Source organism: Melozone crissalis, unplaced genomic scaffold (assembly GCF_028551555.1).
Source record: "Melozone crissalis strain CALT ecotype California unplaced genomic scaffold, PUWL_Pcris_2 ptg000033l_1, whole genome shotgun sequence".
Lineage (NCBI taxonomy): Eukaryota > Metazoa > Chordata > Aves > Passeriformes > Passerellidae > Melozone > Melozone crissalis.
This window is the reverse complement of record NW_026535811.1, coordinates 8,820,058-8,892,146: the sequence shown is the minus strand read 5'-3', so window position 1 is coordinate 8,892,146 and position 72,089 is coordinate 8,820,058. Positions and strand designations below refer to the sequence as shown.

General features: G+C 43.7%; 2 protein-coding genes across 3 annotated transcripts; one reads left to right on the top strand and one right to left on the bottom strand.

Moving 5' to 3' along the window:
- The first annotated feature begins 34,355 nt into the window (after positions 1-34,355).
- Positions 34,356-44,522, top strand: LOC128940503 (probable G-protein coupled receptor 19). Of its 2 annotated transcripts, none has more exons than XM_054281963.1 (2): positions 34,356-34,603; positions 43,090-44,522. In XM_054281963.1, the coding sequence occupies exon 2, from the start codon at positions 43,125-43,127 to the stop codon at positions 44,352-44,354; it is 1,230 nt and encodes a 409-aa protein (XP_054137938.1). In that variant the 5' UTR covers positions 34,356-34,603; positions 43,090-43,124; the 3' UTR covers positions 44,355-44,522. The 2 variants fall into 2 exon arrangements, with proteins under 2 accessions (XP_054137938.1, XP_054137940.1); XM_054281965.1 differs by lacking the exon at positions 34,356-34,603 and adding an exon at positions 42,179-42,233.
- A 7,185-nt stretch (positions 44,523-51,707) lies between these two features.
- On the bottom strand, positions 51,708-62,816 carry CREBL2 (cAMP responsive element binding protein like 2). Its single transcript, XM_054281917.1, has 4 exons — positions 62,654-62,816; positions 55,780-55,977; positions 54,249-54,396; positions 51,708-53,524 (listed from the first exon to the last, which is right to left on the bottom strand). Coding segments are annotated over exons 1-4 (363 nt in total). The 5' UTR covers positions 62,669-62,816; the 3' UTR covers positions 51,708-53,522.
- Between the last annotated feature and the right edge of the window lie 9,273 nt (positions 62,817-72,089).

Here is a 72,089-nt window from a genome sequence, read left to right as displayed (position 1 = left end):
AAACCTGCAAAATTTCTCTGTCTTGCCATGTCCGCACTTCACATGCAAAACCTCATCCCTTCTGTCCTCCTGGCAGTCTCTGGGAAATAGGAAATCCACCTACTGGTTGTTTGCATGGGATTTGCCATTGTAGGAAAGCCAGTGTTTTTGTTGACTGTGACCACTTCTCAGGCAAGAATTGCTCAAAAGAAAAGGGAATGAAAATACCAGGCAAGAATCAGGAGACTGCCCAGATCATCTTCAACTTCCATCTTCACTGACACAGCAAAATAAATTGTGGTAAAAGCAGTCAGAACAGAGATACCACCTCAGCTGTAAATTAAACCTGTCTTCTGTACTTTACTGGTGGCCATCAGACTTTGTTGTCATGGAAATCTCTTTTTTTCAGGCCCTTTCCCTTGTTTAAGGTGATAATCATGGTTGTTTTCTCCAGGTATGACTTCTGTGCTGTCTGTCTTTTGCTGCTCTGCCTTACAGGACATTTTTTACTTCCTTTTTGGCTTTTTTTGCTTGCCTGTAGGTTTGGCTGTTGGCATCTTTTCCCAAGTCCAGCAAGGAGCGCAGTTCAGCCATCTAAAGCAGAAACCAGAGAGAGCAGCCAGGTCTCCTGCTAACTTCAGCTTGGATTTCCTACTCAGTGAAGGCATCCAGGAATTTTAAGGGCAAATCCATCTTAAATTTGGCTGGGTGGCAGAAGGGGCTAAGTTTTCAAATGCCTCTGACCAGGGTGTGCTGCCAGGAGTGGGTTTCAGCACTGGGAAAAAAGGTTTAGTTCCCAGTATTCTGCATGCTGAGCTCTTCTGGGCCCTTGTTTGCTCTTCTCAGTGGGGTTTGAGCTTCTCTGAAAAATCTCATCCCATGTATTAGATTTTCCTTGTCCATAGGAAAGGACAAGGAAAGGAAACCAAGTTTTGGTTTATCCAAAGGGAAGTTTTCAAGACAGAGATCAAGGATTTTCATTTGGGAATTTCACGTAAGGCAGCAGCTTGAATTTTTCTAGAATACAATTGAAGCTAAAGTTTCAGGAAACACATTATGAACAGTGATGCAGATCTCAGACTAATTTGCTACTTGAGATTATGAAACTTAATTGCTAGCAAGAGGTTGGGGAAGCGGTTGGAGATTAATGAAGAGTGGAACATTGCACACTGGAGAGCAGAACAATGGTATTTAATGAGTGCTCCTTTCTTCTCCAAAGCACTTTACAGCCATTAACTAATTAACAGTATAATTTGCAGGTAGGAGTACAAAAGTGTAATTCAGAGCACAATGTGGTGATGGTTTCAGGGGAACTGCTGTTCAATTGTAAATCTCTCTCACTAGGTGTGTGGGAGTAAATTATGCAGATATTTCCAGGGGATATTTTTCTTCCGCTCCCATTTTCCCCAGGCAAGAAACATTTCATCAGGGGACGTAGAAACCAAAACACCACGCTGCAGTTTAACACTTTCTCACATGTGTTTTCATAAGAGAAAGCACTTTAGCAACCAGTCCTCTTGTCCCCAAGGACTGTAGGTGTGCAAGATGGGCCAGGAAAATCATTTGCAGCTTTCTCTTTTGGTGGTGCCTGGAGATGAGGCCTCTTAATCCTTCTCTCACTGCACAGATCCTCCTCACTGCCAGCTCAACATCAGATGTGTCCCTCTGGTGTCACCCTGTCCCTCTGGGCACGACTGAAGTAATTCAGGTGAAACTGAGGCAGGGAAAGCCACACCTTCATACAGGGTCTGACCCCTTCCTCCATCCCTTTGCTCACCTCCTGCCATCCCATAAGGGAAGGTTGCTTTGGGACTGGGATCTGAGGCTGGGTTTGATCCTCTTTATCTGTGCCCTGGTCAACCAGAACACTGTAATGCATTGCACTGAGATCCAACAACGTGCTTTTAATTTAGGCCACCAAAGGCAGCAATAAATAAATATCGATATGTTAGAATCCAGCCATGGGGTTTTGTGGACCTTGGAGCCTCCAGAATGGAAGAATGAGAGTTTTTACAGCTGCTTTTGACTCCTCATCATGCAGAGAGACAACCAGCACAAAAGTAGGATTTTCCTTCTACTTCCCAACCCTTTTATATAGATATATTCCATCTCCATTTGCTCCTTTTTGATGTGGACACAGAATGGCTCTGCTCTGTTTTCTGGGAGAGTCTCAAATTCAAAAAGCAGGTCCAATGCAGATATTTTTCCTTTTTTCCTTCTTTTTTTTCCCCTGCCACTGGCAAGGTGGGTGCTCCATGCCAGCTCTTCTCTTCCAAGGTTTGTGGCTTGCCTCTGGCTGTTACATTTAGACCTTGGCTCTCCTGGGAGACATCCATAAATCCTTGCCTCCTCTGCTAAGAGTCAGAGAGAAAATTGGTAAAAACCCTGTGTTTTCATTAGGCTATCCTACTTGTGAAGCAGAGAATCCATGCAAGATGCTGGGGAGAAAGGAAAGCAGCTATTTGGGCAGGTTTATTTGAACAACAGAAAACTTTCCCTCCCAGGTCTCTCTAGCCAGGCTTTTTTCTGACAAGCTCCAGCCCTTTCACTTATTTGTGCCATTCCAAGTATTCCTTGGGGCTCCTTGGGCAAACCAGCCAATTCCCATGGACTCTGTGTGGCATTTTAGGTGGAGGCTACACCATCCAAACGTGGCTCTGGGGAACCTGCATCCCCCTGGCTGCTCAGGTTGGAAATCAGGCTTCATCCTGTGGGCACCTGAGCTGTTGGGCTCTTGCTAAGAACCTTCACTGGCAGAAATGGGAATGCCAACAGTCAGGACCCAGGACGTCCCTCAGGCTGTCCTGAGCAGCCAAAAGCCCTGCCAGGGGGCTCAGAGCCCCTGGCACAGAGCCCAAAATGCCTGTGGTTTTGATTATGAGCATGTTACCAACCTTAGATGAAGATCTGCAAGCCACGACAAATTAAGTAGAATGATATTGAATTTATCACGCGGTGAAAAAATAGATTTGGGGGTTTTTAGAATGGGGGTTCAGGAGGACAAGATGGAGGGATCTGGGTGTGTCCAGCCTTTCTACTTCTTCTTCCTGGCCTCCATCTTCTGCTGTGATGTTGGCACTTTTAGATTGGTTTAGAGTAGAAGCTCACTGTCTAACATAGGTGATAGGTATTGGAAAGTAATTGTAAATAGTGTACATGTAGTTTTTAGTATGAAGACATAACACCACCCCAGGGGCAGGCAGAGTGCCTCTGTCTGTCCTGCTGAGCAGATCTCAGCTGGACAGGAGAAAGGATTTTATAGATAAGATACAATAAACAACCTTGAGACCAAGAAATGAAGAGCTCTGACTCCTTCTTTGAGCACCGGGATGGGAAAAGAGACTTTCTAACACACCTTAGGGTCACAGTGACCAGCTAGAGTCCCCAAGAACCAACTCTTCCAGTCTTTTCTGAGTTTCTGCTAAGCCTAATTCCTAATACATTTCCTTCCCCAAAACTAAATGAAGGTTGTTAGCTATAGAGAAGCCTTTTAAATACAAGAAATAAATAGTAAAGATCACATTTGGTAATTTAGATTTTTTTTCCTTACTGCTCCACCAAGAGACTACAGAGGGTTATGGTAATAGCAGGATTAGCTTTCCTACCAAGAGTTAACAGTGTTAAATTCTCCTTGGGATGACATTCTGCTCCAGAAATTTGACTTAGGGCTGGTTCAGGTACCACAGTGCCATGCAGACACATGCTGAAGGAAGTTGGCTGCAGGAATCTCTCTGCACAAACTTGGCAGTCAAAGCCTGCAGAATTCCAGCCATGCTGCCAGTAATGTTCTGCTTTGAAATGAAAGCAAGACTTCATGCTGAGAGGACCTGATGGCTGCTGCCAACTTGACAGTGTGGAAAGCTCAGGTTTAAATATCATCCTGAACTGAAATTGAAACAAATGCATTGCTATGAATATAAACAATTTATACCAGGTAAACCCCATGAACTCTAAAGATAAGTACTCACCTACCTTCCATTTCAGCCAGTTCTGCCCTGTGACCTGTAAAAATTATGTTGGGGATTTTTTTTTTGCGCAGGACTGGGAAGCAGAGGAGGAGCTCATAGGGGAATCCCTGTGTTATAATCACTTTTCTGTAGTTAAGGATGAGTTAAGTTTGCACCTGAAGCAAAGACTCAGCAGCACTTACAGATGAAAATGCAGAGGATATTCTCCCCATGAACCACAGTTCACAGTCTCACAGTCTGTGAGCAAGGAATTTGTTATAACTCAGTGATAGTACAAGCTTTTATGCAGCCCTTGAATCTGCAGTTTGACCTAATAAGCAGAAATAAAGTTCCACATTTACATAGTTCTTCTGATACTACATATTACATCTTACATCTTACATATTACATCTTTATTACATCTTACATCTTACATCTTACATATTACATATTACATATTACATATTACATATTACATATCATATATTACATATTACATATTGCATGTTGCATATTACATATTACATATTACATATTACATATTACATATTTTTTGTTACTTTTAAGGAGGGGAAAAAACTCCCAGCCCCATTTCTGCCAGGAAAGCACTGCAGCAGAGGATCTCAGCACTGGAGTGAAATGTTGCATTGCTTATCTTGCATAAGAGGGTCCAAAGGCTTTTGATCTCAACTGGATAAAGGCCAGCACATTTCCTTTGTTTTGCTTAGTATTACATAACTTTATGTGGGACACTCTAAAGGTATCCATTTTGTTCATTCAGGAGCTGTAGAGAAGTCAAAATTATATCTTTGACACAAAAATGAGATTTGAGAGATTTCTTGAAAAGCAGCGGTTTTCAGTGTCCTACCCTCATTCTGTTTGTGCATTTTCCAGGTTACTACTCAGCAAAGAAGCAAGTCAGAATGAATATGAAAGCTGCTGCAAAAAAGTTCTTGAAAACAAGGAGAGATTGGAAACCTTTGCCAAGCTTCCCCAAACTTCAAAAATTGGGTGCGCAGGCTGTGGATATTCAGGGGCATCCCACAGAGGTGTGATCCTGACAGCAGCAGTGACAACAGAAAATGCACACATTGGAATGGGGACAGGCCCAATCAGCTGGAATCCCTTTGGTGAGAAATGGTTTGCCTAACAAGTTTGGACAATGCAGAAATTGCCTAAGACTACCAGGAGAACCTGCATTAAAAATCACTCTTCATGAGAAAGTGGCACACAGTTAAAACAACTGCAAGTGTGTAATAAATTGCCTGGACAAGTCACTGTACAGCTGGGGCCTTTCATATTGTCACATGTTCACAATACCATCTATTTTGGGTTTAGCAGGGACACCTTACTAAGTTTCACCATCCCAGCTTTATGGGTTTGGCACACTGAATAAAAATTTCCCAGCCCTTTCTATGATTTTTTTTTTTTTTCAGGTACAGCATTTTGTGTTTGCAGCTCTTAAGGGCACTGGGTGTCAATGTAAATGATGTAAATGGACAAAGGTGAAATTATTTAGGAACATTTCCCTTTATATCAGCAGCCAGTTTAGCCCTGTACATCTGCCCCACATCAAGAATTGGGTTCATTTACATGTTATGTGGAAAATTTGCAGGCATATTCTCATCTCCTTCAAGTCTTTCCTTTTACTAGCTGGGCCAAATTCAGCCCTTAATTTGGGCTGTGCTGTTCCTCCCAGGTCTGTGAGTTTGCACAGGGAAAGCTGAGACAAATTTCACCCATGGGTTTGTCCACATCAAGAAAAATTTCACGCATGGGTTTGAAATATCTGCTGCATGTGAGAATGAGGGAGATGATTTAGTTGCTGTCGTTTTGTGCTTTCTATTCCTACTGCTAATCTGTCTGTGAGAAGAGAAAGGGGCATTAATAACACTGAAATCTGAGTGTTGCATTGGCTTCTTTTCTATGGCATTTGTTAACACACACTTTTCCATCACCTACTTTTTATTTCCCTTTTTTATTCCCCTGACTGCTTGGGATAATTGAAATTTTACAGCACATAATAATCAGCGGGTAAGCCAGAAAAAGAAACCTATAAAATATACACTCTAAATCATACTGCTGCATATGGCCTTGAGATGCAGGCAGTGTTTAATGAACCGGTTTGGAAAGAGCTCTGTAAATGTCAGGGGTTTAGAAGGACAGGAGGTGATGGATGCTGCTTTTTGTCTCAAATCTAAACAAATTCAGGCTTCTCCTGAGCAGTAAAAATTAAAATTTAACATGTCTGTGTGTGTGTGTGTGTGTGTGCGTGTGTGTGTGTGTGTCAGAGGTGTGTGTGTGTGTGTCAGGTGTCTGCAGAAGAAGTGCTGGAAGCAATACATTATGGGCAACATCATGAGGGTTTACTGTGTTTCTTTCTTTTCTATTAAAAGCTATGAGTGTTTAGACATAAATAAAGGAATTAGTTGGGTTCCCCCCAAATAGCACAGGACAGTGATTTCAGTCTGTTTCTGAACAGACTTTGTGGGCTAGGCCAGTCTGTTACAAGCCTTTCATATTACTGGGGTGTGGGGCTGGGGGTTTTGTATATTTGGGTTAATTGTTAAGCATTGCTTGTGATTACAACAGTGTAATTTTTTTTTTTTTTTCTCAAGTCTGGTCATTTTCTCTAATTAAGAAAAATTGCACCACTGTTGCTCCATGTGTTTGCAATTTTGAAGCAGACCAATGACACAGTGCACCTTTTGGGGTTGTAGCAGGGTTAATTGCAGAATTAGTTTCTGACTGGGGTGATATGAGCTGGGCATAAAGGCCCTAAGGTTGGCCACGCATGAGGTTATCATGAAGTCTTTAAGTGAAAAAGGAATGCTCCTCTTTATTGGGAAAAAATAATGACTCAATGCACTGCTGTCCCAAAAAAACAGGAAAGGTAATTTTGTTTTTCATATTAATTCCAAAACACCTCAGTGTTTAAGCCTGTATTTAAAAGGAATTATCTCCTTAAATATTTTGAAATCAGGACACTGAAGTGTCTTAGGAATTAGTAAATCAATTGTTTAAGTTATCAATAACACAGGTTTTGGATACCAATGCAGGTAATGGGCTTATGTGCAAACCCAGGGCACTGGGAATATTTCTCTGTCTGCTCTGGGGTGCCCTGACCCCCAGGGGAGCACTGACTCTGACCCTCATTCATGGAGAAAGTTTCCCAGACTTCAAGATAGACTGGAATCCACAAAAGTGTGAAATGGATTATAGAGAGTAGTGTAGGTGTATCACTGGGTGAGAAATTTAGGGATTTCTAGTATGTTGTGGATGGAAGCAAGATGGAGGGCACAGGGTGTCATCCTGGGTTTCCACTTCATGCTTCTTCTTCCTTCTTCTTCATGGGTTTGGGTGGCATTTTGTAATTGGGCAGAAAAGTCTGCATTGGGGCTCTTTGGGATCAGTTATTGGGTTAAAGGGGGAAATAATCCAGGTGTCAGTTCTTAATTGGATAGTTTAGTCTTAAAAGACCTTGTAACAAGAGATTGTTGGCCATTTTGTGCCTTGCTGCAGAATTCACAGTTATGAGACTGTTTTACTGATAAGAAATAATAAATACCTGAGTCTGAACATTAATTACTGTCTCAAGTGCCTTCAATCCAGACCCTGAGAAACCAATGGACTGAGAGTTGAATTTCAGTGTGCTGAGACTGCAAGGAGCAGACCTTGGCTGGACACTGGGCCTGTCCATGTTTACAGACAGCCTCAGCTGTGGTGTGACTGAGAGCTCAGGGTTTGGGTACAGATGTGTTCCTGCTGGTCAGAGAAGGTGATGTCTTTCTGCTTGCCAATTCATTAAAGTCATCTTTGCATTTAAAAAATCCAATTCATTAATAGTTCTAGAAGAGACAGAACATCAGAGTTGAGGATATAGGGTAACACAAAAGGAAAGAAATACTGTTTTCATCCCAGTGTTTGCAATTAGTCTCTTACAGACTATATTTCTGTATCAGATAAATCAGACAGTACCAGAGGGCCTAACCCCATCCTGGTGTGCACTATCTGACACCTCCACTGCTCTGTGGTGAAACTGTTCTTGATTTACGCCACAGGAGGACTGAAGCTGAAGTTTTGCTCAGGTCCTTTTCATTACTCTGCTCAGAAAAAATGGACAAGCAGCTGTGTAATGGACAAATAGCTGTGTAAAGCCATTGCCTCCTTTCTACATACAAGGGTTTTAAAAAGGAAGTTTTCTCTGTGTCATGGCTAAATATAATAACAAACCTCTGATGAGTGTCTGAGTTCCATCACCAGCAGGGTGGATAAAATATAAGTATGTTTTGTTCCCAGGCTGCTGGAGAAACTGTGGAACATGGAACATTTTGTTATTTTGTTCAACTTGTGAATTGTACTTTCTTGCCTAACAGTGTGCACCTGGGAACAGGCCAGCATGTAGCAAAGCTATAAAAATAGTGCTGCTTTTCTTGATAGTGAATATAAACACTCCCATTCTTGAAACGGAGCAGCAGAGGTGATTAAAAATGCAACACACAAGAGCTTGGCTCTGCTGCATTCCCTGGGCATCCCCTGCCTTGGACATGCCAAACCAAGCCCATAACAAGGCTGATCCCTGGGTTTGCTTGGCTGCAGGGCTTTGTGGCCACCCCCAAACCCCAAAGTGACACTTGCTCATGGTGGCTGTGCTCAGAGCAGGGTGGCAGTGCTGGTGTAAGGTCTGGTGTGAGGATGTTCTCCCCACGAGCCACAACTCATAGTCTGAGCAAGGGATTGGTTATAACTCAGTGACAGTTCAAGCTTTAGTGCAGCCCTTGAGTTGAAGGTCTGGTGAGAGGATTGCTGTGAGGATTGCGCATCAGGAGGCTGCAGCATCCTCAGCATGGCACACAGGTACAGCTGCACCTGCCTGAGCCTTCCTCTTCCTCTTTGGGCATTGAAGCTCCTGTGTGACCCAGGGCCACGTGCTCAGCTCAGGCTCTGCTCTTCCAGGGGTATCCAACACCCTGGTGTGAGCAGCGCACACCCCAGGGAAATCAGAGCTGCAGATTCTTTCCATCTGAGATAAATGTGTCCCATGTGCAGCACAAGCAGAGCCCGAAAATGGGGCAGAGCAAGTCCCGAACACTTGTTTCATGTTTTGTGCAAACATGGAAATAATCTCACATATAGATTATTTCATTAAATTCCTTTCAGCAGCAACTGGAGAAGGTTGTTTCACTTGGGTGAAAAAGCCAGGAAAATAGATTCTCCATGTGCTTCCAGTTACTTCAGGGTGATGCAAGTACAGCTTCTTCTACTTAAAGCCACTTGTCTGCAAACTATTATGGGGCACCCTTCTGCAGGGCAGCACTGGCTTCCTGCAGCACCTAACCACTTGCAGTAGTAGATGCTTTATTATTTTTCCATTATCTTTTGGAACCTGCTTTATAGGTTTTGGGAGTGGGCCCTGATATCACAGAAATTTCTGGCTGGAAGGGAACCCAGAAAATCACCTCCTCCATCCCCCTGTGCTGAAGCAGGGTCAGGGCTTGCTTATTCCAAAGTTTGCAAATTGCTGTGGGAACTGATTTGCTCTGCTCACGTGGCAAATCTCAGGGGTAGCCAAGGTCAGCAGCGTTCCTCCCAATATCCTGAGAGTCTGTGTTATGCAAGAAGTTTTCTTTCAGGTGCTCATTTTGCTTTGCTTGTTTTGTTGCAGGGCTGTAGACACAATTGAATTCCACATAAGCAACCTGGTGTGTCGAACCATTTGGTTGTCAGAGGTGGGTATTTGCAATGCCACCAATAAATGCTGGTGCACAAATATGTTTCAATAGCAAAATAAGCTGAGTTTTGTTCTTATTTTAGCAGGTTCTTCTTGGTTTTTTTTTTTCTGTACTGCTCTGACCTGGACTCCCTGTGCTGATGCCCCTGTGTGGTTTCACTTTCTACAATTCATCACTTCCACGCACAAAATATTGGCCTGAGCTGTGGGGTGCTATAAGTTAAGCTGACCTACAACCCAGAAAATGTGGTTTTGTGGTGGATATTTCATGGGTTTCCCACTGAGGTGTCACAAATCTTATAGGAGATAAGACTCTTGTTGGTTTCCCTTCTTTCCTTTCTTAATTTCCTAAGGATTTTTTTCTATTTAGGTATTGCTGCCTCTCTCAGCAATCTGTTCCCTTGGCAAGAAATACGACTATCGGGTGTTTAAAATTAAAGCTGTTAAAATCAAATTTGCAGAGGCAAGAGGGTTTGCCCCAGTGTCCTGGACATAGTCCAGGTTTGGTAATTACATCTCTCCTAACTCAATCTTTCTTTGCAGTTTTGTGGAGTTCCTCCTGCCCCACTGCAATCTGCTCTGGGGAGCTGCTGTGCCATGGCATGTCCAACATTGGCCTGCTTTTCACCCAGGACTGGACAACTTCAGTGTGTGCTGAAGTGATTTATGGCACATGGCGTGCACAAACACTGGGTTTCTTTTCACAGTGACTTCTGCTGAACAGGAGGAGTTACTCAGAAGCAACACTTAGGAGAAAATGTGTGAGCTGGTCATTGGAGTGTCCCAGATAAGTGTTTGCTGAACTGTTCCTAAAAATTAAGGTGGGTTTGGCATGAAGGAATTGGGGTGATGCATATCAGATGCTTTTGGTGTTAAGGGCTCGTGCAAATGAACAATTTACAATCATAATGTTACAGTGAGCAGAAAAGCTTTATTATTATTATTTTAAAATCTCTGCCTCAGATACACCCTTGGAGCTAGAGCCATGCCACTAAGCACATGATGAATGAAAGCTCTTTAAAACTCTCAGATAGGAAAACTCCCATTCTAATTGTTTCAGATCATCTGCATCCTGTGTTTGGTTACATGGGCTAATAGAGGCCATCTGTCTCCCTGCTTTCCAATACATGGATTTATATCTGTGTGCAGAGCTGTTCTCACTGAGGGGGTGCACAGACCCTCCCAAATGTGTGATAAGAAAATGTGTGTACCCAGGAGCAGCCAAACTTTCTGGCCTTACGAGCCATGTATCAAGTTCTTTGTAAAGGCTGAGAACACAAGATGCACATTTTGGTGTGTACAGGAAAGTGAGGACTCCAGGAATTAATGGGAAACACTTTTTGATCGCCAATCAGTCTGTTGGGGTATGGGGGTGAGTTGAGTCCCAGAGCACCATCTGGCACTGGCTCCCCTGATGGGAAATGAGACAAGATCAGAGTCCCTGTCCTTTTGCATGGATTTATGGAATCTCCTCCACAGCCCACTCAACCCATCTCATGGAGAGGGGTGCACACAAGATCCCATCAGGGATTTGGGGGCCCTGTAAAGCAGAATGTGTCAGGCTGGGGGAGGAAGGACACAGCTGGAGACCAATGGGGGAGAGGCAGGCCCAGGTCAGGCCCTTGATCAGCGCAAAAAGAGCATCAAGATGTCACCAGCCCTAGGGTGGAAATGTTTATTTCCATTCAAGAGAAATGTGTGCTGTTCAGTGCATTTCAGGTGAAAAAGTGCAGTGAAATTTCCCTTTTCTTAAAACTGGTGTTATTTAAAGAAGAATTAAAATTAATCACGGACCAGCTTGTCTGGCTGAGAGGCAAGGGCAGCACCAGGGGTGAGGAGCAGTGAATCACCCCCTGCTTCCACCTCTGCAGGCACCTCCTCAAGATTTCTCAGCAGAAAAAAAAATGCCAAGGAACTTATTGAGAATTGTAAATCAAGCACAGCAGGGATAAATAACTTTATGGGGCAGCTACATTAAGCTACAGCTCTCCCTTCTCCAAATACACCTTCTGCTGACATATTGCAATAGTAGACTTTAAAGGCAGCCAAGCAGTGCAGTACATTTCTTCACTCAGATTAAAAGCATTGTTTAAATTCTTGTGGCTAGACAATTTGTCTTGTCCTTTTTTTAAAAAAAAAAAAAAAGAAGCCATTATTAAAGAGCAAAGCAGCGCAAAGAGAGTGGGATGTAGGACTGAGGGACTGCAGGGAATTTTTAGCTCTCCGGCTGCAAATCAAGATCAGCCTTTTTACCTTTCCACAATCTTCCTCCCTTTGTTATTTGTGGTTACCACAAAATCTTGTTCAAAGATTCTCTCAGATGCTAGAATTAGATAATGTCTCTGGAAGAGGGTATCACAGTCTGGATAAACATAGCCATGAATAAAATATTTTATGGAACGACACCTTTCATCCAGCAAAGCTCCAGGGGGGAAAAACTATAAAAGAACATATGTATTATTTAAGAAATAATAAGATGTTTTATATGATTATATAAACATATGGAGATAACAGGTGTATTTGAACCTCAGATTCAAGCACTTTTTGTAGCAATCCTGTTCCAGGAGTGAACAGGAGCAGCAGGTGGGTGGCACATAATGCTTGTGGTGCCTTTTATATGACAACACAAAGCTTTTCCTGAGAGAGGAGCCTTGCAGAAGATGTTCTACAACCTCCCCCAGAACTGCCAAGGACATCCATGATGGGATTTTTGTGGTGTCCAGTGGCATTTTCTGCATCCCAGCCCAAACACATTGTGCCAGGCTCGGCAGAGGTGACTGCAGAGAACACCTCTGATTTTTAGGGCCTGTGATTTTCATGTCTTACTCTGTGCTGTCCGTCGGGGAAAGGACTGGTTAAAACAACAGGGCTGAGGGAAGAACAGAATAAGGATGTTCACACATGTTGTCCAGTCTGAAGAAGAATATATATATATATATATATATACATAAATATATACAGAGACACTCTGGTATCTAATAGGTCAGAACAATCAGATATGTCCATGCAGCCACAGAAGTCTTTTAATAGCATCAGTTGTATTAAATGTAGATCTTACTCTTGCCATTTTTCAGTCCCCACAGGTTCCAGCAATGTTCCTGTGCTCAGCAGGGTTTTGGGATCCAGCAGCAGCTTTGCAATTCCAGGTGCCACAATTTGCTTCAGCCCACCTTTATTAAGAAAAAAAAAAAAACCAAACAAACCTTATTCTCTTAGGGAGCAATAATGAGATCACCTGATAGCTTTGTGAAAGTGACTGTCTGATCAGTGTCTGAAAGTGAGGAAATGACAAAGCACCCAAGCTGCTGTTCTCACAGAGCAAACCTTTGCAGGAAGTATGTTGGTTCATTTTTCTGAAAAAAAAAAAGAAAAAACAAAAAAAAAGAAAAAAAAAGTCGAACTCAGTGTTTCATGCTAAGTGCAAATGAGCAGACTGCTCTGCCTTGAGTATTTGTACATTAATCCAGCCCAGTGGAAAAAAAAAAAAAAGCAAAAAGAAAAAGAAAGACCATTGAAGGCATTGGGGAAAAAAAAAATAAAATCGGTGCGTGGAAAGGAGCTTAATACATTCACAGCGTTATTTAGCTCTAACAAAGAGCAGCAACCCCAGATGACCTCCTGGCTCCTGTCTCCACCCAAGTTCCTGGCCCCTGTTCAGCGTCCTGGCAGGAGCTGCAGACATCCGCCTCGCGGTGCCAAGAGCCTGTTTTGTCTGTAGATATGTAACAGAGATTAGCCGAGTGCTGGGGGAGCTGCTGCGCACACACAGCAGCACCTCCGCACCGGGACCGGCATCCCGGCTTCTCCAGAGGGATTTTGTTCCCCCCAGAACCTGCGGGAGAGAGGAGAATTCCCAGCACTCCGGCTCAGGGGCTCTGCGCTGGACTGACCGGGGATGGATGGATGGATGGATGGATGGGTGGATGGGTGGAGGGGTGGTGGATGGATGGAGGGATGGATGGGTGGATGGATATGGGGATGGATATGGGGATGGATGGATGGATGGATGGATGGATGGATGAATTCTTGATGGATGGATGGATGATGGATGGATGGATGGATGGATGGATGGATGGATGGGTGGATGGGTGGAGGGGTGGTGGATGGATGATGGATGGAGGGATGGATGGGTGGATGGATATGGGGATGGATATGGGGATGGATGGATGGATGGATGGATGGATGGATGGATGGATTCTTGATGGATGGATGGATGATGGATGGGTGGATGGGTGGATGGATGGATGGATGGATGGATGGATGGATGGATATGGGGATGGATATGGGGATGGGGATGGATGGATGGATATGGGGATGGATGTGGGGATGGATGGGTGGATGGATGGATGGATGGATGGATGGATGGATGGATTGATGGATGGATGGATGGATGGAGTGGCTGTGCCATCAGACCTGTGCGATGTGCTCAGCCTGCGCTCACGGCTCAGTAATACCTCCCAGCTGCTTCCAGAGCTGTGCCCGGAATGGAAACGCCTTTTGTTTTCCCGTAGCAGGCTTTAAAAGAAAAAAAAATCTCAGTTTGACTTTAAATACTTTCTACCCTTCCCCCCCCCCTTTTTCCACCAGAGACAGGAAATGGTTCTTTCATGCGTTCAGAAATGCAAATTATGATCGGCAGAACATTACAGTGCAGAAAAGGAGCTTTTGAAAGAGGTCGTGGAGGAGCGATCAAGGCAGATAAAAGGTCAGGCCCTGCACCAGACAGCCAATCTCCCTGAGTCACACACCCCCTGCTCAGGATCCTGGGATTTTATCAAAGGACTGGGCAGACCTGCAATTCCACTAACAGGCAAAGTGGGAAGGGAAAAATGCTGGGCTCTTCCCTTCTCCTTCTCCTTCTCCTTCTCCTTCTCCTTCTCCTTCTCCTTTTCCTTCTCCTTCTCCTCCTTTCCTCCTTCTTCTCCTTTCTTCTTGTCCTCCTTCTTTTTGCTTTTTCTTCTCCTTCTCCTCTTTCCCCCTTCTGTCTTCCTCCTTCTCCTAGCCGTTCTCTATTTCCCCTTCTCCTCCTTGCATTTCCCTTTCTCCTTCTCCTCCTCTGCCTCGTCTTCACCCTCATCCCCTGCTGAGGAGCTGAAGAGCCAGAAGACTCTCTGAAGAATTCATCTTTTTGCCTCTCCCAAAAGGTTTCCACTACTGATAACTGGAAGCCATCCTGGCGTGAGAAGGGGCTCTCTCTCTGGAGTGCACCAAAACTGTTTGCCAGAAACCTTGTGGTCATCATTTATGCTTTGTTCCTATAGCAGTACAAATAATAAACAAACAATATCTTATGAGAAGAGGATAAAAATGAACAAAACACATTCAGCATTGGCTACTTATTTGTAAATGGAAATAAGGTGCCAAACTCTCTTCTTCAGCCTAAAAGCATGGGTAGCTCGAGGTCTGGCTTAAGAATGGGGGAAGCCAAGATGCAGCAAGTGGGCAGAGCTTCTCTCCTGGCCCCCGGGCTCCTTGTTCTCCTCTGGAACAGGCTGGGATTCACCTGGCAGAGCAGTTTTATGTGGGAGGATGCTGTGTGTGCAGGCTCCCTCTAGGAATAATTAACCAAGGTCAAGACTGCTGGATCCTTGGATGGGAATCCTTCAAGAAAAGCACAAGCACTACCAGAGTGGTTCTGGTAGCTCTGTGGGAAACCATCCCTGAGCCAGAGATGAACCAAACCCTTTCCATGGCAGAAAGGACCTTCATGGCCTTAACCTCACACTGCACATTTGAGAACACACAATTCCATTTCCTTCTGCAGCCAGTCAGCACATGGAGTACAAGCTGCCCACCTCACTCTGACTGCTGAGAGGAACTCCTAACCTTTCCCCAACAGCTCAGGAAAGACAGAAAATGGAGATTCCAACAAGTACATCCAAGTGAATTTATCCCAGAAACTGGGTTTTTGAACCTTTGGTAAGCACAGCCCTGTGCTCCTGCCCAAGAGAGAGCAGCACTCTGTGCTTGTTTTGGAGGAATGATCTGATGCAGTTTGTAAAATGCTTCCGAGGATGTCAACAAATTATTTCTATCCCACTGTAGTAATTCCTCTCCTTGTTTTTTTCTCCAGTGTCCTTTACAATTGAAAATCCTTCTTCCTGTCCTCTTCTGAACGGGGATTGCCTGGTTTTTTTTCCAGCTAATAACGAAAATAACAAATGCATTCTGGAGACTTGAAGAGAGCAGTGCTTGAGAGCACTGATATGCTGTGAAGATGAGAGGGTGAGGGGAGAGACCTTTGGCTGTGATGAGACCCAGATGTCCCATCCTGGCTGTGTCCAGCAAAGTCACTGTCAAGTCTTTGTTTAAATTGGGTCCCACTGCACAAGCATATTTATTAGCATAACAAAGTAGCAATGGCCAAGGAAAGGGAAAAATGACTTGCCTAATGGGAATGTATTGTGCAGCATAACCTGGTGGGACATAGGACTCTATCATGGTATTTAATGTCTCTCCCCATGCTGAAAGAAAAGAGTCTTGACACAGGCGCCAGAAGGTCTGTAGAGCCATTGGTAGACAGCCAGGGCATACCATTTAATGGAAGGACATCATTAAATATGCCTTTATTTTTATTACTTTGTAATATTATTATACAGCTGAAATAAATCACAAGTTGTTTTCAGTGGGATTCCGTCACAAGCCACAAAAGCAGCGAGCTGGGGGGTTCCTTCCCAATCTCCCTGTGAGCAACTTTCTGTGCTCTCTGAAAAGAGCAAAACCTTCACACCAGGGTCAGCCCATGAGCTTTCCCTCTTTCAATATTTAATAAATGTATTGTTAAATAAGTACAAGTTGAGCTCACAGGATCTAGTTCTAGGCTCCTGCAGCCCCAAGTCTGGAGGCAAACACAAGCAGCAGAGCCCCCAGATCAAACTGGAGGAACAGGAGAGGTCTGGTGGAGGCCAAAGGTGTTTTAACCACCCTGCCTCATTCCTCCCAAATCAGGAAGGTGCAAAGGTGCTGCATGCTCACCTAATTAGTGAACATCAGTGAACTGGAGAGGGAGTTTGGCTCATGCTCCCACAACCAGATGGGTAAAACATGAATTCTTCAGGCATGCAGCAGAGAAGTGGAAAAGGAGATGTAAAAACCTCTTCTTGGACCTTCACCAAGCTGTCTGACTGCCCCAAGAACCCACTCCTCACTCCCATACACCACTGAGGATGCAGCACAGTGTTTGGTTTTAAAGAGGATGGACACCCAAAGCTCGGTCACACAGTCACACATTTTCTCAGCTCTTGTGTAAATAAGGAGTTTGTGGTGCAAAACATTTCACAGAAAACCTAAATATGCCAGCAGGACATTGTGATGATTTTAGGTTAACACATTTTGGTTTTCCTCTGCTCCCAGTCACCTCTGAAATTGGTGCTATGTGTGCAAGCCCTCCCTGCCTTGGACTCTTCTTCCTTTCATTTGTTTTTCATTTGCACATGGTCAGACTGTTTCAGAGGAAGGGAGAATAGCAGATCCTGATTTAGAGAGTTCTGCTGAACTACTGGCATTATTTGTATAAAACATTAGTTCCTTCTCATCACCTTTAAGATGCTTTTTTTTTTTTAGGTAAATGTTAACTGGAGGTTTATCATTAACCACCTTTAGTTTTTTTGTAAGAGTTTATATTATTCACATGAACAGTGTGTGTTGCAAGAGTCCTTTTTTCACTGTTTAGATACAAATTATTCATGGTTTGAGTTTTGTCTAATCTGAAGCCAAACTGATTTCAGCCTTCAGATAAACTCCACCTCAAAAGGAAACCTCAAAAGGTTTCAGTTTGTCCAGTTAAGATACAAGCATCACCTGTTTGGATAGTGAAATGTGTGCACGTCAAAGAGACAAATTATTGTGCTTCAAGGTCAAGGAGGAACATAAACAGCAGGATGTTGAAATTGAGGAGATCATTCAATTTAGAAAAATCTGTAAAGATTTCTTTACAGCCTATTCTTTTCTGCAGTAAAGTTGGATCTCAGTCAAGCCTGTTCTTGCTGTGGCAAGGAGCAGCACAGGTGGGTGCAAAAGTAGATCTGGTGAGCAAGTGTCAGAATAGAGACAAATGAATGCTCTTACAAAATTTCAGCCCATCCTTTGATAGTCCTGTGAAAAGCCCTTCTGTTTGCAGCCAAAAACCAACTGGAAGAGCTCTGTTAGCTTGTGCTCAGTCTCTGGGTTTCTATGGAAGTGACACCCCTGATGGCCTCCTCGTGTTTCTCTGCCCACAGCACACATCTCAGGTTTACCATGCAGGTGGGAGCAGCAGCATCAGGCACAGAACAGCAGAACCTGCACAGAGGATTTTCTCTCTAAATGAAAAGGGGTGGTGGAAGGGACATCTCTGAGCCATCTGTCAGAGGGAGACAGGAAACCCTCCCCAGGCCCAGTTGCTGAGGGGCTCTGCTGCCAACCTCACAAATCCCTTTATCTCAGTCGCTCCAGGATGGGAATTCCCCCCACAGCCAGGAGGAAAAAGCCATGGAGGGAAGGAGGAGAGCTGGGGTAGGGACACAGCCACCCCATCAGCTCCTCACCACCAACACGTGGGAGAGTCTTCCAAAGGTCTCCAGGAGGAAATATCCAGCATTGACTGCTTCTCAATCAGTCCCTGACATCCTTTCAGGGAAAGTTCCTTCTCTATTTATTGCCACCCCACAGCTCCTGTTTCTGAGCAGGAGGAATGTCTCCTTACCTCTTCTTACACAAAAACACAAACACCCAGAGACAAACTTCTCATTTGCATTTGGGATGTGGATTGCAGAGAGTTTCTGTTCAAAAACCCAGAGGGACCTGTGCTCCCAGTCTGTCTCTTCAGAGGACTAACTCCTCCCTCCTTCTTCTGCTAATGTTTGCCAGTGGAAAAAATTAGCAAACCCTATTTACAAATATTTTTTGCCTCTTGGCCCTCTGCCTAATGCTGTACTATTAAGGCTGTCGTTGTTCCACTAAACAATTGCAAATGTTTCTGCATGCATGCATTGGCTTGCTTTTGGGTTCAGAGACTCTTATTCACCACAACTGCCACGAAAATTTTCTTGGAGAACCTTTTTCTTAGCTGAATTCTGATCCCAGAAACAAGTAATCTCCATTTCTGCCCTCTCAAAGCTCTCTGAGCAGGTTAGTGCCTAAGATGAGTTATGAGCAAGGAACAAAATGTTTCTCCTCTGCTTTCCCTGAGTCTCCTGACCTAGTAGCCATTCTCAGGGTATATTTTCAAGATTCTTCCCCCTCCAAAAAGCCATGGCAGCGAACACTTTCTTTTAAAGCACAGAATTAAATAGTAGTGAATAGTAGTCCATGTTCACTTTGTTTTTTCTTTACCCACCACCCCATCCCCAAAATTTCACAGATGATCATTCACTCTTTTTAACCTCTGTGCAAGCAAATTCATGCTTCTGTTTATGGTGTTTGGTCCCTAATGTGAGGGTGATACAGTTTACCAGCATTTCAGCAGCAGCTGAAGCAGCCAGTGATAAATGGATGTTGAAGAGCAGTCAAAGAAAGCAAGTTTCATATCTGTAATTGCAAATGGTAGCATGGGAAATGTGATTTTGAAACAACAGAAGAAAGATTTATGTCTCTAATGAAAACAGCTCCAATGTCAGACTCAGCACAACTTCCCAGACAAGATAAAAACACAAGAATTATCTCCAGAAATTACTGAGGGAAAAATTCTGAATAACAAATGCGGTTGAGAAAATCGCTCGGGCAGTTTGCAAATAGGAAATAAAGGAGGACATAACAGATTTATTAATCACTATGATTTATGCACCTTTATAATCACTGTGATTTATGCACCTAGCTTTGCCAGCAGTGAAAAACAGTAAATAACAGCACAGTCAAGGGTTCTTCCTCATGGTTTGGTCAGCAAACTTCCATCCTGGTCTGAGGTACTGCTGGTTTTGGGCCAGTCCTGCCAAGCTCGACAGCATTTCTAGGGTCATGAAGATCTAGGGTCACACAAGATCTGTAGGGGCTTCAGGAGGAGCATTTCAGCCACTGATTTTTGTCTTTGCCTGTCCTTTACAACAGCTTGGGATCCCATCACCACATCCCTTCACAGCACTCAGTTTTAAGCATGACCCCAAGGCCTTTTATCACTTAAAAAACAGAACCTGACGCTTTCAAAGTAAATTACATTAATTAATTTCCTCTGCAGGAGAGGAAAGGATGGAGCCTTCACAGCTTAATTATTGGTCTTGAGCTCCATGACTTCACTACCAACCTTTCATAATATTTTATGTCAGGTCCAAATCAATCTCAACCCTCCTTTACCCTCCACAAACATGCACATCATGTAGAACCCAAAATGACAGACTGTCTTTCAGCCTAACTCTTTGAGAATAATTTTAAAATATTTTTTTTTCTCTTCCACAGGAGGAAAAAACTACAGATCATGCATACATGAACCTCCAGCATCAGCTATCAGCTGATGGGGTGAACACACAATGCCCCCCTGCAGCCACAGCTCAGGTTTAAATAAAGCTCAGCATTAAAGCAGGATTGGAGAGTGTTCTCTGTACTTGGGCATATAAAACATTCCCCAGCAAATGCAGCTCAAAAACAGGGAAAGCAAAATTAAAAAGGATTTAATACAAACAACCATGAGCAAAGCATTAAATCAGCTGGTTCTGGACTCCTTTCTCAGCATCACTGCAATGTGGCTTCTGAAACAAAACGAGTGTATTGAATTAGTGCAAGTGGAAAATTGGTTATTTGACTAAAATGGAAAAAAAAAAAGCAAGCAGGGGAAGGAGGGAGCTGTGTGGGCAAGATTCTTTAAATAATCATTGGAGGGGTTTCTTTAATTGGAGAATTGGAAAAATAAATTAGGAGTTTGGCAAATTTTCATCTAAACATTTCAATAGCCAAAGCCTAAATTCTGGCTTTAGTTCCCTCTACCAATGATGATGCCCTCTGAAAAATGTCAATAATATGAGAAAAATTTATTGTTGTTTTCATTTTCCACAAAAATGCCTCATCTTCACTGTAACCCTTATTTCAGTCTGTACTGGTCACAAACTGAATGTGCAGATATTTACTCCCTCAAATGACTCCCCTCCACTAAAATCTGCCTAGGGAGGAAGGAATAAGACAAGGTAGAGGAACAATAAATGAGTCACAATGAGGGGTAGAACAGAAGAGGATGTAAATACCTAGTAAAATGACACAGAGAGAGAGAGAAGGAAGGGTAAGAAAGAACAGTGTTATTATTTCCTCCCCTTTCCATTACAGAAGGTTTAATTTTCTTTTCTTCATCTGTTGTAGAAAACCCCACATGTTCTCAGTTTTAAGTGGTAAAGACAAAGCCTGGGAAAGGAAACAGAGCAGAGCTGCATGAGGTCACAGCCTATTTCATCTCCCAAAACCAAGCTCACACCTTTGCTGACACCTTTGCCCACACTACTTTAGATTTTACCATCTCTGATGTGCTGTACATCAGCTTTCTAAGCAGCCTGTAACAAGGTAAAGTGGAGCCCACAGTGCTCTTTGGGGAGCCAAAAGAGATCTCATGTTTTGGAAATGCTTACCCACATACAATAGTTCAGTGAGAAGCTGTTTTGGAAGCAGAGGGTTCACAAGTCAGGAAATATTTGCAGAGGAAATAATTTTCTGTCCTGCATTACTCTCAGAAAGAAGTGGATAAACAACAAGCCTCTGTTGAAGGAGTTGCAGAAGAAAGTTTCACAGGCACCCAAAATGAATTCATGACTTGCTTTTATTGCAAGATACTGGTTTTGCCCCAAAAATTAATTTATTAATTAATTATTTTGCACCCATTTGTGGTGCAGGTACTTAGCCTGTCTATAGCATTGACTATTTTTACTTTTATTTTACCTTATTTTTACTTTTATTTTACCTTAATGCCCCTTTGCAATTTACCCCTCAAGGTGTCCTTACCACAAAACCGTCCAACCACACAGGATAACTGATGCACTGTGGATCAAGACAAACACAAGAGGTGGTCAACACTTTTTTTTAACACAACCCCTCTCCCCCCCCCATTATTTAACTGCTTTTTTCTCCCTTTTTCCCCTCCACAAATATTGCAGATGAACTCACATTTCCCATGAAGATTTCAATAGGGTTTTACAGAAAGTGAATTTACCACTCCTGACTGTGAGCACTCTTGGTGGAAGCCTCAGGGTTGCACTCATGTAACCACGGAACAAAAATGACATTTTGACTGTCTAAATGCTCATGAGCAGGCCACAAATAAATGATTATTCGCAGAAATCACGGGCAGCATTATCTCAAACAACAAACACATTCAAGAACATCCAGGCATGCTCACAGATAGTTTGCAAACAGATAAAAGGCCAAACACTTCCATTCAGTCCCTTGCTGTAGATTATTCACCCAGCTCTAATAACAGCCCCCTGTCTCCATGAGCCTGTGTCAGATGCAGTCCAAAACTGGGATGATGGTGAAAGCCCCCACTCTATCATCATGAAAACCCAGAGTTGAAGCTTTTTTTCTTTTTTCTCCATTCATTTCTACCAAACAAAAGCAAAAGATGGGATTATCTTTACAGAGTTCAGCTTGGAGTTGCTTCATTTCAGTGGCATGCAGATATTTTCCCTGTGGTTTTGCAGGGTGACCAGGAACACCTGTTGAGCTTAAAAGAAAAGCACAAACTCCCTGCAAAGCAGTGTTTTGGTTTGGTTAGGTTTGGGATTTTTCACCCTCTGTTTTTTTAGGTCCTGACAGCAAGCACAGCTTGCAGGGAGCATTGTTTGGAAGCTGTCACAGAGCAGTAATTGCTGCTGAAGGGTGGCTGGTTGCTCAGGGTATGATAAATGACTCAATGCAGCCACCAGGCTAAAGAAAGCCATTTGGGCTGGTGCTGTGCACTGCTGTTCACTTTGAAATGCTCCTGTTTTCTCCTGAAATTGTTGATCAGATCTTCACGTTTTCCAGGACGCAGAGGGTGGTTTGGTCTCCTTCCCCATGGGGGTTTCCAGCAGTGCTGTGCTCTTCACCCCAAAGCAAACAGCTGTGGAGCCTGCCAACAGGGCAGGGGGTGTGCCCAGCTGGGCAGGGGATGTGCAGGGCATGGGGGTCCAGTCAAGGGGGCAAATCAGCCCTACAGAACTTTGATTTGGGTTTTGGAGTGGTTTTTTGGCATGGGTGAAATCCAAAGTCATCCTTGCACTGCATGTTGGCTGGGTTGGTGGAAGAGCAAAAGAACAGATGGTGAAGAGCTGGCAGAGATGTCCTGCCTCTGCCAAGGGAGCACAGCACCTGCAGGGCACTGGGAAAAAGGCTGTTCCCTCCTGTTCATCCAAGCAGTGCCTCTGTATTTCCTCTGTTTCCCATACAGCCACATCCGTGTTCCTCCCTTGCCTGTTCTGTGGAAGAAACCCATGCTAGCTCTCCATACCCAGGAGAGAATGACATGAAGCTGTCACTCCCTGGGGGATGAGCTGCCTGCCAGCCCAGGCAGGAGGATTTTGGCCCATGGGCTCAGCCAGTTCAGCTTCAGAGAGCTGTTGTGGTCCCCTGAGAACATCTGGTGTTCTTGCAGGGAAAACCAATTTGTATTAATCCAGAGTGGGGAGAGGGTTCAGGATCCCTTTTTTCTCCCACCAGCATTTTGGAGTCCTCACTGTCCTCCCAGGACAGCAATTTTCCATGATGGTCATGGCTGACCTGCTCTGATCAAGGGTGAGCCCTCTGCAAGGAGATTTATCCATCACAGCACCATGGATGCTGCTATTTAAGGTTATTTAACAGGGCTGAACTGTCCTGTTCGGTCAGGTCACAGCTGTACATGAGACAGAGGCTCACAAGCTGCTCCTCAGGTTTGTTTCTCTTTGTTTCAGAGCAGAGGGTGGTGGTGGAGTCTGGGAAGTGCCTGGTGTGCTCCAGCCAGCACTTCTGGAGAGCACAGTGTGTTGCTCTCCAACAGGTCCTCATGAATGGTAGAGCAGGGTGTGTTAAAGCATGTTCACTTGCTGAGATTCCTCTCCAGTGCCTGTTGGAGCTGGACTTTTACCAGCTGGCCTGTTTCAAAGGGAATCAAATTACAAGCCAAATTGTGTTTAAAATCATAGGCAGGCCAATGCATTTTCTAGCAGGGCTTGTTTTCTTCACTCTTACCTATTGGAACAGGCAAGCCAGTTTTAGCTCAGGTTGCAGGGTGACTGTGTCAAAACTCAGTTTGGGACCCCATAGAGGAGAGGCTCCTCCTTCACTGCAAAGGGAAAAGAGAGGCAAGGAGTGAGGAAAACAAAAATGAGTGACAGGAACATCAGGTCTGATGCTTTGGGCTGGGGCTTCACCTCCTGCCTGCCAGTGACAGCAACTCCTTCACTCAGCTAAGCCACAGATGTGCAAACAAACACACCCACCTCAGGATGTCTCAGACCTGAAGTTCTGGGATAAAGAAGCAAGAAATGTTCATTACATACACACTGAGGTTGGTTCTTTGCTTGTTTTCTTTTAGAGTCAGATTTTCTTCACTGTTGCTGTCCTGAGCAATGCATAGCCCCAAAATTACCACTGCTGCCCATCCTCTCCTCTGCCTCTTGGCCTGGAGCATGAACAGCTTTTATTGAATCAGGGCTGGGCATATGGGCTGCTCAAACTGAAAACTCTTTGGAAAACAGGAAGTTTCCAAGATAAAGTCCTAATTGTTGTTGGGGGGAAAAAATCTGTTAACATGAGAAGTAAATGTTTTCACACAACAACTGTCACAAATATGAAAGCCTTGCAGATGAAAGTTGAAGCATGTTAGGTTTTGACCAAAAATATTGTATATTTTCTTTAAAATATTTATTTAGCTGAAACCCTGATTTTTCTATTAAAAAATTAACAGTGAAGCAGCCAGGAATAGAAAAATTCAAATTATACTCCAAATATTCTCCTTGTGGGTCAAGAGAACTGAAGATACAGTAAAATGACCTGGAAGATCAGCAGTAATAGGTTAATATTTTACACAGGAAGGCTGTACAGGAGCTGCCACACAAGAGAATTGTGATGGTGTTCACAGGGGCTCTTGGATGAGGGAAGAGACGAGGATCTGACCCCATGTTTCAGGAGGCTTGATTTATTATTTTATTATATATATTACATTAAAACTACACTAAAAGAATAGAAGAAAAGGTTTCATCAGAAGGCTAGCTAAGAATAGAAAAGAATGATAACACAAGCTTGTGTCTCGGACAGAGGGTCTGAGCCAACTGACTGTGACTGGCCATTAATTAGAAACAACTCTATGAGACCAATCACAGATCCACCTGATCCACCTGTTGCATTCCACAGCAGCAGATGATCATTGTTTACATTTTGTTCCTGAGGCCTCCAGCTTCTCAGGAGAAAAAATCCTAAAGAAAGGATTTTCCATAAAAGATATCTGCGACAGAGAGTCACCTCCCTGCCCAGGCTGCACAGCAGCTCTGCGGCGGCAGAGGCAGTGCCATGCCATGCAGGATGTTTGGGCAGTTTCAGTGACAGTGACAGAACTCCACTGAGTGTCGCAGACATCTTTTATGGAAAATCCTTTCCTGTGAACACTGTCACAACTGAGTAGCAAACCAGTTTGGACAATGCAGAGATATTTATTCAGCCAGCATGGCTGCAAAGTGGATCTGTGGCTCAAAAAAGAGGGAGCTGAGGCACAGGAGGATTAAAGGCTGTAGTTAAACCACCTACTGAGGCATCTCTGAGAGACTTGAATTTCTGTGATTTGGAAGACTGAAGGAGTGTTTAGACCTCCTGTTCTCAGGCTCTATGTAGATTTCTCCTCTTCCTCCATCGCTTTTCCAGCAGAATGGGGCTGCCCCAGGGATGTGGTGGGAGAGCCGAGTTTGGGAGCGCAGCATCACAGGGGAAGGCTCTGAGTGCTCCAAAAACCAGCACAAAGCGCTGGCACAGGGATCTGTGTGACCCTGCCGCGCATTCCCGCTCCAGCGGCATGCTCAGGCTCCCCGGGGAGGGAGGAAGAGGAGGGCGCCCTTCCTCTGCGAGCGGCACGGGCTCTGCGCCCTCCCCAGCTCCAGACTGGACGCGGGGCTCCCTCTGCCGAGCCGGCGGCACAAGCGATGTCCGCGGGGTGCAGCACAACGAGAGCTTCATCCCAGCCCCAGGCCGGCAGCAGGACAGGAGAACCCCTCATCTTCCTCCTCCAGAGGGGAGAAAGGGCTGGGGGTGCAGAGCAGGACACGGCCAGCGCTGGGGGAATTCTCCTGGGATGAAAGCGAGCTCATCCTGTGCTGTGAGCACAGCCCCAATTCCTGGTGCAGCACCACTGATGCCGCTCCGCTGAAGGGTGAGGCTCAGCCCGGGCTGTGGAGCTGCCAAAAGCTGCTCAAACTCCCCTCTGGTCACCTGCAGAGATGCTGTTACCGACACAGGGATTAAATGATAGCAGATTTTGGAGACTTCTGTATCACAAGCAGGACAAGTGTTGTCCCAGATAGAAGCTGAAATATAGTACGAAGTGGCAATTTTATTTTGTGATTCTATTTTATTTTATGATTCTTCAATGTTATGCCAGGAAGATGTTAAAAAAAGTAAGAATGAGCTGTTGTATGAATGAATGCTGAACCTCTTTTCTTTCTCATTGTTATATTATTCCTCGCTTGGCTACACTCCATAAATGTATTCTCCTGGTCTCAGAGCCTTTTATTTCTACTTATCCTCCATTTCCATCCCTCTCATATCATGAGGGATGGAAACTATTCAAAGCACAATTTTTTCTCATCGCTACAATAAACGCCTTCCACTTCCCAAAATTCATTCTTATCTTCCCATAGAAAAACGTGAAGTAGCCCATAGGAAAACGGAAGTTACACCATGCCTTCCTCGTTTCCTTCTTTAACCATGCCCTGGTCTTCTGATTTCCATTTCTACCAAGCAATCTAATCTTTGAAAGGAAAATCTCACTCCTAGGCTTGTCAAGAATTCCATTTGAGGTGTTAAGCCCCATATGAGATCCTTTCTCTCCTTAAGTCAAGCATTTGGTACCCACAAGTTAAGTGGATTAATCACATGTACCTTCTATAGGTACAGCACAAAACCTCCAAAATACTGCAGGCCTGTTAAGGGCGTTGCTGCAGGACCCCAAAATTCTGTGACCTCCTCTCATCCTTCATGCTCAGAAATGTCAAGGTGCATTTATTATTTTATGAAGGTTGTTTGAGCAGATTCGTGGTGGTTTTTGACAAGATTTCTGACACCTCTGTTCCTCAGCTCCAGACCTTCCAAGCTCAGTGCTGCTGCAGCAGATACTGCCTGGAAGTCCCACATTTGAGGTTTTCCCCTCAAAATCCACCAGCACAGCCCCATGACCAGAGGGGAAGATTTGGGAGCAGCCTTTTTGCCCATTCCCTGCCCAGGCTGAGCAAGTCCCCTCTGTCTCCAGCCCTCCCTCACTCTCTTTCCAAAACATACACTCATTTAAAACACCAGTTCTGGAAATTTAACAATAAAGAGTGATGCCCTGCCTCTATATTTTGCCACCACAGTAACAAGATAGCAGAAAATACATTCCCTGAGGTATTTATTCTGCAAAGTGTATCTGTATCTCAAAAAAGAGGGAGCTGAGGCACAGGAGGATTAAAGGCTGTGGTTAAACCACCTACTGAGGCATCTCTAAGAGACTTATATTTCTGTGATTTGGAAGACTGAAGGAGTGTTTAGACCTCCTGTTCTCAGGCTGCCAGGCTCTGGCTCCCTGCAAGGAGTCATTAAAAAAGAAATAAGAGTTATATTCTGTTACCTCCTCTGAGTAACTTAGCACAAGGCAGCACATCTCACTCACCACATAAAATAATTTTCTCCTGCCTGAAGAGCAGGAGCTGAGAACTTCTCATTGCTCCTTTTTTAGCTCAGACCCCAGGGCTCATCTTCCAGCAGCCACAGCTGTGCATGATTCACTGCAGATAACAGGAGAGCACTGGCAGGAGCAGATCCAAACTCCCATCTGCCTCTAACTCAGTCCATCACTGCCACTGCCATTTCATTAGCTCAGCACTTCAGGAGCAGGGCTTGCACAACTGAACCACATCCATCACCCTGCTGCAGGCAGCCACCTCCAGCCCAGAGCAGGACAACTTGATTAGACCTGCACCCATTCAATTACTCAGTCTAGATCTGAAAGATACTCACCATGGGCTTCACAGCTTGTTTATAAAAGCAGCATTGCCCCCTAAATTCACTTATCAGCTGGAAAAGTGGCTGCAGGTCAGTCCAAGGAGGGTAAGAACATAGACAATGTACTAATGTTAGATAGAACAACACAGCAGTATCGCTATGCTATTTTCTGAAAAATCCCTTTGCAGGATTTTTCTCCTGAGAAGCTAAGAAGCCTCAGAGGAAAAGAAAAACAATAATTAAAACAACAATTATTAATGCTGAGGGCCTTTTGGGGATGCTGAGGGACTTGTGGGGATTCTGTAGGTGGTGCGGGGATGCAGCGGGACACGCGGGTGTCACAGACATCTTTTATGGAAAATCCTTTTCTTAGGATTTTTTCTCCCGAGAAGCTGAAAGGCCTCAGGAACAAAATGTAAAGAATGATCGTCTGCTGCTGTGGAATGCAACAGGTGGATCTGTGATTGGTCTCATAGAGTTGTTTCCAATTAATGGCCAATCACAGTCAGCTGGCTCGGACTCTGTCTGAGACACAAGCCTTTGTAATCATTCTTTCTTTTTCTATTCTTAGCTAGCCTTCTGATGAAATCCTTTCTTCTATCTTTTTTGTATAGTTTTAATATAATATATATCATAAAATAATAAATCAAGCCTTCTGAAACATGGAGTCAGATCCTCATCTCTTCCCTCATCCTCGGACCCCTGCGAACACCGTCACACATGGGGATGCTGCAGGCGGTGCAGGGATGCTGCGGGATGTGCGGGGATACTGAGGGCCCTGTGGGGATGCTGAGATGCTGAGGGCGGTGCAGGGATGCTGCAGAATGTGCGGGGATGCTGAGAGCCATTCAAGGATGCTGCGGGACATGCTGGGATGCAGAGAGCCTTCAGGGATGCTGCGGGACAAGCGGAGCCGGGGCCGCGGGAGGGCAGCAGCGATTTGCGATCCGGAGCGCGGGAGGGCAGCTCAGGGAGCTTCGTTCTGCACCTTAGGAAGCCTTGTGGCAGGAGCACCTCTCATATTCTCCCAGAAATACATTTCACAGCATTCAATCCGCCGGCCGAGCGTTCTGCAAATGCCAAAAATCGTTTAAGTGAGTTTCCAAAGGTTGTGCTCGGCTCTCTGGCACAGCAGTTGCTTGTTCTGCTAGCTGAGAGTCGCAGTGATGTGGCATTTATAGGCAGCCCATAAAAGGCTGATGGATAGGCATGCCATGCCCATCAGCAGCATGGTCAGGGATGCTGGCAGAGCACCACTCAGGGCTGGTTCATCACTTGTCATGAGCAACCCTTTGACCTCTGGGGCTCTGCAAGAGCTGAACCATCAGTTATTAACCCTGGAATAAGTTAAACAACCTCAGGATAAAGCCCGGCCTTGTTTCCTTTGTGTAACTCACCAGATGACTCCAGAGAAAGAGATTATCTCCCTCCTGAAGTCAGGGGGAGCCTTTTAATGGTTTTAATGGGATGGCCATCAGGCTCAAAGGAAACACACCTGCAGCACTCCTTGGGTGTGTTTTCCTTGTAAAGCCACTCCATTGCATCTTTTGGAGGGAACAGGTGGATCTGGTTTTCCAGCCATCAGCAGCAGCCAGCCCTGATCAGAGTGTGAGCAAGGACAGCTGCAGCACATGGAATTCCCAAGCTCAGTGCCAGATTTGCTGAACAGACTCCATCACAGCATAGACAAGTGTCTTTGTGTTTAAAAGGGCAGCAAGAGAAAGGAAAGTACATAAGATGAGAAAGTTATGGGGATCCCTTGCTCTCCTTCACCAAAGATGAGCTAAGGCAAGGATTTTCTGAAAAATACCTGAAAATAGCCAATGTGTTAAATGTGAACATGAAAAATGTTAATGGGAAATTTATATGCAGAATCTTGGTGATTATTCAAAAGAGTAACATTTCAGAATTTCAAGGAAGCATGTTCTCTACATTGGATTGGATTATAAGGGCTCAATTTACAGTTCTTCCATTTCACTTGCTTTTGGTTCTCTTTCCCCAAGCATAATACAGAGCTCATCAGAATTTAGCCCAGATTTTGGCAATCTATCTCACCACTGCTCTTGTCAACACTGCAAGCCTCTCATTCTATTTTCAGGAGACACTTCAGCACCAAAGAGACCAATTCCCTCTGCTGCAAGGAAGGCTTGGTCTCTTCAATGCTTACTTCATTTTTGTCTCACAGGGCAAAATTTTATAGAAGTCTTAGCTTGGTCTGTGGGGCACAAGGGATAGTTTGGGGCTTAGATTATGTGTTTAAATATCTGTCCTACTGAGCCAGGCCGACCCCTGAGCTGCTGTGCCAAGCTGGAGCACACACTCAGGGCTGGACATGACCCTGACCTGAGCCAGGGCATGTAAAACAGCAGCTAAAAACCAACTCCTCTCACCCTCCCCATCCCTGGGAAACCAGATCTGCTGTTGTGAAGAGCATTTCCTTCTGCAGTGTGGATGTAGAGCCAGTTGCTATCTCTGCAGCCCTTCAGGTGAAGCTGCTATAAAGAGGGGCTGGCACTGTGGGGAACTAATCCTGCCTATTGATAAGCATCTTAAACTTCTGGTGGGGTTAGTTTTGCCAAGGAGAGCCATGGAAGCCTGCAGGGGTCCAGGCTTCTTATCTGGAGGTATGCAGATGAGAGCAACTCATGAATTTGGGGTCTTTGGTTTGGTTTAAGGCAAGCTCACATCCCCAGCTCTGCTCTATACAAGACCTCCAAACTACACTGACCACGTCTGAGCCATCCTGGGCTCTCTGGCCCTGTCAGGAAAGTAGAACAGATTTTGTTCTGCTGGGCAGGAAATAGCAACCCCAACAATTAAATTGGTCATGTTCAGCCAAGAGTGTGCACAGAAATAATAAATTGTGACTCTGTTTTCCTTAGCACTGGGTTATCCCTATTTCCTGGGCTTGTCAGAGCTCCTTCTGATGCCTCCCTGTTTAGGATTCCCTGACTGGCATTGCCAGCAATCCTTTCTGTCCTCAGCCTCTTGGCCTGACTTGGACATCACCACATGATTGGAAACTCTCTCTGAAGGGATCAATGTCTCCAGGGAATGAGTTCCTCTTTAAAGTTGCCACAGATCTCACTGCTGCTTTGCAATGAATGGTTCCACATCAGCCCTGCTCTGCTCAAACACATTTAATTCAAGAGTGCAGGAGCTGTGGCAGCCTCAGCCACAGAGATCTGACTCATCCCAGCTGCTCTCTGTGCATGTAGGTCACAAGGAATGGCATCCATCAGGATGCACAGTGCAGTGTATGCACCCCAAGGGCCAGGGCCTCCTGCTTTGTGTGCAGTGCTTGGGGAGGAGGCAAAGCAAACGAGTTCATAACAAGCTTTAATTGAACAGAAACACAGACATCCCCCTGCTTTCCCAAACACCAGTGAGGGTGAGTCATGTTTCCTCCAGGAAAGCTGCTATTTTCCACACCAAGCTCATGCAAGGTGTTCCCAGAACTTGTTATCCCAGAATTTCACTTTCTTTTCACGTGTGTGTGCTCAGAACCCAGAGGGGCAAGGTCAGACCTCAGAGGGGTCTGAGCACAGTTAAGAAAAGATATGGTTAAAGATATGGTTTTAGCTCAGCTGTGGGGCGTTTCTCACTACTCTCTGAACCACTGCTGGGATTTAAACAGGTGAAAATGACAAACAACAAACAACAAAAAGCCCTGCTCTTGGAGGGCTTCCCTTTAGTGGCACAATTCATACTGAGGGATCCTTGTTCATGCCTGAGACAAAACCAGGCTGAAATGCAGTGTTCTTAGAGAACCTGGAGTGGTTCATGCACTGGGCCAAGTTCTCGAGGCCCTGAGCCAAACTCAGCCCCAGGACAGCCAGAGGAAATGTGTTTGACCAGCAACAGGCTGGGCTTTGCCATGGGGCTTCAGTGGGCAGCAGCTTCACCTCACCCCAGGGCAGATTCTCCTGGTCAGACCCAGGGATGTTAAACAATGGATCCAGAACTGCACCCCTGGGGCACCCACAGAGGCAGGAATCTAAAACAGACTTCTCCTGGTGCAATCCCAGAGCTGCCTCCAGCCCAGGGCTGGTGACCTTGGGATACCAATCCCTAGAGCCTGATCCCCCTGAACAAAAGAGAAAACTCAGCATGACAGAATATCCTGAGCTGGAAGGGACCCATAAGGACCATCAAGGCCAGATCAGAGTCAGCCCTGTGCAAAAAAATGACAATGATTTCCCCCTGCCTGCCCCTGCAAACACAGACTCCATGTGGAGCTGCACCCCAGGGAGCAAATCAGCCACAATGATCCCAATACACAGAAGGCAAAACACTCCACACATTTTAATTTGCACTTATTATCTCTCATCCCTTTACAGGATTTATTATAAAAGCTTCCTTAGTACCAGGAATGTGGCAGGTGTAACAAAAAAAATACAATAAAAATCTGAGATTTACTTCCAGGATTGGTCAAAAAAAAACCCCACACAATTAAATCAGATCAATGCTGAATGAAAATTACTTTGCCCTGCAAAAGCAGTTCCAAAATAATCAACAGCAACAGTGGTTCTGGCAACAGCTGACATCAGATTTGGAATAACTAGGGTGGTGTGGGAATTTTATAAAAAGGCTTGACTGACCCAACAGCCACAGGAGAAGATAATGTAAGCAAAGCTCATGAAAAATTCGTGTCACTAAATACTTGAAGCCCTCATCCTTATATCTGTGGGGCAAGTAGGAAAAGTGAACCCCAAAACAACTGTCAGGGCTGTTTTCTTTCAAAGCATGATGCATTTACAGATGCTAAAGGTTCCATCCCTGAACTGGAGGAACTGAGGTGTGAGTCAGTCAAGCAGCTTCCATCTCCCTGGGAAACAATTTCCCAACACAGATGTCAGACAATTTTCCTTTACCTTCCTGCACTGTCAGGAAATCCAAGCTGGAAAGTAGGCAAATATTAGGATTATCTTCCTCCAACACTGACAATCACAGGGAAGGAAAAAAAAACACCAAAAAAAAAAAAAAAACAAACAAACAAAAAAAACCCCAAACAAACAAAAAAAACAACCATAAAACCCAACTTGCTGGGGAAAAAACCCACCAAACTTTGAAAAGCCCTGTGTGAAGTACCTGGTAATGCAGCTGGTGTACTGCCATCACCATTGTCACTCTCTAACAGGGCAAAGGCATATTGTAGGTGTATTTTAAAAGTCACATTCCCAACTCCTTCATAAAATCAGTGGTTTGTTTATAAAAATACCTTTCACTGGACCTCAGTACAATCCTTTCTCCAGGAGTTTTCCCAACCTTCAATGCACTGAGCTCAGATGATTTTCTGAAAGCAGTATGTTTTATTAGTTTAGAGATTTCAGTTCTATTTAGCATTTTTCCTAACATTTGTTCAATCTCTCCTCAATTTCACATGAAATTCTGCACCCACACCATCCTTTGGCAAGGAACCCCAGGAGGCTGCACCCACAATTTGAGGAACTCCCCTCTACTCCCCTTCTTTGTGTTGTGAGCCAGGTCCCTTCATCTGATGCTCCCTTCCAAATTCTTCTTCTGGAAGATGAACAAACAATTCTTGTTGACACTCTCCATGTCATTCAGTCAAAAAATCTGCCCACACCTTACCTGTTTCTAGCCCAGTCTATTATTCCATGTTTCTGACCTGATTCCCAGGGTGCCCACTCCACTAGTAATGTATCTTGAAAGTGTAAAATACAGGAAACTGAACTATAGCACTGCAATTAGTGGGGGGAAAACCACATGGATTATTTCTTCCTTGACAGTATTTTTCAATAAAAAACTGTACTTTTTCTCTACTAATGACATATAGTAAAAACAAGCATAAAAATATACTTGGATTTCTCCACTGAAAAATGAGGGAAAACAAAGGAGAATGCCCAGCCTTTATTGGTTCCATTTACCAACGCATTTCAAGTCAGAAACCCCGAAATAATAGAAATCCATACTCCAAACAAATTTCTTGCTTGGTTCACGGGCAGAAAGTTTGCCAGGGCTAAAATGATCCCTTCCTTCCTCAAACTTCCAGTGTGATACAATTTATGGAGCTGCTGGAAAAATGTTTGTGAGAGAAAGCTGATTGAGATTTGGGATGGGGGGGTTGTTATTATTCCAGCTTGGTAAATAAAATGTATATATATGTATATAAATACACTTAATAAAGTGTACGTGACAGAGAACATAAGGAAATTGTGCCAGTGTCATTCCCCAAAAAATAAAAAAGTGCTGAATTTTAAATCGGGGGCAGAGCAGAGATACGGACCAGGCTGAGTTTCAGTATCCACATGGGAATTTAAAAAAAAAAAAATTAAAAAAAAAATTTTAAAAAGGGAAAAAAAAGAAAGAAGGCACCAATTCCCCGAGGAAACTAGTTAAACATTCTCCCCGCCTCCCTCCCGTTGTTCATTCTCTCCTCTCCTTTCAGGCGGCGGGGTCCCATGGCGACCATGGCGGGAGGAAAGCATCCTCGCCATGGCAACGGGCACGTCAGCGCCGGCAGCCGGGCCCCGCCGCGGGCCGGGGGCGGCCCAGCCCCGGGGCCCTCCCGGAGTCCCCGCGGTGTCCCCGCGGTGTCCCCGAGGCGCTCCCGGCGTGGCGCTGTCCGCGGTGCTGATGCCCCGACGGGGCGGGAGCGGCGGCCGGGCCGCGCCATCCGCACCCCGCCGGCGCCGAGAGCAGCCGGGCAGCGGGCAGCCCTGCCCACCGCCATCCTCCCCTCCGGCGCGGGAGGGAGCCCGAACAGCCCGGCCCTCCCTTCGCCAGCAGCAGCTGCAGCCCTGGAGGCAGCGCGGGGCTCCCAGGATGAGCGGGACTTCGCTCGGGATAACGAGGAGGAGAGCAGCGCCTCTGGGATTATGCTTTGGAGCAGGTATGTGGGTGCTTGGGGGTTGCTGTAGCCAAAGGGGTAATTCTCCCTGCACGATCTTTCCCTGTAATTCATCTGATGTGCATTTAAATCACTTGGGGATTAGCCAGGAGGACTCATTCCTCCGGAGAAAATGTTCTGTGGGGATTGAATGTTAAGCTTATTCTGCTGAAAGCAGGGGAGTGTGTAGAATTACTGCAGAAATTATTGAAAATTTCTGGACAAATCTACATTCTCTCTATCTATATTCATTATCTTTCAATTATGTTACTTATTTGTTTCAATATGTTACTTATATGTTACCTCCCGACATCAGTTCAGCGAAAACAGAAAATTACTTTACAGCAATGGAGCAGACCGATCTGCTCACCTGTTTTTTTTCTCTCTCTGAATGCATTCAAGCAGCTTCTTCCTTCCTCACGTTATTGCTGTGGAACAGCTGCTGTTGTATTTTTCAGTCATTAATTTGAAAATATCCTTTCTGAAAGCACTGTCTCCCTTTTTCCCCGTGGGTGCCTTGGTGCAGCTACTCAGGAAAACCCCACAGGCAGAGCAATCTTTGTTTATCCCTAGCCAGCACAGGCAAGAGGGCTGCTCTGGTTTAGCTAATTCAGGCACAGACTCTCTAAGAATGCATAGCAATATTTCCCATTTATCCAGCTGGCTTCCAGCATGTCAAACAGTATGTTGGCTCCGCGGAGTAAGGGGGAAGCAAAGCTGCCTTCTGCTTTCAAAAGGCCATTTGTGTGTATGAGGCAGGATTCATAGCCAGTTCTTTCTGGCAAAGGTTCTCAGATGTGGTTCTTGAAGGTTTGTTGTTAAAGTCACTCTTAACCACTTAAACAAGTGGCTTGGTTTGCAGAAAAACTGGTTGCCAACCCAGAGGCATCCTAAAAGCTTATTTCGGTGTCTAAATACGGGATTTTTTTGAAACTTGATTTATGAGTAAGCTTGGTTTCTGATTTATTTTAAGCATTCTGGTCTCAGATGAGTCAGTGAGGGGAGGAATCTCTACACTTTGGACCCATTTGGGGAGCTGTGCTCCTTGTCTCAAAGTAAGAGCTTGCAGACTCTCCCTGCCCCAGCTCTCCTGTGAGTCCTCCGTTTGCAGAGCTGTGCAATTCCACACCTGGGTCTCACCCTATGACCTCCACCTGCACTTTCCTTTACAGCCTCATCTGGCACCCTCTCTCAGGTGTTTGACAGAGAGCAATTTCAGTCAGACCATGCAAAATAAATCCCCAACATCCTCAGGTGGTGTCAGTTCACCCTCCCCACCAGTTCTCCCAGCACCAAAACACAACGCAGCCCTTGTGTGCCTGGGATTTCTGCATTCCAGCAGCTTCCATCCTTCCCTAGAAAGATGGGAGGCAGCAAACAGTTCTTGCGACTGGCACCCTGTCCATGAAGGCATCTCCAGCTCAGGGGCTGACACCTTGCCTCAGTGGCTGCTTTTATCCTCCCTGAGCCCTGCCCAGCAGAGAAATCTCTTCCCACAACCATCTCCACATCAGGCATTTCCAACCCAGCTTTGGGCTGTGCATGGCCTTCAGCCCTCCCAGCTTCCCCAGCCCAGCAGGTGTGGGAGGACTGAAATGCTGTCCCTAATGGCTGTATCCTCAGGCAGAGGCCTGTGTGAGAGCTGTTCTACTGCTCATGCAGCTCTGCTCCTCTCATTCCTGTTGATAAGTCCTCCTGGAAGCACCGCAGGCATCTCTGGTTATTAGCCACCACTGCCACCCCACTCCCTGTCACCTCACTGCCCTGTGCGCACCAGTTCCACGTTACCAAGAAGGGTCAAGAGCCCCATGACAGGAACTCTCATCCTAAATATTCACACCAGTGCAAAAATCCTGTTGCCACATGAACACCTTGTGTGGCAAGAAATCCGTTTTCACAACATGTCCTGTCAAGGATTCCTTTCTACATAACCTTTCCACACAAAACCAACAGTAAAAAAAAATATTCTTCAGGCTCTCCTAGGGGGAAAGCTTGTGCTCCCTGCTGGTGAGAGATCTGCTGGTGCATTTTCCCTGTGGGGGAGAGGGTGAGAATTTCTGAGAGATGGGCAGAGAAACCAGCCAGGCATGAGATTCACCAGTGCTTATCTGTCAACACCCACCATGGCAAAGCAGCCCTGGTAAGCACCATGTTCCTCACACAGAGCAGAAGGATGTGCTGTGCTGTGGGCAGGGCCTGGTGCTGCCAAAAATTGATGCAAGCTCGTGGGAGAGAGCAGCTATATTTCTACCTCTGAATCACGGAAGGGTACAGGCTAGCCATGCCCAAGGACACACTCCATCCCCATCAGGGAGGACAAAAAGCCTCCAGAGATGTATTTCAAGCTTCTCTACACTCTTCTTGGACAATTCCAGTAGGTGGAAGTTGTGACAGCAGAGTTGGAAATTAGGTCAGTCCTTCTTCTCCTTGCTCCCACTTTTTTGTGCCCCCACAGTCACACTGGGCACAGATCTGGGCTCTGCCACCATTTTTAGATCATCATTTTTAGACATTTAGGGCTCATCTGGAGTTTTGCATAATCCCAGCAGTGGGAGGATAAAATAAAGCCCTGAAACACTTAAACCTGAGGGGCTGTGCCAACAGAGAATAAACACCTCAAGGTATAGGTGCATGAATAATTACTGGGTTTTAGCAACTTACCCCAGGTTAATACACCTACTTTAACTTCCTCTAGGTCAGTCTTAACCCCCAGTAAATACATGAGAAAAATTCATTCCAAATGCAGGGAAAAGCCATTGCTCCCAGAGCATTTAAAACCATAATGAACTTCAGGAGATGGCAACATCTATTAAGGAGACAGCAACATCTATTAAAGAGACTCAGCCAAAATGCAGTGACCTGGGACTTGTGTAGGGGTTTGAATTCTGCTTGCTCATCAAAATCACACCTTGTGGAATTGCCCTTAACCAGTTAACTGCTCCAGGTGTGAGCTGACAGACCCAGAAGGAAGAGATGGGCCCTGTTCTAGTTCCAGCTAGCTACTGCATGTCGCACTCCTCACTAAGCTCAGTTAGAAGGATGAAGCTCAGAAAGGATTCTTGCCCAAGCAGCCAGCACAAGATATAAAAATTTATTCCAATCCTAGCAGGTGTTGCAGTGTTATATCCTTGTCCTCAGTTTCAACACTTTGTTAAAACAGTCAGAAAACAACTTGAAGAGCCAAAGAAGGCCGATGGCTGACTCTGCCTGGGTGCCCTGAATTTCCTCCAACATGCAGCAGATATTCTTTAAATGTGCTGAAAATTAGAATGTTTCCTTCTTTTATTTGATTCCATCCATATTTCCTGCTCCCATGACCTCACCCCTCAGTACAGGCTAGGCCCTCAGAACCTGATGTGAGATGCAAAAACACAGATCAGCTTACTCACAGAATCACAAGGTTGGAAGAGACCTTCAAGATCATCGAGTCCAACCCAGCCCTAACACCTCAACTAAACCCTGGCACCCAGTGCCACATCCAGTCTGTTTTTAACACATCCAGGGATGGTGACTCCACCACATCCCCAGGCAGACTATTCCAGTACTTTATCACTCTTTGTGTGAAAAATTTTTTCCTAATATCCAACCTGTATTTCCCTTGGTGCAGACTGAAACTGTGTCCTCTGGTTCTGTCAGTGCTGCCTGGAGAAAGAGCCCAACCCCACCTGGCTACAGCCACCTTTCAGGGAGTTGTGGAGAGTGATAAGGTCACTCCTGAGTCTCCTTTTCTCCAGGCTGAGCACCCCCAGCTCCCTCAGTGGTTCCTCACAGGGTTTGTGTTCCCAGCCCCTCTCCAGCCTCATTGCCCCCTCTGGATGCACTCAAGCATCTCAACGTCCTTCCCAAACTGAGGGGCCAGACCTGGAATTACTCCATCAGTTCAGCTCAGAAGCTTTTACCATCAGCTGAGCCATGTCCACACCAGCACTGAGAGTTCCATCCATGAGCCAATCCTTGCTTACAGCCATGTCATCCTTGGATATCCACATTGTGGGACAAGGATCTCCACCAGCTGGGTGAAGCTAGAGAGCAGGCAGAAGCACGTGAGATGTGGGTATGGATCTCAAAGGCTTTGCTGCACTCAAAACATGTTATTCTCTGGATAAAATAGGGGCAGATGTTTCCTATCCCCACATGGTGGAATGCAGAGAGTGAGGAGGAACACATTCACCTGGAGAGATTTTCAGAGCAAGGCCCAGAGAATAGAAACGCCTTCGTAACAGGAGCAGGGCAAAGAGCTGAGGATTTTTATGAGCACCAGAGCAGAGGAAAGGACTGGCAGGGAAACTGAGTGCTTGCAGAAGCATGTGCATCTGCATTCCTCTGCAGGAAGCAGGAGGACTAAATGGCCTCAATATGCACGACAGCATCTCTGCACAGCAAGGGACAGAGAGAGGCTAAAACTCTTCTACAAAGGGATTTCTACACATTGCACTCACAGGGCAGTTCATCTGAATTTAGGCAGGGTGGATGTCATCTTCTAGCATCTCACAGCCAGACAAAAGCCCCCTTCCCCCCCTCTGGTTCAATTTACTCACACTCCTAATGTTCATTACACTCAGTTAGATGAAGCATTTCTCTTCCAGTCTGGCAGCTCTTCCCAAGATACTCTCCAGAGAGGGAATTTTATGAAGTAAATGACCAGCTTAATGCTTTTGAAATAATTTGCTGGGCCAATGCTTGTCTGGTGTTTTGCAGCTATGATACAGAGAGGTAAAAAATGTTGAATAAAAATGCCCCTCTGCAAGTGCTTAAGTCAAGTAACATACAATGATGTGCTTATTTAGCTGCATTTCTAATCTTGAAAAAACACTGTTTAGGAAACAAAATGCTTTTTCTTTTGATTAAACATTTTAAGAATCCCATTTACTGCATTCCTTTTAGAATCTTATTAGGTTTTGCACTTCCAAGTTGCAATGGGTGCTGCAATTTTAGACAGGACAGTGAACATGCAAACACACAGTGACTATGCCACAGGGACTTTGTGCAATAGCCAAGTAGACGTGGCAGTGCTTGTGTGAAGTTTTTGTGGCTCAAACAGTTAATCTCTAAGTAACAGATCTGTTATGGAGAGCTATCAGCTCAAAATGGAGCTATTTGGTTTCCAAACTGCAAATTAAGGTCAGTAAAATGGAACTGTGGCACCAGGAAATCCCTCTTCAATGGTTATGAGTCATCTCTTATGCTCTTTCTTTTCCAAAGCTAATGCACAAAGAAGTAGGTTTTTAAACAGAAATACAGAAAGGCCTCCCTCATACCAGTTTTAAAAGGATTCCCACTCTAAAATGCTTGAAAGACAAAGTGGGATTTTTGGCACTGCTGAATCCACACAGACTCACAATTACTGGAAAGCAGCCATTCAGGTCAGTATTAGATTGATTTAAAGGGAAAATTAATACAAGCATTTTTGTTAACTAAAAATGTCATTAGGGCTCACCTACTTGCTATACATAATTTTTACTTGTTGTGCTTCTAACTCTTTAATTATGGACCTTCAGGGCAGAGGGAGTTGACAGAATTCATCACTGGTTTTTACGGACCTGATATTTGCAAGTTGAATGGTTCCCTAACACTTAAACTGTATTTCAGCAAACAATGTAGCAAATACAGACATGGGAATTGGGGATAAATAACGCAGCAAGCCATGGTATCTCCAGTTACTTGCATCTCAGATCCATAAAGAGTTGTGCCTATGCTGAGCTTTTCATGACCCTGTTTCCTTTTGGAGCATTACTCATAATGCAAAAGTTCAAGTCTCCACTATAAAAAACAGACTCATAGAAACCAGAATTTCTCACTGAAGAAAAATACATGCTGGACCATAGACACTCAGATTCTTAGTATTAAATCAGGGCATGATCCTGACCTCAGTGCCACATAAGGAAAATAGGCTTGAATAGAGACTGTTTAAAATAAAAGAAATTCATTTCTGGTCCATTTGAAGAAAAGATTACCTATGACTAGGAATGCAGGAATGACAGAGTACAGTGGTTAATCAGATCGCATTTTACTTTTTTGAAAAATAAAACAAATAATTGCTGTACCACCAGTGAAATCCTAGGCTCAAGTTAGTTAAACTCCCTATAATTGCAACTATATTTTCACCTGTGCCTCGTGGGCAGTGGGCTAAATGACCTGGGAGTTTTCTAAAGAAGAATCAAAAAATTCAGCGTGAGCTGTCCCTCTGCTGGGTGCCTCTCCTGCTCCACTGACAGCAAGGGAAGCAGCAGCACACGAGAACCATCTGTGCTGAACATGGGCAGCTCTTCCACCCCCGTGTTGCTTCCTCTGCCAGCCAAGCACTGGCCCAGGGCAGCTGGATTCATCTCCTGGAATTCTCCTTCCTTTGGGCACCCACTGGTTGTTCCCCACAGGGGTCACACACTGTTCTCTGCCCAGGGCTGCTCAATTCCTCTCTTCTCCAAGGTGTGTTTGCAGGTAACCCAGGCTCTCCTGTGAGCAGTGGTTGGGCTGACTCTTAAGCAAGATACATCAGAAAAAAAACCCCAAAAAGTACTACCTGGGCACTGCAGCCCTGTAACTGTTTTGGGGCTTACCCACCTGCAAAACTAAATGTGTCAGGTCTGAGTGGATTTGGCTGACAAGGAGAAATATCACGAGAACAGTGTTAGCAACTCTGCCTATTTTAACAGCTTGGAAAGGCCATTTCATTCCTGCACCAGACTTCCACTGCTCTTCAGTACTGGTCAAGACATTGTATCTGATTATTCTTCTATGAGGCTTAATTTGTACAGGTGGCTGTTTTTAAATGGCACATACTTCTGCATGGCAAGATGGGAAATTAAGGAAGAAAATTATCCCATAATGTTCCTTTCTATCTAGTTAATAGCCTCCACGTGTATTATTTTATTACAGATAATTCTAACAGGTAATTTAGCAGGTTGCACTGACAATACAGCCACACTAAGTACAGGCTCTAAAAAGCTAGAGGAAAAAAAATCTTCTATAACCACAACAAGAAATTATTGCTTATTTTCTTCTTCCTCATCTGATGATTTTTTGGCACTGCATTATTGAAGGAGACATGCAAAACAGCACAAGGAGCAAGATCCCAATTTCATCCTGTGGCTCTGTGCTTTCAGGCTTCACTCTGAGTGGGAAGATGCAGAGGCAGAGTGGGCACAGCAAAAAGCATCAGTGAAGCACTGGAAAAAGCCCATCAGAAGGCAAACCTGGGGATCTACATCACTTGGAAAGCTGAGGAGGATGGTGGTGGCTTTTTGAGTTTGTTCATTTGGCTTCCTGGATGAACTTTTTGATCTTCCAGTCACTAACTGAATCCTGAATTATCTTGCACAGCATCAAGCTCTGGAGTTCAGCATTCTCACAGTAGATTCATAGATAAGGCTTTGTATGTCTAGTGAGTAAAAGGCTTTGCATGTCAATATGATGACTTAAAGGATATCAGAGAGCAGCAGGGTGTTTGCATATGTATAGCCACTAAAATTAGCTATTTTTCCATTTTATCCCTGCGACAGGCTAAAACCAACCCAACCATCTGGCTAAACTCAACACTGGAAAATATCTAGAAATATAGGCATAGAATGGCAATATAGGCATCAAAATCTGTTGGGTGTCTGCCAGAAGGGTGCAGGAGAACAATTTCACACAGGTAACATCCTCAGACAAACTGTCATTCACAGGCAGTGACATTTGACAGGCAGTAGGTTTGGCATCACCAGTTGGGGACATCGTTACTCCATGGACAAGAACGATGGCCCAAAGTGCACACCCAAGGCCTCTCACTGAAGGGCTCCAGAAATTCAGCTCACTTCATCCACAAGGGTCTAAGGATCACTCCAGATTAGAACAGTCATTCTTCCAGAGGTGTGGGGCTGGTGGTGAGGGTGCTCAATCCCGGGAAGTCTCCTTGGGCAGCACCCCAGCCCCAGGAGAAGGCCTTCCCACCACAGACATCCTGCTCCAAGGAAAACCACACAAAAAAGGGGGCTACAACCTGGTCTGCTCAGGGTTGGTGGACGTACATGATAATGGTCCAGAAATTTCTCTAGACTGTGGCTCTTATTACCTGAGGACCCTCTGTGTTGGCCAAGGAGTCCTGCCCTTCTCATCCCTCCCATGAAGGCAGGGTTGGGGTCATGGTGCACATGGTGCAGATGTGGGGTGGGTCTGTGAGGAAAAAAGTGAAAGTATGTGAAAGGGCATGAAAGGCTGGCAGCCACCTCAGACCAGCCAGGGAATGGGGTGGGATCCCCCTGACACAGCCTGCAGTGGAACCCAGAAGCTGTATGTCAGTGTTAGCCCAGAAATACAGAATATATTTCTATACAATATGCAGTGTACAGAAATATACAGTATACAATAGAAATATACAGAAATATACAGAATATGCAATATACAGAAATACAGTATATATTTCTAGTACTGAGAATATTCTTTTGTAGGTTAAGGTGAGCTTTTCATGCACAGCTGTTCAAGAGAACCTTTTCTCTCCTCTCTGTCTGCAGCCTGAGCAAAAGACGTAGCTGAGTTTTCTCGCAGCATGGATAACAGCAGTGGTCCCGTTCTTCTCTTTACCTTGTTCCTGATGCAGAACACGAGCAGCCCCAAAGCCTCCTCCCCTCCTGCTGGCTACGAGATGGCAGAACTTCCATTCCCAGGAGCCAGCCCGAGCAGGAACCACTCTCTGGTAGAGTATGGGCTGAGGCCGGGGGAAATCGCAGCTGCCAGCGTGGTTTGGGGAGTGCTGTGGCTGATCTCTGTCTTGGGAAACTTCCTGGTTTGCTTAGTGATCCACAGGAGCAGGAGGACCCAGTCCACCACCAACTACTTTGTGGCGTCCATGGCGTGTGCAGACCTGGTGAGCAGCGTGGGGAGCGCGCCCTTCCTGCTGCTGCAGCTGAGCTGCGGGCGCTGGGTGCTGGGCAGCGGCGTGTGCCGGCTGGTCAGGTACATCCAGTACCTCACGCCCGGGGTCCAGCTCTACGTGCTCCTTGCCATCAGCGTGGATCGATTCTACACCATTGTCTATCCCCTGAGCTTCAAAGTGTCCAGGGGGAAAGCCAAAAAACTGATTTTGGCCTCCTGGCTCTGTGGTGCTCTGTTTGCGTCACCGGCCTGTTTTCTCTACGGCTCCAACAGCGACCAGCACTGCAACTTTTTTCTCCCCATTTCCTGGCAAGGATCTGCCTACAGTATCATCCACCTCCTCTTGGTGTTTATGATCCCATCCTTCTTTATTATCCTTTTTTACCAGAAAGTCATTAAGTACATTTGGAGAATAGGCACGGATGGAATGACTGTCAGGAGAACAACAAATATTGTTCCGAGAGCAAAAGTGAAAACCATCAAGATGTTCTTAATGTTAAACTCGATGTTCTTCCTGTCCTGGTTGCCTTTCTTCATGGTACAGTTGTGGCACCCACAGGAAACAGACTACAGAAAGAGCTCCTTGCTTTTCCTGGCCATCACCTGGATCTCTTTCAGTTCCTCAGCCTCCAAGCCAACCCTCTACTCCATCTATAATGCAAACTTCAGAAGAGGGATGAAAGAAACTTTTTGCATGTCTGCCATGAAATGCTACAGAAGCAATGCATACACCATCACCACCAGTTCCAGGATAGCAAAAAAGAATCATGTTGGTATTGCAGATACTCCAGCTACAGCCAAAAGTGTCACCAAAGACTCCACCTATGATGCTTTTAACAGGGAAGCCAAGGAAAGAAAGCTTGCCTGGCCCATTTCTTCCAATCCCCCAAACACGTTTGTCTAGTGGGCTGCATTTTTTGGAAAAGTAACTCTGTACCCCCAGAAGAAGGAATTTTCTCTCCTTTGGAACCAATGTATAGCTACACATTTTTAACCCAGTTTTTTGTGGAGGGATTGGGAGGGGAGAGGGTGGAAAAAAGATGTTTTATTTTATTAAACGCCTTGGGTTTGATGCATTCGTTCCATTTCATTTCAGTTACTACATTCTGCTTTGGGAAACTCCTCTCCTACAATCACAAGCAGTGCTTATCTGCAAAACAAGAGTCCTTACACTCTCTGTCTGTAGGGAGAAAAGGAAAAGAAAGAAAAACAGCTTGTTTTAATCCCTTTACAGGATGGGCCACGGTGCATAAATGCCTAAATCCACCCAAAGCCATCCAGGCTTCCTTCCCCTACGTCCCTGCAAATACAGTTATGCTGGGGTTGTCCATCCTATTGAGATCCCAGAGGTAAAATGTCCATATGGGGGCCCTGTTGGCTGAGAAATAATCCTACATGTCTGGTAAAAAACTTCCTTCCTCATCCTCTATGACACAAAGCAGGGTTGGAAGAACCCTCACTGACCACAGGGACACTTACAGTATGTGTTTCACAAATTCAGAAATCCCCATTAAATAAGGATCTGATATTTCTCATTAAAGCCACTAGCAAAAAACTCCCATGAATTAGGAGATTAGAGGACCTTGAAAGTGAGTCAAGACCAGTATTTTCTGTCTGGTTCAGATTCTGACCTGGCTGTTTCTTGCTGAAACACCACCATATGCTTCGTTTTCCTTTGACATTTAATCACCTCTGACACAGCAAAATCAGATCTAGGCTAAGCAGGCAATTTCACAACATTATTTTCAACTTTGGATTGCAGACTGAAATACAACAGTTGTTCTTTTGGTTAGTAGTTTTATTAAAGAAATAATAAAGGAACTGAATAGAATGAGCCCTGAGGTGACAGAGGACCACAGGTTCATGGTTACCCACTCCTGCTAGGTCAGAGTCCAGAGGCACATAGGACACTTGTTTCTTCAAGTCTACCATGTTTTCCTACCTTTCAAAAGGTTTTTCACTAGAGAGTGGCCAGGAAAAGTCCAGGATTGCCATGACACAGCAGCTAGGGACACAATGTCCCCTGGCTGAAAGAGCTGGTAGTTCTGCACTGACATCATCACCATAAGTGAAGTCTGGAGGCTGGGTCTCTCAAACCACCTTTCCACATCAGTAAAATCCCAATCCCACTTGTAGCAGAGTGAGCTTGGCTCTGCTTGCTTTTACCAGACTACCCTGGTAAAAACACAAGAGCAAGGAAAAAGCTTTCTCACTGCTTCCATGATTTTAGGACAGGTGAGGGACAGGTGGACAGGTGGGTTTAGGACAGATGGATTTGGTAGCACCAATGCCAGGTACCTCCTGGTTTGCCAAGGCCCCAGAGGTGCCAGAGACAGAAGGCAGATAATGAATTATCTAAGCAAGAAATGGAAAATTCTGTAGGATTTGCCTGATCAATATAGACACAAAACAAACAATAAACTCCACAAACACATCTCAAGCCCATCTACAAAGGGGAGGTTCTGGGAAAAAGCACTCCTGGGTCTTTTGCCCATCCATTCCTTAGGTTTAAATGTTTTCTGTGAAGGAACATGATACAGTGCCAACCATTAGGCTTTTTTTTTCCATTAAGCAGACACATGTTAAGTAGAAATTCCATCACTACCGTTTATACTTGGTATTAAGTGACTTACCCTTGGGAATTCCTATTACAAATTGTCCAATTATGTCCCTTCTTTTTTATTTCAGCAGAAAGTTGGATTTTCAGTTAAGTATACTTTAAAAATTTCCAGTGAGAAGCACAGACTCACTTCACTTGTTCCTATTTTTCCACCAGCCTCATGGAGGTGACACCAAAATGGCTATCACCAATAATTGGACTTAAGGGTTTCCATATGCCCACTTAAGAATCCCCAGAGTTTTTTCAGTCTCCTCAACTCAACCCATTTAAATTCAGATTTAACTGACATTGATTTAGGAGTTGGTTTTCCAAGGTGCTGAAAACACGCCATCAATTGCAGCTGAAATTCTGAGTGCTCAGCCCTTCTCAATATCAGATCCTTCCTGTTTAAAAGAACAAAAAGCAGATCTGAAGTTTATTAAAGCCAGACCCATATGTTCAAAGGAAGGGTTATTAACTCCTTAAGTGATTCTGTAAGTTAATACGTCTTTATTAATTGGCCCTTTTCAACTTAGCAAGTGTTGTGGGATAGGCCATTATAAATTACAGAAGCTTTATTTGAATTGGCTTCTGGTAAAACATAACACATCTACAGGAAGATTGTTGTATAAATGTCACCTCCTGATGAGCAGTCTGGACTAAACCACAGATTTTTTTCTTCTACACCACTGCTAACACACACAAAGTCTTTAATTTGTTTCATGAAAGTGGTCCCTGGATAATATTCAGAAGTGACAAAGATGGCAGTAATTCTTTTGTGTGCAGCATCACAACCATTTTACACCAACTCTCAATTTGGTCCTACATTTGCAGGAGAATAGAAAAAGAAAAAAATATTACACCACTAAATAATTAAATTTGTTCTTCTTTCATACCTGGGCAGACACAAGCTTTTTCTCTGCATGCACCAGTAAAAGGAAGAGATGCTTTTGGGGAAGTGGGACTGATCAAGGACTTTAATTTTTTTGAAGCCATGTAGAATTAGGCAGCAGAAGGCACATACAGATGGATGTAATTACCCACCTATTTCCAAAGGCACTGCAGCTCTTCTCTTCAGCCCTGGAGATTTACCATCTCCACTTCTACACACACTCCACAGAGTCCCTCCCCATATTGATCCAAACACAGGAGGGAAAATGATGAAGAAATATCCAGAGTTAGCAAGATTTCAGATTAGTCACCAGCTAGCTGTAAATGCAGCAGGAGTAGCCCTGATTGCATTAACTCCATGATGGGAACTCATCTCTCCTCTCTGGCTTTTTGCAAACTCTGAAACAGCTCTTGCCACATTACTGACTTGGTCTTTCTCACTCACTCAGGGCATCTTTGTCACAATCTTCATTCTTGGCCTTGTAGGGTTTTTTTTTTCTGTAAGAGGCATGCTGAGGATGTGGCCCTCAGCACAACTGCATCTTCAAAGATCACTTCCTGCACATGTAACATGTTTACTGCCAGAAGAAATGCCTAACCAGGTAACGAATCACTGGAGACTGGTCTTCAAGGGAAATATTTAATGAAAAGCAACTCAAGTTCCATTTTTCTTTGAAGGGCAGAAGAGGAGTTTGCAGGGGGCCAGGCTTCCAAATGCCACCTTATCCAGGAGAAACAATTGCTGCCAAGCACTGGCCCCCACACTTGGTTCTTTCTTGTAGCCTGAGAAATATAACCAGCTAAGCTTTCCCTGTCCCTCGCTACAGTAAAATTGTGTCCTCAAAGGCTCTCAGTGCTCCTTGGAAGGCTCCTGACATCAGAAACAAAACTGGAGTGCACCAGTGTTGATACTCTAGTCTTACCACCCCCGTGTAGATCTTCCAACCAAGCATGGCAGAAAAATGGCACACAGGGAAGAAATCAGCACTTAGAAGCATCCTTGTCAATCCCTAAACTTCTCTCTATCCCTTATAATTAACTTGAAATTTATACTTTATAAAATTCTCACTGATATCCAAAACCAGTTATATGCTAATAAAAGACAGAGGGAAAGAAGTTTTAGAGTAATAAAGAAAATAATTTTAAGAGGTGATATTTAAATTTACAGCTGGTGGTAGTATTTCTGACAGATCAATGCTAAGCTGTATTAGTAATAAACACATTTGGTTTTTTTAAATGTCCTGATTCATGCAAAGGAGATGATAGAGAAAAAAATGCAAGGTGAATGCAAGCAATCACAAGAGGCCATTCATCATTCTGCTTACATTTTTTTATGAATACATTCACAGAACTGCAACTGAGCTCATTCCACAAGTAGCTCAGGGCAGAGGGATTAAATCAGACAACCTTTATAATTGTTCTCCAGCTGTCAGTCAGCCTTTTTTATCTGCCAGCATGTGTAGACAATATAATTTCCATTAACAATGCCACTCATTTAGTGGCATTGGACTGAAATGACGACATTAAGTGGATAGGAAAAAAAATGATTGCGTAAATCCAAAAAGCTGAAAGAGTTAATTGGTTAATTGGCTGTTTCTCAAACAGCATTGGCTCCACTGGTGTACCAGTAATTAAAAAGCTAATTACTATTTTATTTCAGAAAGTGAGGAAGCTTAAGATTAAAGTAATGAGAAATGCAACTTGCTGAAGTGAGAATAGTAACACTGCTGTCATCAAGAGATCCCTGCAGCACCATCACCTTGGGAAGGTTTGCACACAGACATGTCACAAGAGTAATTAGCTAATTAGAAAGCTATAAAATACCTCCTTCCCCTTTCACTATCTGAGATCCCTGATATGATTCCAGATTTAAATGGAAAATTAACACCATTACTGTACTTACTTTGATGAAACCTTTTCTGGGCTATGTTCATGAGATGTTCATGGGCCAAAATGTTTTAAATTAATCCCTCCCTTAACTCCACAGGCTGTTTCAGATGTCAACCTATATCTGGAAGGCCATGATAGATCTACACACAAAAATCTGCACATTCCAAAATTCAGCATCAGTTGAATTTTAGTCCACTGATGTGCTATTCAGTGTGGGACACCTCAGGTTTCACTGTGGATTAGAAACTTATGTTTTATCATACAAATTCACAATGGAGTAATGTAAGAAATGAATTTATTGACTCAATTAATTAAGAAATTAATTTATAACTTTTGGAGAAATTAATGCTCAGTGACACAAAGAGCAGGAACTGACAAACTGGTATTTTGCCTTGCTTACCTCCAACAGGGATTTCTACACCAGCCCATCCTCTGTCACCCCTGCTGTAACTCTTGAGCCCAATGAGGAGGACTGTTGTTCTAATTTCAGCTTTTCCTCTGCTTTCTCTGCATTTTGAGACTTGTCTCAAACATTTATTTCTTATATAAACAGTAATTTTATAGGTGGTTATAGAGATTACAATTTCTTGGAAAGCAGCAAATGGAGCTATGATCTCAAACCTTCTCCAGCTCTTCAGGAAAAACTAGATTCATTACTGATGTAGGTTAATCTTCACCCTAAAATGTAAAAGGGAAAGAAAAGGAAAAACAATCAGTCATAGGCACTCTCAAAGTTGGCCAGATTTCAGCTTTCAAGAGAGAGAGAAGCTTTTTGAAATTTGTCTACTATATTAAAATAAACCCCCGATTTAAGTTAAGATAGTATTTGAAAGTCACTTGATACTGATTCTTTGACAAACACTTATTATCAGATTGTGAAAGCAGACTGTGATTACTTTCTTTTTTTCTTTTTTACACATAATTACAAAATGTTCTCAGTTAAGTGATGAGTCAATTAAATGCATCCCCTCCACTGCAGGATTCTGTGCATGCAGCACATATACAGAAAACAAAAAGGCAAGACCTACTGCACATTTGTCCTATGAAGCTGCCACTATCTGTCCATCCTTGCTTTACACTCCCCAGAAGGATTAGTGCAGTGCTTAGTCCATCATCATCCACTGAATTCAGACTTACTACACTTAACCCTAGCAGGAGCTCTGGGGTTGGTGTCTACACCAAATAGTACAGACAACATATTTTAGGACTGTGGACAGTTTCCAAGAGATACCCACCTTTAGCTTGCCAAATGAGTCTGGCTGAAGATTAGATTTCCATGGAAAGTGGGAAAATGAGGCACTTCCAGGCTCATTTCCTTTTTTCAGTGCTTGTCAGAGAGAACCAGCTGTGCTTACTCACTGGAGGAGAAACATGTGAAAGGCTGTACCCAGCCTACACAAAAAGAGGGTAAGACTATACCATCCTCCACTATTTAGGGAACTAGATGAGATTCCTGACCAGAGGACTTGCCTGTATCACTCCTAGGAGCCACCCCAACAAGGATGAAGAGTATGAGCATCAGAGCAGCAAACAAGCATGAACCACAAACACTTGCTGGTTTTCATGGGGAACTGCTAGACTTCAAGTTTCAAAATAAAGGACTCCCAGGAACCCAGCTAAGGCCTAAAAATGTATAACACAGCATGACCTGCTACATGATAGAAGCCACAGAACTTGAATGAATGATTGCTGCTGGGAATCCTACATTTGGTAATGGACTACAGCATCTAGTGCAGATGGAAAAGCTGCAGTTAGAGTTGTAACAATGAGTGACAGATTTTTGCTTGCAGACAATCAAGGATGATGGAGGCAGTAACAGACCTCCTGTCCATCTGCACAAAGCACAAGAAACCTGTCAGAACAGGGCACCACTATCTGTGCCACAGAGCTGGGGCCAGGCATGCCAAACACAGCCTTGTAATGTCAAGTGCTGACCAAGCCAAGAAGCAGGAGCCACCATGACAAGGAACAGAAGAAACTGCTGCTCACCACAATGAGAAATTCCCACTCTCCACTTCCTCCACAAAAGAAACCTTTCTGCTGAAAGGCTTCCTGTTTGGTCTCACAGCATGTGAAACAAAGGGAAGAAAGCAAGCAGGGTGTTTCTGGCAAGATCAGAGCTGGGTTGGTCACGTTACTGAGTGATGGGCAGAGCTGCTCTGGTCACACATCACGACTGCTCTGCAATGTTTTCTACATCCCTAATTCTGAAAGACACTTAAACATCTGCATAACATTTGAAATATGTGTCTAATTACAAGACATGGTTTACATCTGAAAGTGGACTGTGTAAGACTAATTCTAACCCAAAATAATCCATTTCCAGTATGATCATGTTATGAATTCCAACCACAAGGTTGGCAGACTACAGTTCTGAACATTGGCCTAGGGTTTTTCTTCTTCCAGAAAATCCAGGAAAATGAACAGGTAAGAATTCAACAGCAACAAAAATCCCCAAACTTAGGGGTTGGTTTTATCACTATCTTTCAGGACAAACTGCAGCACAGACCTTCAGATATAGAGGGTGGATGATGGGGATGGGTGGGCAGGACAGGACATGGACAACACAATATGAACTCTCACATCCTCCCCATCTCTACTTCAGTGAGACTCAACCTCTCTTAATAGTCTTGTGTGTCTGTGCAACATTTTTAGCAATTGCTGGGTGCCTGGTTGCAGGGTCTAAAGAAAAAACCTAAAACCATGTGCTAAGGTTCAACATATAGGTGCTTAGGATGGAATTCTGAAAACAATTGTGCTGTACACTGAAATATGGTACTTGATTATATTCAGTGTTTTCACCCCATCCTGAACTGACACAATGCTAAACAGACCAAATTATTTCAATAAAAAAAGGCAACACTCGGTCTAGCAAAGTCATTCATTATAATATTTATTCTATGAAACAATGCTGAAAATAGAAGATTAAAAAATGTTCCATGCATTTCATAAAATACAGAGAAAGACACAGTCATAAACAAAACAGAATAAGCAAGCCAAACACCCTCTGAAAACCCCAGGAGCTCCACTCTCCACATTGCATCATGAGAATACAAAAAGCATATCCAGGAGAAAGAGCAGTCTGAGGACAGTGGCAGGTTATCTCTCAATAACTGGGATGAGCACATGTCTTGGTCATTAGCCCACAAGAGTTTTGCCATCACCTTTCTTACTACAAAACCAAACTGATTCCACTTGCTTTCCCTGCTACCAGTTCCTGGCAATGTCTTTGGCTGGGAAACCAGGACAGCAGAGCAGAATTCACATTGAGCTGCTGTCCAGAGAGGTACTAGGGCCCAAAATGTAGGCAGCTATGGAAAGGTATCAGGGCACAGTGGGTGAGAGGGAATGGCAGCTGCTCCCCTGCTGGAAGCAGGCTGCAGGGACATGCCTTGACTTTCTTCCCAGGAGCACAGTGTGTGGAAAATGCACCTGCTGGAAGAAGGATGGGCAGAAGTGATGCCCTAGGGTGACTTTATGATGCTTGGAGCCCCAGCTGTCTGTTGTTTATGCTGGATATTAAGTTCTGCACCTTTAAGAATGGTTCTGAGAGCAAAGGGCAGGAGAAGAAGGGCACAGCTTGTTTGCAGAAACTGCACTTGTTCCTCTGCATTGTCTCTCACAGGCTGTGCTGTCTGCAGCATGGACAGCAGGACAGAGCTCTCCTTTGCCTTTAGTCAGCTTCTGTAGCTAGCTGAGGCAGAGAAGTTCCCCCCACTGTGGTGCTTCTTTTTCTTGGAACTCATTGGCCCTGCTGTGGACTGAAAACCCAGAAAAACACCAGGAGCTCATGCCTGTAGCCCACCAGCGCCTGGGATGCAGCATTTTCCAGTGCAGGAGGAGAGACTGAGCAAGCCTACCACACCCCATGAAAAGGATTTTCTGAATTTGCCATCTCTTCAGAACAGGGAGAAGTTTGTTTATTATTATTCATTTTTTATGCTTGTGAATACTTTGCTTGTTAAACAAACAGACTTTTTCCACTTTTCTGCAAGGAAATCTTGAGGGGAGGGGTTGCTTGAATCTGCTTTCTAGAGGGACCAATTTGGAAGTTTCTTCCCAAATTTGCCCTAAACCAGGACAAGCAGGAAATGTATCTAGTATCTCTTTAAGAATCCCAGTCACACAAAAGACATGCTGCATTAAAGATGGATGGCAAGAGCAACACTTGCATTTAGGTTACAGATGACATTGCCATAAATCTTACTGAAACATTTTGATCCAGCTCCTTCTCCTCAACCTACAATACTGGGTTTGCCTTCAGCAAAGCTGTTACAAGATCCTTCTCTTGCTTTTCTTCTACAGAAACCTCCCACACTCCCACAACAGTTAACAACCACATAACCACCAAACACAAAGCCAGCCTAATTGTGGGCTCTGATATAAAAGCAGCCTCACTCTTGTGCTGGGAACACCCCAAAGCTGCCATTGCTGTATTTGGGGAGGGCAGGGTAGAGAAAGGAAGAACAAGGCTCCACTCTACACCAACAGCTGCTGCTCCAAAAGCACCACCCACAAAGCCTTAGGAGCACCATAATCAAAGAATTTCATGTGGGGAGGAGCAAAGAGAAGAGAACAGATTGGGATCCTTCCCCCTGCACCTGGGGGTGCATCCACTCTTCAGAACAGCATTCTTCCTCCTGCCAGCTCCCAAGCCAACTCTGCTGCAGCATGGAAGGTTCTGCATCAGCCTCCTGAGAATGAAGCACAGGGGGAGATTGTTATGGTTGGAAGAGTGGTTTTCATGTTGATCCTTAAAAACATAAAGCTAGAAACTCTTGTTTTTTAAAAAAATTCAGTGAAGTGTAATTTAGCCTGTAGCATAAACTATTACAAAATTAGAAGTAAGATCTAGAATTGCCCATGCTATACCTTAATTCTCTCCCTTTGCATATATATATATATATATCAGGAATATGACTTTTTATCACATGGTCTTCTCACTTTCCAATTCCCAGAAGAAACCTATTCCATTCCCTGCACAAGCACAAAGGAGTCAGAAAGAAAACTCCATAGAAAATCCCACATCCAGCATTTCTCTCTTGGAGTGCTTGAAGCTAGAATAATGTTTTCTTGGTAAAGTTTTTAAAGTTCAATTATGTTTAATGTGCTCCATTTAGCTTGCATTAAAAAAAAGAGAAAATGCTGTAAGAAATTAAGGTCTTCACAGGTCTCCACAGGCTTTGGTGAAACACAGAGAGTCTTTTAAAATAATTGCCCAGCTTCCTCTATAGTGGAATTTCTGTGTTGTCCATGTAAACATTACACAGAGTCTTTGTACCACCCACTAAGCTCTTTGTTTCAATCAACTATTTCTTCCCAAAAGCACATCCTTATGTTTCTTCCTACACCACAGCCACCCTCCTACACCACAAAAGATGTAACAAAACAGGAATTAATCACAGGCTGGATACTCACAGGGATTGCTGCTGTTTGCCTCTGTCTTTGCAGCCTTGGCAAGTTTGGTTGAGTTCTGCTGTGCTTTGCCTTGCTCTTCTCCGGTTAGCAGGGCTTTTATTTCCGAGGGGATTTTCCCTTGGTCCATGGCCATGCACCACTGCTTGTACTGCAATATGCAAACACATTAGGCCTCAGCAAAGTGCCAGGATCACATTAGCAGACAAACCAGGGCTGGAATCTTTACCTTCCTGTCCATTCATGGAAGGTCTGAACGTACTGAGCTGAAGCCTCTTACGAAACTGCAGAGCCCTAATGAGCTGAGCACGTGGCCAAGGCTGCATACCTGGCCCCAGCAAAGCCTCTTTCAGTCAATAAACTGCTGCTCAGAGGCAGCCCCAGACAGAATGCTGTAATTATTAAACAACATGGAACACTCTGTGCAATTTCTCACTGCTGGCATGCGAGAATACCGTTCCAGTTCATGGCCTATTAAAAACAAATATTTCACATGACTCTGGGGCTCATGGACTACTGAGAGGTCCTTTCCAACTGCACAAGGCACAGTGGAAGCACATGTGCCTTATTCCTACTTCCCTCATCTTAAATCCTTCATTGCCAAACCCTGAAGCACATCAAAAAATTGTGGAGAGTTGGGTTGGCTTTTCACCTGATCCTAAACCTGCTGACTTGTAGTGATTAGCCCTGCCCATTCAAACAAACCTAAAGTCAAGTCAATGCAGCATCCTCAGTGCTGGTGAGGTTTCAATGGCACCACTGTGTTGTCACTCTAGGACACGAAAGAACACAAGCACACACCGCAGTTCTCAAGGTGAAGAAAAAAAAAGGAAGTTTATTTTCTGACTCCAACATTTATAGTTTTCTGAGAGTGACAGTGGATTGGAGGGTGACAGTGCCACCTCTCCAATGCCACTGGACAGACCAACAGTCCATCAACTCTCTCCTCCTCCATAAAGGAATGCAAAACAATTAGTTACTTACAGAAAGTGTGTGAGAAAGTTCACTACAAGAATGTTGGCATCAGAAGGCTTAGAAAATCTTAAAAAAACAGGGCAACACTGTGTCTGTATTTCCAGATGAAACATTCTCTTTGGTTAATGCTGCTCTTTTGCCCAAGACCCCCATCTTACACACCCTAGAACCACCTACACAGAGAGCATGCTGCAAGAATCCTCCTCCCCAACAGAGAAGCAATGGCACTCTGTGGATATATGCTTGCCTTTTGATATTTCAACACCTCTTCCCACAATCTACCTCTGTCAAAGGTGTTTCAAAAGCAGACATTTCAAAGACAACACACTCAAATGTAATGGCACTTCCTTTGCTTGCTTCCAGTTCAGAACCAGCAGATAACTTGTGATATGAGTTTGTATTCTACACACCAAAGCAGGCAAACAGCTGGATGCATCTGATGTTTTGATACCTCCTGGCCAGCCAAATGCCACTGTCAGTCACTGTGGTCCTGAGAACAAGTGTTCATGACACAGGTCCCAGACAATACTGAGGGTTAGGTTAAATGATAGTTCCCTACCATTTCAAGCTCTTCTCTGAGAGCACAGATGGCTCTCTCTCTGCTTGACACCAGCTCTTCCAGGTACTGGTACCTCAGCTTCTTCCTGGCTCTGCACTCTCTTGCACTCTGACGACTTCTTTCAAGTTTTGCCTTCAAGTCTATTTTGGCTGGTTTACGACCTCGTTTGCCTGGTTTCTTTACCTTGCCTCCAACCACCTGGAAAGGAAGGGCACAGTAAAGATCCTGTTCTGCAAAGGTAGTGCTGAAACCATGAGACAGTAAATATTAGGAGTCTCAAGTACAAAATCTTGCATATCCATCCCGGAGCAACAGAGGCAATAAGAATGCTGAGCTCTGAAGTTTTCAGGACTCTCTCCAGTGGCTCTATTTCTCTCTCATACTGGGGAGCCCAGAACTCAATACACTATTTCAGGTATCTATGAGGGCATCTGGTTATTGAGGAGGCATAATCAGCTTGCAGTGAAATTGTTTTCATATCACCACCAGCTGGTGCTCTAGCAGGTCTGGAAATGTAACTCTCCCTTGCAGAAATGTAACTCTCTAGTTTCTTGCCCTGTGGAATGCAGGTTTTGCAATCACTTTCCCCTCTTCTTTGTAGCTCCTTTTTACAGGTCTGAGAGCTTCTCCTTCTACAAATAAAAATTAAAAAAACAAACCCCAATTTACTGTGTGTTTCCCCACTCAAATATTTTATTCTTAACATGGGGGCATGGCACAAGAAAATCTTAAATATGGTCTTAAGATTAGTTCACTGGTCACTGGGCAGTATCACCAGTAAACATTACATCAGCCACACACCCCAGCTCCCTCTGAAGTGAGTATTTCTCTTTATTTGCATTCTGACCACACTGTTTGACAGGAGGGGGTGTGGAGAAATACACCTAACACACACACCTGCATACAAGAATTTCACTGCTGCCTTAGTATTTCACCATCCTGCACACAGACAGACTTTTTCTAACAGGCAGTGTTTAAAATATCAGAGTTCATCATTTTTAAAAAAGCACTTTTACTGTGAAAAGCTACAAAACAAGTAATTTTTAACATTCAAAGAAGTCGCTTGTTCTGCAAACTTAGCAAGCTGCAATAAAAACAATAACATAGTGAGTTGACGTGCCAGAATGAAGAGGGAAAAAAAGGATTATACAATTGAGCCTATTCTTTCTTTGGAAAGTGAGTCAACAATCACATGCCAACATAATCCTACCCTCTCTGTATTGTCCCTCCTGATTTATTCAGGAGTAGCTGCCTACCATAAGCAAATGAAAGAACAGAAAGTACTTAATGGACATCTATATAATGAAACAAACACAATACATTCAGAAGAGCAAAGGGGAAAAAAAATGAAGCTCTTTTACACTTGAACTGCTGAATACAGTTTAAATAACTCTTTACTTCATCAAGGTGCTCCCCTTAAGATTTTCTAGTTCAAAAAAATGAATGTAGTTCAAAAATAAAAGTAACCAGATGTGGCCAAGGCAGGGGGCAGGAGCTCTAAGGAAGGGAAAGTGACTGTCCCCTTTCAGGCATGGCAAGGTCTGTCCTCTCCTGGCTGTGGATGGTGTGATCCACATGCCCAGCTCAGCAAAAGGTGGAACTACACAGAATTTTCCCAGGTGGGGCTGTAGGCACTCACAATTTGCTCTCTATTATTACTCGCACTTGGAAGATTGGTGGATATTACATTATACACACTTCAGTTCTCAAAGATTTTAGCACCTGAGGCTTTTTCTGTGCTAATGCAATGTATTTCAAAGCAAACCTTTGAATTCAAGAGCTAGATAAGGTCTTGTAGAAACACACTGCAGCTCTCTCAAAAAGCCCTGGCCACTCTGGGTTCTGACCCTCTAGAACTAGAGTGAGCTGCCACTCAAGGCTGGGGCCCCAGCACACACCACACTCCAGTGTGAACAAAAAGTACACATCACCCTGAAAAGGCAGCAGTTACAAGCAATTTAATCAAATCCTGCATCCTTGTCAGTTTTTCCTCACCAATATTTAGAAGCTCCTGCTGTAACTTTAAGTAACCCAGCTGAGGGAAAAAAGGCCTGAGAAATCCTTTGCCCCCATACAGCATTCCCATATCTCCCTGGCTTCTAGTCCTGTTTGCCTGCTCAGTTTCTGTGCTGATGTGACAGAAAGAAGACAAAGCAGAAGTGATAGTTGATGCTGAACATGGCAACAGACCAAGCAAACATTTTTTTTTGTCCCTCTGCAGTTTATAAAGAGATGTGATCTATTAGCATTCAGCAGCAGTTGAGATTTGGGGTTTTTTCAGGGAGTCATATGCAATCAAGACTCAGTACAACATTAATCATAAAAATTTTCATAGATATATTAACAAAGGCATGCAATAGTTAGAGATCTGACCAAGCTCCCATTTCAGTTCACTCAGACTCCAGAAAACAGAAGAACATAACTCTTCTCAGGGACATGGTGTGGTTCTTGGGGTGTCCTGCACAGGGCTGGAGTTGGACACAATGATCCCAACGGGTCCCTTCCAACTCAGCCTGTTCTGTGACTCCACAATTTCCTCTTAATACCCTCCTTAGATCATAACCTCATTCTTGCCTCCCATCAGTGCTCAGGCACAAAGTTATTTGACCTGGAATTGGAAATAGCTGCAATTACTTGACCTGATAAAGAAAATTCCTCAGACTTCTGGGTTTTTTTATTAGAAGCCTGCAGGAGATCTCTCCAAAATCCTTGCAGAATGCACTGCAGAGGGGTCCTCCACAGGCAGGAGATGCACACATAATGCAGCTACACTGTATCAGCTCCTCACTCACAACCATGAGGAGCTGAGCCCCTGAGATAGAAGACTGGGGTAGAGTTGGCCTCATCATGAGATTTACAAGTTTGAATCAATTTAGCAGATTAAAGCAACAGTAGCCCACGCAATGCTGATCACACTGACCAGGTCAGCATCTCCCAGAAGCTCTGAGCTCATTTACCAATAAACAAGTAGCTCCATGAACCAGTACTCGAGATCCATCTTAGGCAGACTCTGCATTGCATTTGCAGCTGAAGATAAAGGTCTGCAGAACTTAATGCAGCATGAAACTGGTGATCATCCACACAATTCATATAAAACTATAAAAATCATTAGTTAGAAATAAAACCTAAGTGCTGTGTTACAGTAGAGGGAATCTATTCCCACTTGCAAACATTTCTACAAAATCAGAAGTAAATGAAGCCAGTCACTAGTCCGCTAACAAAGATGGAGTTTTCTGAATCTTCCAATTCAAAGCATACCACTCACAGCAGCAGTACAAAACCCAGCTAGGGAGCATGCTTGTTATTCCTCCATTTCATGACATTTTATATGCCCAACACAATTCTTTTACTTTCACTGGCAGACAAACTGCATCCAATAATGATCCAAAAATGTAAGATACTATTTAGTGAGCAAACACAATCTAAGTCTTAAGCAGATGTGTCAACAGAAATTAATCCTGAAACTCTCACCATACAAAGTGCTTCATGTCTTAAGAATGCCATGCTCAGCACAGAGGCATCAAGAATACTGTCTGTCTTTGCTGCAAGGTCTGTTTTAAAAAAGCATGAGCTAGGGATAAATAAAGTTTTCATAAAGTGTCATGCAGGCACCCAGATGGGTAAGTTCAGGGCAGCAGTCACTCAGATGCCACCTTGCCACTCCACAGGTGACAGCCCTGCTCTTCCCCAAGGAAGGACTTACAGCCTCACACAGGAATTGTGTCCACCACTGGGCCCTACACATCCTCTCAGTTCTCACTAACAGAAACCAGGAACTTTTCTACACATGTCTCTGTTAGAATCCAGGGAGTTCTGTTAGAGCTCAGGGATGGTCAGCTAACTCTACCATGTGTATCCTCCCAGCCCACTGTAACAATGAAATAAAACTGTTTAGAGACTTTAATCTCCTCCATTTTTATGGCTCCTTGCAAATATGAGATGTGTCATCTGAGCAATGCTGAGCAGGAGCTTTTTCAAACATTTAATGATTTGAAATTGCTCCTATCAAACTGTAACCAAAGCTGTTAAGGTTTTATATTTCCAAGCAAGAAGAAATGAGAATGATTTATGTTGGGACATTGTAATAAATGGGTAGTGGGGTGTTAGTTCTCAAGAATGTTGAATGTATGTTATAAGGATGAAAGAAGTTTTGCTAAAACCTGTGTGGAAATCAACCCAGCTCCTTGGGTGTAGCTCTTTGCTGAGAGCCTTCCCCTGCTGGAACAGCATGTGTTCCCTTGGAAAGGAAAGCTGCATGAACACCAGAGCGAGAAATCAACACTTGCTGGATCCACAAATATATAATATAATATATTTTCTGTGCAAGACAAGAATATTTGTAACAAAAGACAACAACCCCAACCTTTTTTGGTGGTGGTCTGGTTTTTGTTTGCTTGGTTTTAACTTCACTGGAATAACAAAATTGACATTACAAACTTTTGTTTCTCATTTCTGGACATAAACTGAGAAGTTAATTACTAAAATAAATATTGTCAGTGTCCCCTACAAAAAACTCTGTAATTAATACAAAAGACTGCAGTTAGCTGTATAAAACTGTATTTTAATGATGGCTAAAAGGAGTTATACAGTTCTTACCCTAGTCCCTACTCTCTGCTTCCCAAAGAATATAACAAATACATAATATGTTATATGTAGCCTTGTAAAATAACCAAGAAATTTCACCTTTAAAGGCTGAAGCCACCACAACAGAGCTTCTCCTTTTTCCTCTGTCCAAACACTTCAGAGATGCACAACTGACGTTCTGACATGAATTAATTGCAAGTAACAGCTACATCACTAAATTCTTTCCCTTCCACACCCAATAGCTCAAAACCACAGTGAGAAGTGAGGCCAGTACTTGAACAACCTTTAGGTTAAAAGCAGTTCTATAGAAGAAAAGGAGGTCATATTTTGGGTGGGGGTTCTTTGGGGGTTGTTTGTTTGTTTGTGGTTTTGTTTGTTTGGGGGATTTGGGGGGTTTTGTTTGTTTTTGGGGTTTTTTTTGTGTGTGTGTGAATATTTTAAGAACATCCTTCTCAAATGAAACATGAAATTTTTCTAGATCTGATGTTAAGATATTCTACCTCTCCCTTTATTTCTTGCTATTTCCTTCCAATTTTGAGGAATGTGTTGACAAGAACCATTCTTTTAATGCCCTCTTAAACCAGACAAGAGGCTAAATTAAAGTGCACAGAGAATTAGGGAAAACTCTGCAGCATGCAAGGTCATTTCTAAATTCTTTGTGTCCCATAGATGAAGGCAAACACTGAACTGGGCTGCAGGCAGTTACAGAATGGTCACTACCAACACAATTTAGCTGGTTGAGTTTTTGCAGGGAAAGTCCTTTCACAGGCCAACCCCCTCAGCAAGGAGGAAAACATGACTCAGTGGAATTTTTAGGAGATTTCAAGGACATGCTGACTCCAGTGTAACCACAGTGGCCATAAAATGAGCAATGAATAAATAAATAGTGCTTGCCTCATCCTGACACAGCAACCTGCAATGGGAAGAGCCCTCCTAAGGGAAATGGCATCTCTTGAATGGAGACACCAACTCCTCAAAGTGACCTGCAGCCTCATGAATGATAAAAACTGTACTTGGGAGTGAAGATAGCAAGAAGAGTGAATATTCCACTCTGTTGTTTTTTCTTATTCAACTCAACATCAATTTAAAAAAAGAAAAAAAAAGACCAAAGATTCAACTTACTGACTGGGTAAATAGATTTATTTTATTTAGTAAATGTGTCAAGAAATGTTTCAGGAGGAAAAAAAAGGGCATACTGTCATGACTCCACATGACATAATGGCAGACCAAAAATTATTTTTAAATGAAAATTTGGAAGTTGGGTGATATAAAGAGCCTAAGTCACACAGAGAAGAACATAAAAAGAAATAAAAATCAGATAATGCTCATGAACTATATACACCTCCAGAACTAAATCTTCTGGATCTTCTAAACTACTGCCCAAATTACACAAACTTTCATTCCAGTTTGCAGTTCCCAGAGTTGTGAGACATCAGTGATGCAGATTTCCCCCAACCTCCTTCACAGCTTTCAGGCAAGGCCTTAATAAAATAAAATAAAATAAAATAAAATAAAATAAAATAAAATAGTTTACATGTTCAAATAGCAGATCACCATAAACCTTTCAGAGCCTTGCAACCCATTCTGTGGATTGTGGACTGCCAAATTACTGATCACTTCTACATTTCTTTATTCCTTAAGAAATCGTGTCAAGCATTTTTTCTCGCCTTAAATTAAAGCAGATCTTCATAGTCTGTGTAACTTTGTTCCAGTAAAATCCCAGTGGATAAGCCGTAACAAGCACTGCAGGGAGCTGAAACACCCAGCCTCAGCTGGATCTGGGCTGCAGTGAGCAGGCATGGCTGCTTTCCCTGAAGGCCCAGCTTTAGGGACACTTTAAGCAGGAGGGTGGAGGAAGATCCATTCCCTGGGCACCTTCTCATGTTCATCTTCACTCAGCTGAAAGCCTCAGACCTTCAGGGATGCCACTGTGCTGCTCTCATGAGATTCTCCCACTGCTGGAAGACTCCAAGCTCCAGCACGCAGTACAAGGCTGCAGCCCACGCTGCTGCCCTCGTACCTCACCATTTGTGCTATTTATAATCAATCCAGGCTGCTGCTGGGAGCATGAGGCTCTGCACCACACCACACGGCTGGTACCCAGCCTTTGTCCATGCCTGGAGGTTTAAGGAATCGCCAGAAGCAGCACCGAAGCGCTGCAAGAAAGAACTAAGAGAGCAACCTTTCCTTGCTATCAGCTGCGGCAAGCAGAGCTGGCCAAGAGCAGATTTCAGAAGGGTCCCTGCACTAAGAGCCTCACCGGCAGCCCCCAGCACCAGCAGGCCCTTACCTTGCTGTCATCCATGTGTGCCGCCAGCCCTGATCCGCCTGGCCGCAGCCCCTGCTCGAGGAGCAGACGGAGCCGCCCGCCCGCAGCCCCGGCAGACACCGGCGCTCACAGAGCCTCAGGGCCGCCCGCGGCCGCCGCCATCGCCCGCTGCCATCTTTGTTTACAGATCAGCGGAGCGGCGGCGCCGGCAGAGCGGTGCACGCTGGGAATTATAGTCTTGTTCGGCCCCCGTCGCTATTGGCCGCCGCCCTGGCGGGGACGGAAAAAAACTACAACTCCCAGCAGGCCTAGCCGAGGAGTGGTATGGCGAGTGCTCCTCACCTCCCCGACCGGGCGAACTACATTTCCCAGGAGGCTCCGGGTGCCCCCCCGCCTCACTCTGCAACAACTGAATTTGTTGTTTTGTTGGTGGTTTTTGCATTTGTTTCTTTGTTTGTTTGTTTGTTTGTGTTTTCTCTATCGCTCGCACCATTCCACGGCTGTTCTGCTGCAACCGCAATGGCTCCGGAAAGATGACCAGGGGCTGGTGGGGTCAGGGCTGCCGGCTCCCACCCTAGCACGGGCTAGATGAAAAAAAAAACCCAAACCAATAAAACAACAAATTTAAGTTTTTTGCTGGTTTTTGCCTTGCTTGCCCTAAGAGTTCTTGAAGACACAGCCGAATTTTCCAGGCCACCTGGACACTACTGAGCCTGTAATTCCTGGAGAATACCCAGTCCCCCCCATTTCCATGTGGGCACAGGGCTCATGTGGAATCCCTGATGTAAATCCCGGCCATCCTCCTGTGTCTGTGCCCCCAAATGAGCCCTGTGCTTGCTGGAAGGACACAGGTATGCGAAAAACGCCAATCACTTGTTTTTAAAAGTTTAAATGTTTAATAGTAATAAAATGATTATAAGAATAGTAATACAATTGGAGTAATAATAATTTGGACTATTTGAATTAGGACAATATGAGACAATAGAGACAAAGGGTTACGGACGTCCGGGTACCTTTTTCTGGGTTGCATAAGCCCAAAAAAGGACCCCCGTTAACAAAGGATTAACCCTTAAAAACAATAACCTGTTGCATATTCATACACCTCATACATGGTGCATAAATTCCATTCAAATACAGGATTCTGTCTGGTCATCATCAGTTTCTTCCTCCTAATCCTTATGGTGTCATCCTACCAAAGTGAGGCGGGAAGTTGTTCGTTTCTCCTGATAATGGAGCAATAAATTCTCTTTCTCTGAAAGATTTAGGTGTCCTGTGGCTGCTACCTCAGTGTGAGTCCTTTCTTTAGAAAAAAAAGTATCCTACATAGCATAGTTTCTATTTTAACATTTTGTTATAACCTAAAACTATATTTAACACACTACTTAAGAAAATTAATATAGCCTTACTTTCTAACACAACACATATAATATTCATTTTAATATTTGTGAAAAGCCAATCATAAAATATGCATTTTTCACAGGTACCCCAGGACAAAATGCTCTTCAGCACGGCCCACGTTTCAAGCTGGCGGTGAAACCTGAAGCTTGGCGTGTTTCATGTTGCTGCATGTTTCTTTTTATTCATGCAAGAGTTTCCCATGACTTAATCTCTTTTACATGCAATTGTTAGGGCTGAAGGCTTTGTCACGGGATTTTCCCCCTGAATCACAGACCTTCCTCTTGGAGGGATATGCTTGCTAGATGGCAGAGACAAAGCACTTTCTGAAGCTTTTTTTTTCCCTCTATAACATATATGTTGTCAAAGACAAGGCAGTTTGCCACTGCTTGTCCAAAAAACAATGAATCAGTTCTGGTAACTCTCCTTTGAAATAATAGTAGTAAAAAAGCAGGATGATCAATGTGTCAAACATCAGCTAATAAAGTGGAAGGAATGGCTTGCTATGAGCTTGTCTCCTGTGATCCCACCCCCATCTTTACCTTCAAATTCCTCCAGAGGGTGGTGAGGTGCCTCCTCCTGCCTTTGGCACAATCCTCGGGCCATAAAGCTGCCTTTAAAAGCCAGCTGGGGGTTTCCCCGGTGAAGGGAAATATTGAGTGGCAGAGAGCCAACATAGCTCACTTAGGCAACTCTCTGTTGCAACATGAGTGGAGGAAGGAGATTAGACAGAGCCCTGGTGCTGATTCAGAAAGGCCAGAACCCTTTTAACCAGCAAATTAAAGTTGTAGCTGCATCTTTTCTTCCCACTTGATTGCCCCACACTGCCCATCCTGCTTTATGACACGTAAGAGTCAGAGCTCACAGCTTCTGACCAGGATAAAGCACAGTTCCCGGCCTCAGCACTTAAAGGGATCTGTATGATAGCCGGGAACGACTCAAACTGAGCACTGCATTCTGCTTTTCCACTCTGGCTCTGCTGTCCTCCTGGGTGAATTCAGACTTGTGAGTTGAGTGGGAGTCTGTCAGAAAGAACAATTGTGAATGGAACTGGATATTATTTATATATAGATATGCACAGAGAGAGTATAAGATTATGACATTTTAAACTGATTTTAGCTGTTTAAACATTTAAACCATAGTGATGGTGATGTCCACCAAGGAAATCCTACCTTGTGTTACATTTGCTGTCACAAATTGTTTTGTGCAATAACTATTGGCAGGTCCCTGATGGAATTAGTAATATTTGTTAAAAGAAGGGTTGTGCTTCTGAGATCCAGAGAGACTTTGAGGAAGATAAATAAAGTGAGTTCAGCAATCAGGCAATAGCTTAAAAATCATTGCTTATGTCAGTGTGACTAAAAAAAGAGATATAACTCACAGGGTGATTTTGCACCATGTGCTCGTATTTCAACACATGTCAACAGGGCATTTATTCTCCCCAGATCTGTAAATGTGTTAATTCAGGCAATTCAAAATCTGTTCCTCTGAAATCCTGCCTGAAATAAAAATAAATCTTGCAATCTTTTGGTATCAAGCGTTTTGCTGAAATTGCTCCACTATACATTCGTGGAATCTTTAGAGATTCAGAGCCTTTGAGATGAGTTCATTTATGGATGCACAGGCAAAGATAAAGCTAAGATATTCTCTTGCTTGTTTTCCAAATGTACTGAGATGTTAATTGCTCTAATAGAGATGCTAACTCCTTTGCCACGGGGCAAAGACGGTGCAAGAACGGCCTATCTTTCAATCCCTTGGGGTTTGGGGGTTTTTTTGTGGAACTGATAGAGAAATTGCACTTTTCTGCATTCTTTAATATGATACCAAAGAAAAGTTTCTGGAAATAGACGAAATTCTGTCTTTCAATTTCTGTCTTTCAATTTCAACTCTGTTCACACTGAGGCAGAGAACACATTTAACTTGTCATTTAAACCCACTAGTTAAAGCATTTGTCACTGAGGAGTGACCCAAAAAAAGTTTATTTACCTAATATTCTATATCTTATTGTTGTTTATATAACTAGGATATATAACAGTTTGTTGTTGGTTTGTTGGTTTTTTCTTACATTAGAGAAATCAGCTAAAGACCTGGAAAACCTGGTAAACACATGAACAGCACATGCTCAGAAGTACAGTGATTGATCACCTCATTGGTATGATTAAAAGGAAATTCTGTTCTTTGAAAGATGGTTTTTAAAACTTAATTCAGTGTTTGAACAAAGCACAGCACATTGGAAGCCTGATCAGCAACTACTTCTTATACACTGTATAATTAAATGTTGATAAGGGGGTTACTCTCATATTTGCTAAATTCTACTTTGTGGCAAGATGAGCGCCTTCTGTAGTTGCAAATGTGTAAAGTCACAACTACAAGGAGAGTTCTTTCTGTTTAGCTCTTGCAAATGTGCTTCTCAAGTAAAATGGACTGGAAGATAATTTGGAATAATCAGCTCTTGTCCTGTGCATACACACAGGCAGAAAAGTTACTGCTTTATCTGGCCAGAATAACTTTCCCACATGAGCAAAATCTTGAGATGGTGCTCATTATGCTTTTATATTGCTGTAAATTAAAATACTGCATGAAAATGTTTATGCTGAAGTTGGAAAGGAGCTACTTCATATTTTCTAGCTTGTGTAAGGGAGAAAAAGAAGTTAGATTATCCTAGGCTTCACACATATGATCAGAGGGGAGAACTAGAAGTGGTTCAAAAAGTCATTTGATTAACATGGATTTCACACAAAATTTAAGCCAAATGTAAGAAACTGAGAGCCAAAGATCAAGACAAACAAATCACTGATTAAGAAGATGACAAAAAGTGGGTGGAAGTTCAATGAGGTGTGCAAGGGAGTAAAATTTTACCTTGTTCTGAAACAACAAACAAACAGAACAGCACAATGTGCCACATTCAGGAATGTGAGAGCCATGTTGTATCTGGCACTTGAACAACAGAGAATTATTGCTGCTGATATGGTAATTGCAGAGGTACAGAAAAAAAGTGGGTGGATCATGTGAAATTCATGAAATACTTGAGGTGAACTTACAGCAGGATTAGTCTTTTAATTGTGTACATTGATCTCTATGTACAACTGGTTTACTAAAAAGGCATATTGTTCATTCTCAAGAGGTTTAAAAATCCACTTCAGTTCAGTGTCTCTTTTTTTTGGTTCTTAAAATATTTTGCAACATGCTACTCCCCTTTGGCCTACGCAAACAAATATGTCTGCATATGCAAACCTACTAGAGCCACTCAAAACTGCTGTCAGTAGCTGGCTTTTCTGGTAAGAGCATTTCTGGTTGCTTTCCACGAGACAGAAATAATTTTAAACACTTTTGTCCAGCCCCAGATTCTCTGGCATGGGCTGTGTTCACATTCAAAACATTTGCTAATCTAAGTCTGATACTGTTGCCTTGTCCAAGGGCACAAACAAGGTTTCTGCGCAGCCTGAGCGAAAACTGAAGGACTTGCATGGCAAGCTGGATCTCTGCACTGTAACTGGGTCAGAGGATTTCCATGATGACCTTGACTACTGTCAGAAATGCCATTGTCCCTTGTGTGAAGGGTTAGGGCATCACATACAGCACTTTGCCCTGGCCTGCACTGCTCCCTCCATCTTAACCCAGCATCATACCTGCTAACTCCTGGTTTGCAACTGTGTTTAAGTGCATTGGATTTCCTGTGTTGCTGTAGCTGCCCATGAGCCTTGCATTTGTGTTTAATGAGGTTTGTATTTAAGGAGACTGCTCATGTGAACAGCAGTTACGGGATCAAATCTGCACTGCAAAAAGTGTTGCATTAATTTGTAATAAATGTAAATGAAGGATACACTCCTGGATAACACACACTAATTCCCAGGGAATTTCACTGCAACAGGGAAAATATGCAGCAGGTACCTAGGAGGTGACAGACTGCCTGCCTCACCCATCCATATCCATGGGAAATAAAAGTGGGTTGTTTCAGAAATACACTGAAAAAAGCACTGATACCGCTTAACCTGTTGTCAGCTCCCTTCTCCATGGCTCCCAAAATGTTCCTGACATGTCCCAGCATTCCCATTCCACCTGAAAAAAAAAAATCCACCAACTTTTCCCTTCCTTTGGAGAGAGCTGGGGTTGTTCAGCCTGGAGAAGAGAAGGATCCAAGTAGATGACAGGGGAAGAAAATAAATAACAGGTAACACTTTTTTTAACATGACTGGACTACCACAGTTTGACTCACATGGGTAGATTGGTTTTAGAGAATAGTACTTTTAAACATTTATTTCAAAAAATAGACTGATAAAGTTTTGCATATTACTTCACTGAGCTTGCAAAAATTTGCCTATCAGGTGGGCCAGGTACCACCCACTAAAAAAGTGCAGATACTCTTGAATTTCTTTTTCTACTTTTACACAACCTGATGTTTTGTCAGATTCCTTGAAAAGTACTACTGACACCTCAACAACGAATGTAAATACCCCTATGCTTCTCTCTTGACAACTCAAAGCAAATTGGAATGGTTTCTCAGGTATTTGGAGTAATTTAGGTAACAACTAAAATGAGAGAAGTTCTGTTAAACTCCTTAGTCAGGCATATGCCTCTAACTCTGCTCACTTTGATCTTGGCATCACTGGAAGAAATGGCATTTAAATTTGCTAGTTAGACTGCTGATAGTTCTCAATCAATCATATCAAAAATCTAACAACCAAGAAGATTGATTACAAATGCACATGAATATCTAATTTTCTCATTCACACGCACATATTGTGCACAAAACAATTGTAAGCTCCAAACTATCTCTCACTTGAAAACATAATTGATTTGTGGCAACTGAAGATTTGGAGGATTAGCTGAAATTATAAGATCAAAATTAGAAAGTATTGACTAGTTTGCAAAAAGCATTTCAGTGCAAGATCAGGGCAGGGGTGGGGTGGGTGTGTATTTGTTTCCCCTGTGTCTAAAAGGACCATAATAAAAACCCACACACTGAATTCTTATTCTTTCTTTTGAATTTAACCAGACTGCTAAACAAATGTCAGACAAGACTGATCCAAAGGAAGAAGGAAACAGACTCTGTGAAACAGAAGCACTGAAATCAAGGTATCTGGTTTTTAAGCAAGAGGTCTGTTTTGAACTTCTACTTCATGATTTCCTGTTAGAATTTGTGACTGGGGACTATATTGTCCCCCCTAGAACTGGAAACTAAGACTAGAGTTTTAGAAACTATACAAAATATGATGTATAATGTATGGTCTGGTGTTACAAACCACTCCTGGTCAGGCTGTGCAGGGTGGTTCTGTCTGTGCCCCTTCCCTGCACTGTGTCCAGCAGTTCCACTGTCAGACCCAGAAATAGTGAACATTAAAGCTTTACCAATTCCTAAATGTCTCCCCCTCCCCATGAGAGACCATTCCTGGCTTTTATCTACTGGGACATATCTCTACAAAAGTGCTACATGATGCTCTGAGGTAATTCAGGAGTGGTAAACCCAGAGCAAGCAGAGCTTTCATCCTCTCCAGGATGCCTTGAGATCCACAGCTATGTGGAACATTCTGGAGTTTTCTCCAAGTATTTTTCACAATTGCAAGGCCCAGGTTAAGCTGCAGGAGAAAGCCTGACATATATATGTAGAGCTGATGGCCATGTTAGGTGCTGCTTGGTTTCAAAGGCATTTCCAGTAGCTGATTTAAAACATTTACATCAGTGTGCTGCTCAAATCACTGAAACTTAGAGGTAAGGAGCTAATTATAGATGCTGTGAGCAGACCCACTGGTAGTCATTTCATAGAACTGAATGATGTCATGCCACAGAATAGCTTTGCAATCAGTTCAACAGGTGTTTCACAAAAAAGAAATGCAGGTGGGGGATTTGCATGGGTGTTTGTTACAGATATTTATTGGTTTTTACCATGTCCAGTTCTTCACACAAATGAGCTATTTATTAACAAACTGTTACAATGCCAGGTATAAACATTAACCAAGGAAGTGAAGAATTTGTACAGAGATTGACAGCTGCTTGCTAAATGTTCACTTTGATTGCATGTATAGAGGCTTTAGCTCTTTTGTGACTTGTCTTATGGCAAGAAGCATCAGCTTCAGAGCACTGTAGACTTCCTTCGGTGCCATCACTCCCTTCCCACTACCTCTGCCTTTGTTAACATCCTTTAAATGTCTAGTTGTGTCAGGGAGAGAATTGCTGAATTGAGATCGCTATGGAAAATTTTCCCTTGACAGTGTCAGAAATGTTATTCAGAGTTGCTCAGATAGCTGCAGGATTCATAAATGGAATACAACTCACCCTTTTCCCCCTTTAATGTGCTCAGCAGACAGGTGGCAACCCAACTGCTGGGAAATTCCTAAGTATTTATATCCTTTAAGTCTCCAATGATATGAACAAGTAATAGGAAATGTCATACACTGGGTGTATGAGCAATGTCCCCATTAATCAATCATCCAAAATAAACTGGATAATTATGTGTCTTTGTACTATATTGTGTACTGAAAGATTCTTATTGGCACTGCTCCATGTGAAGCTTTATGGGCAGAATCTCCTCTTCCACACATGCTTTGGCCAGGCAAAAGAGGGACTCATAAATGCAGAATACCACCTAGATGCAATTGCCTGCCTTCTGGTGCCAGCATTTGACTCCCACTTACACATAATTTTTTACTGAGTATAGAAGCTGTGAGGCAGCACAGATCCACACCTGAAAAATGAGATCTTAAGTTGCTCTAAACCACTGATTAGACCCAGCATGTTTTAGAGACAACTGGGATTTTCAAAATGAAGTCCAAACAAAACTTATTTTTTAATTCCTAGTTTCAAGACAGAATGGTTGATTCACAGCTTAGGTTGGTGACTGATGTCCTACACACCAATTCAAGAAGTGAAACTGGAATTTCTGAGTTACACTGGAGGTCCTGTGTGCCTCAATTCCTGATGATCTTTCATCAGTTTTGGCAGCAGACTACGACTTTTAATGGATGTGTCACAGGGCATCCTGTGAGACAGGAACTGACAGGGAATCCCAGAAAAGTGCTGCTGTGTACTTTCCTGGAACAACTCACTGTGAATATAGACTCTCAGCAAAGAACATGTAGTGCCAGACAGGTTGCACTCACTACCAGTGTGCTACAGATTCTCACTGGGCAGACACAATCTTTGCAGGCAGTACCCTGAGGCAAATTTCTCTGCATAACACGTGTATTTGGTGGGCACTGTGGGGTAATCATACATAACCTGTCCAGCACCTCTCAAATCTCTGGTGCCAGACAATTTACAGGATGGTCTGCTCTCCTCCCTGAACACAATGTGGATTCTATAGCTGTGTTCCCATCAAAATACACTGAAGTGCCATTAGGAAGCACATACCTACTGAAAAGTCTGATTGAGAGACAAGAATCTCAAACTACTTGAGCATACCTATGCAAACTACTGAAAAAAACCCAGGTGCCTTATGGATTGCAGAAAAGACAGATGTCCCTGAACCTGTAGTGCTGGCAGTCTGTACAAATAATTGAAAAAAATTATTAAAGTTAAAAATTATTAAAAAACTATGAAGCTCCTTGGCATAACAAATCATTCATAAACAATCCAGATGGCTTTGTTTCTTAGTCTTTGTATGTTTTGGCTTATACATTTCACAATCTGGCTGCACAACTGAGAAGAACCTAATACAATACAGCCCTTTTGCATCACTCTAGAAGTGTTGAGAAACATTTAACTGGAAGTAAATATACCCTGTGCAGCTACACTGTCCACTTATGAACAGCCATGGAGAGTGAGGTATGTAATTCAGAATATGACTCTGGGATTTTTTTGAAGATATATTTGCTTTTCCATTTGTTGCTAAGGATTTTGGGAGTGTTGTTGTTGTTAAAGGATTTTATACATAATTTCTTAAATTACTTATATATGGCCTTGGCTCATTTTAGTTCTGGGCTTTTTTCACACCTTTACCAATGTAAAAAGTCCCCCCTATGGATGTAAATGTGATTTGCTACCATGAAAACATCCAATTGCTAAGCACAACAACAACTTTTATCTGTCCTATAAAATCTACAAGCCTTACTGCATCACAGGCATG

Coding starts and splice junctions, on each gene's coding strand:
- LOC128940503 (XM_054281963.1), top strand. CDS start 43,125: ATGGATAACAGCAGTGGTCCCGTTCTTCTCTTTACCTTGTTCCTGATG.
- CREBL2 (XM_054281917.1), bottom strand. Junction 54,397..55,779: donor TCAGAGAAGAGCTTGAAATG/GTAGGGAACTAT, acceptor TGCATATTGCAG/TACAAGCAGTGGTGCATGGC.